The sequence below is a fragment of the Triturus cristatus genome, chromosome 5_1 (genome assembly GCF_964204655.1).
Source record: "Triturus cristatus chromosome 5_1, aTriCri1.1, whole genome shotgun sequence".
Lineage (NCBI taxonomy): Eukaryota > Metazoa > Chordata > Amphibia > Caudata > Salamandridae > Triturus > Triturus cristatus.
In genome coordinates this window covers 838,633,252-838,705,340 of record NC_140587.1, presented here as the reverse complement: position 1 = coordinate 838,705,340, position 72,089 = coordinate 838,633,252, and positions in this window count along the sequence as shown.

Genomic DNA, 72,089 nt, shown 5'->3' with positions numbered 1-72,089 from the left:
CCGGTGCTGGACGAGGAGGATTGCACGGCTCCTGCTGGGGGACTCACCTGAGAGCCGTAAGAACCGTGGCCGCCGTCGTCTGACCCACATCCAGAAGCGTGTGCTGGCGGTGGTCTTCCCCGATATGGACAGGCGCCTACAGGAGAGGCAGCAGCAGGAAGGGGGTAGGTACATGTGTGTCAGGTGTGTGTCCCCAGCCAATGTAAGTGTGCAGTTGCATGGATACACTGCCAGGGTTTGATTGTGCAGTGCGTCAACTTCTCCACAAAGTAGCACAGTGCTGTTCTCACTCCCTCCCTTCCCCTCCTTGCAATGTGTTCCCTGGTCTGTCGCCACTCTTGCACACGGTTATTTAGGCAGGCAGTTCATGCAGGTGCCCTATGCTATCAGCATCATGTGTGGGGGTGATGTGCCACAGGTATGGGGACCTTGCGTGTGCCATGGCCAATTTCAGTCATTGTGGTGTCCATGTCACTTGGCACTGATTGTGAATCACGACATAGGGGTGTGTCTCCAAAATGTACAGCCTTCCAGCATGCATGTCCAATTGTGTGCCCTCTGACATGATGTGCCTGAGTGGGAGGCCTGCTAAGTGCAGGGACGGTTGCTTAATTTGCAGTCATGTCCATCCTGGACCATGGAGGAGTGTGGGCACTACTGTGCCCTGGGGCACCTCTTCCTAGGTATCATGTGCGTCATCCAACAATATGGCCATTCACTGTGTCTTTGCCATGGGTTGCGTAGGGTGGCATTGTACCCTGGGCTCAACTGTTAGGACCTACAGGTTGCTACATGTGTCCACTGTACAGGGGGACCCATTTTGCTTGTGCATACTCACAGTGGGCATTACCTGTGTGTGTTGTTGAGACAATCTGATGATGTTTGCCTGTCAATGATGTGTGGACATGGCCACCAGGGGCTGTGTGTTTACAGTCATGAATTAGTGGAGGCCATGTGTTTCCATCCCAGAGTAAGAGGTGTACATACTTTCTCCGTCTCAATGAGATTGTCTCAGGTGTGGGTGGTTTGTGCGTACAAGGCCTACATGTCAGAAGCTTCATCCTCCTTGCTGGGTTTAGCCTGTGTGTGATGTTTGACTGGACATACGCTCAAGGTGCAGTGACCCTGTCATGTGTGGCCTGGTTTCATGTATTGCCTTTGCAGCATGCGGCAAGAGTAAATGGATATGATTCATGCTCATCCCTTTTTGACGACGCAGTGTGGTGCAGGTGCTGTGCACATTTGTCCCCAGAGGCTGACTCCTCTCTAAAATTTCAGGTGCAGTGATTTGCTGTTGTGTCATGATCTCCATTGTGTCTCAGTGGCATGGTGGGTAGAAAAACTGTGTGTTCCATGGCCTACATGTGTACATTGTTTTGTAGGTGTTACTCCTGTTGCTTTTCAGGCTATGCAATGTGACCTATGTATATTTGACTCATGTGACATATGTGTACAGGTGTCTGATTTTCTCCTGTCTCTTCACCTTGCCCACAGCATCGCCGGGGGACACGGAAGGAGACACTAGCACGGACCGGGAGGAGAGATTGAGCACCAGTACCAGCAGTGCTGTCCTGTCTGGCACATGGAGTGGCACGGAGGCCGAAGGGAGTGAGGCGGAGGACCTGTTGACTGCCAACACAGACTATGACGCAGACGGGTCCGAGGCTGAGCTCCCAGAGGTGGCGGAGTCTGCCCCCCCAGCTGATGGCAGCCCTCCACATCCCCCCGCCACCTCAGGTTCCATCACCGGCCTCCCACATGCTCGTGGCCCTTCCCTCCGTGCTCGGTCCCCACATGTCTCCTTCCTGCCAGGCACCGCACCCCCTGCCCCTGTCACCACTGCTGCGGTGAGTGCGGAGTCTGTGGACATCCTGAGGCAGTTGCAGGTTGGTCAGACTGCGATGCTAAATGTCCTCCATGCCCACACCCAGGTGCTGACCCAGATGGAGGCATACATGGAGGGCATGTCGGCTGCGCAGTCTGACCAACGGCAGTTGCTGAGGTCCATAGACTCCACACTGACTGCAGCACTGGATCTCCTGCAGCGCTGCGTAACACCCCCTACCCCTGCCCCATCCCCAATTCCCACTCCCGTGCCTGTCCCACGCACATCCAGACGTCAGCGTGCACGCACCCCAACAGACACAGGCACCACACCACCAGGGAAGTCGAAGCGCACACCTCCTGTCACGCACACACAGGGTGAGGAAGGCACACCCACTGGGTCGGGGGGGAAACGTAGAACACGCAGCCACAGTGGGAGTCCGCATTCCACACAACCCACTCCCTCCAAATCCACTCCCCTTAGCTCTCCTGGCCAACAGTCAGTGACAGCATCATCCACTGCGAGTGTGCCCCCCAGCCCCAGGATGACACCACCCCGCAAGCGGTGGAGGCGGGACCCGGCCAGGGGAGTTGAGTCCCCCACCCTGTCCACACCCTCCCCCAGTGGCGCTGCGACCCATCCCTTTGCCCCCCCCCCCTCCTTGGGGCCTGTGGTTGGATTGGGTACGGGGGAGTCGCTGGGGGAACTTGCCGACGTGTGCAGCGCCATTCTGTCCTCCACCTTTGGCGCTGGCACCCCCCCTGTGGCAGATTCATCCCTCCCTGCACCCACAACACCTACCCTTTCCCCTCCTGTCCCTGCGGTGCCTGTTTCCACCCTCCCCCCTGATGCCCCCTCTTCTGTGGATGAAATGGACTTGTGAACTGTGCAGCCAAGCTAGGGGACACACGTCCCGATGTGTACCCCCCCCCCGGACATTGCTGCTGGGCTGGCCCATGGCCCTTGTACATAGTGGACATTTTCTCTGATATATTTTCCTGCTGAATAAAGCCTTTTCTTTTTGTTTTGCACACTGATGCTTTCCTGGACTTGCTGTTGGTGCTGGTGCTCCCTGCGTTGGGGTGGTGATAATGTGTTAGGGGTCTGTGAAATGTTGGAGTGTGCTGCTCATGGGGTGTACCCTGCCATCTGCGTGCCATCACAAAGGTCTCTGCAAATGGTATTTGGTCATGTTTGCTCTCACTGTATGGTGACATTGTCCCAAGGTGTGTTCCGTCCTCTGTGGCCCAGCCCATTTTTCCTGCAGGGTGTCTCCCAAATGCTGTGCTGTGCTGTGTCTACATTTCCTGGATGTGTGAGGGTTGCCTTTCAATATAGCCATGCTGGCTCAGCGATGTCTCCGCCTGCATCTGGGGTATCACCCTTGTAGGTCACTGAACTTGTTGATGGGGTATATTGTCCGATGTCTGGGCACTGCTGGGAGTGATAGGTACACACCCCTCCTGTGTCTGGGCACTGCTGGGAGTGATAGGCACACACCCCTCCTGTGTCTGGGCACTGCTGGGAGGACCCTGCACCCACCCCTCCTGTGTCTGGGCACTGCTGGGGGTGTTTTGCACACCCCATTCTTATAGCAGGTTCGGTGCGTACATGCACGGGTGGGGTGGGGGTTTGGTGCGTACATACACGGCTGGTGTGGTGGTTTGGTGCGTACATACACGGGTGGGCGTTTGGTGCGTACATACACGGCTGGGGTGGTGGTTTGGTGCGTACATACACGGGTGGTGGTTCGGTGCGTACATACACGGCTGGGGGGGGGTTCGGGGGCGTACATACACGGGTGGGTGTTTGGTGCGTACATACACGGCTGGTGGTTCGGTGCGTACATACACGGCTGGGGGGGGGTTCGGGGGCGTACATACACGGCTGGTGGTTCGGTGCGTACATACACGGCTGGGGTGGGTGTTAGGTGCGTACATACACGGGTGGGGGTTCGGGGCGTACATACACGGCTGGGGGGGGTTCGGGGGCGTACATACACGGGTGGTGGTTCGGTGCGTACATACACGGCTGGGGTGGGTGTTAGGTGCGTACATACACGGGTGGGGGTTTGGTGCGTACATACACGGCTGGGGGGGGTTCGGGGGCGTACATACACGGGTGGTGGTTCGGTGCGTACATACACGGGTGGTGGTTCGGTGCGTACATACACGGCTGGGGTGGGGGTTTGGTGCGTACATACACGGCTGGTGTGGTGGTTTGGTGCGTACATACACGGGTGGTGGTTTGGTGCGTACATACACGGCTGGGGTGGTGGTTTGGTGCGTACATACACGGGTGGTGGTTCGGTGCGTACATACACGGCTGGGGGGGGGTTTGGTGCGTACATACACGGGTGGTGGTTTGGTGCGTACATACACGGCTGGGGTGGTGGTTTGGTGCGTACATACACGGGTGGTGGTTCGGTGCGTACATACACGGCTGGGGGGGGGTTCGGTGCGTACATACACGGGTGGTGGTTCGGTGCGTACATACACGGCTGGGGTGGGGGTTTGGTGCGTACATACACGGCTGGTGTGGTGGTTTGGTGCGTACATACACGGGTGGTGGTTTGGTGCGTACATACACGGCTGGGGTGGGGGTTCGGTCCGTACATACACGGGTGGGGGTTCGGGGCGTACATACTCTGCTGGTGTGGTGGTTTGGTGCGTACATACACGGGTGGGCGTTTGGTGCGTACATACACGGGTGGTGGTTCGGTGCGTACATACACGGCTGGGGTGGGTGTTAGGTGCGTACATACACGGGTGGGGGTTCGGGGCGTACATACACGGCTGGGGGGGGTTCGGGGGCGTACATACACGGGTGGTGGTTCGGTGCGTACATACACGGCTGGGGTGGGTGTTAGGTGCGTACATACACGGGTGGGGGTTTGGTGCGTACATACACGGCTGGGGGGGGTTCGGGGGCGTACATACACGGGTGGTGGTTCGGTGCGTACATACACGGGTGGTGGTTCGGTGCGTACATACACGGCTGGGGTGGTGGTTTGGTGCGTACATACACGGGTGGTGGTTCGGTGCGTACATACACGGCTGGGGGGGGGTTCGGTGCGTACATACACGGGTGGTGGTTCGGTGCGTACATACACGGCTGGGGTGGGGGTTTGGTGCGTACATACACGGCTGGTGTGGTGGTTTGGTGCGTACATACACGGGTGGTGGTTTGGTGCGTACATACACGGCTGGGGTGGGGGTTCGGTCCGTACATACACGGGTGGGGGTTCGGGGCGTACATACTCTGCTGGTGTGGTGGTTTGGTGCGTACATACACGGGTGGGCGTTTGGTGCGTACATACACGGGTGGTGGTTCGGTGCGTACATACACGGCTGGGGTGGGTGTTAGGTGCGTACATACACGGGTGGGGGTTCGGGGCGTACATACACGGCTGGGGGGGGTTCGGGGGCGTACATACACGGGTGGTGGTTCGGTGCGTACATACACGGCTGGGGTGGGTGTTAGGTGCGTACATACACGGGTGGGGGTTTGGTGCGTACATACACGGCTGGGGGGGGTTCGGGGGCGTACATACACGGGTGGTGGTTCGGTGCGTACATACACGGGTGGTGGTTCGGTGCGTACATACACGGCTGGGGTGGGGGTTTGGTGCGTACATACACGGGTGGGCGTTTGGTGCGTACATACACGGGTGGTGGTTTGGTGCGTACATACACGGCTGGGGTGGTGGTTTGGTGCGTACATACACGGGTGGTGGTTTGGTGCGTACATACACGGCTGGGGTGGGGGTTCGGTCCGTACATACACGGGTGGGGGTTCGGGGCGTACATACTCTGCTGGTGTGGTGGTTTGGTGCGTACATACACGGGTGGGCGTTTGGTGCGTACATACACGGGTGGTGGTTCGGTGCGTACATACACGGCTGGGGTGGGTGTTAGGTGCGTACATACACGGGTGGGGGTTCGGGGCGTACATACACGGCTGGGGTGGGGGTTTGGTGCGTACATACACGGGTGGGCGTTTGGTGCGTACATACACGGGTGGTGGTTTGGTGCGTACATACACGGCTGGGGTGGGGGTTCGGTCCGTACATACACGGGTGGGGGTTCGGGGCGTACATGCACGGGTGGCGCTTGGGTGCGTACATACACGGGTGGGGGTTCGGGGCGTACATACCAGGGTGGGGTGGGGGTTCGGGGCGTACATACACGGGTGGCGCTTGGGTGCGTACATACACGGGTGGCGGTTCGGGGCGTACATACACGGGTGGCGCTTGGGTGCGTACATACACGGGTGGGGGTACGGGCCGTACTTCCACGGGTGGGGGTACGGTCCGTACATACCCCTGCCCACGCTCTGCGTGCCTGGGTACGGGCCGTACCCATGCCTTTGGTGTGTGGGTACGGTGCGTCCCACCATTGTTGCGGGCCGTGGGGTCCGCACCGTACACAGGCCTTGGGGGCGTGGCTACGGGTCGTACCACGCGTACCCCTACATGACCCCAGCAATGCTGGTACGAGCTGTACCAAGGCCTTTCTGACGTGGGTACGGGCCGTACCGCTATTGTTGGAGTGACGTAGGGGGACGCGTGGTACGTTCCGTACCCACGCTCTTGCGGCCTGGGTAGGGTACGTACCGGTTCGCGTGACCATCCACTTCCGTTGTGGCGGACGCTTGCGTTGCTGGCCTTGCCCCCACCCCCTGGAAGTGACCAGGCCCTGATGGTCAGGTATGTCCAGGCCATGTGTGATTTGGTACCATGTGTTGGTGTTGTGTGTCCTGCCCCTGCCCCCCCCTTTGCCCCTGGTTGTTGTGCTGACCTTCTGCGGCGTCTGCGTCGGTTCCTGTACGCCAGGTGGACTGCTAGGAGGGCAGGGATGGCACGTAGGTTCGGGTCCATGTCTGTTCGTCGCGTCCAGCTGCTCCTTGCGTGTGTCGTCCTGATTTCCCGGCAGTTTTTGGCAGCCGGTAAATATTTTCCGTGCGGGATGACGTCGGTTCGAATCGTACTTCCTGGTTCGTGAAACGTAGGCTGGATGCGTACCGACGTCACGTCGGCTCCTTTCAGGATCGGAATTGTGTTTAGTTTCTGTTCGGTCGGTGTTTTGTTCGAATCGTACGGAAATGGTGTTTCCGTATGATTCGTACTTGCATTTTCGGATGGATTTCGCACCGGGTACGAGTCGGACGGAGAAAAGGCTCCGTCCGACGGTTCGTACCCGGTTTTTACCGGATCGGAATTGGCACCTCAATCTTTAGCACGCAATTGGATCTCAAAAAGCCCTGGGAGCAGGTAAACTCCCTAGCTTCCCACATCTTCACAACAGACCATAGAAACAAGTCTTGTAAAGATATTTCTTCCACATCTTGCAGTTCAGACAGTTCTTCCCATGAGCCATGCTTTCTCCCATCTACTCTCTCCCTGGTGAGAACCTCACTAACAGTTGTCTAATACAAAATAAATGCCTATTAACTAACAGAAGGCTCTGGAAAGTTACAGCATCTGCAGTAGAAGGGAAAACATCTTGGGCAAAACAACAATTCAGTGTGTAAAAACATTTCTTTCAATGCTAATGTATAAATCGATTTTAATACGGCATCAGTAGTTAGGCTATCTTAAGTCAGTTCAGTGCAGATTGCAGCATGCATGGAAATAGGAAAAAGCGAGTAGAAATAAAGATATTTCTCCTTGTTACGTCTCACCAGGGGAGGCGTTTCATTTTGGTGCATATCCAGGTTCATCATGTTTAGTAAATCTGGGAATCCATCAAAATCCATGGGATTTGTGTGGGAACACCCACTGAAATGCCCATGAAACTCCTCTCTATGCAGAGTGATGCAACGTGGGGATTTGCACATTTCTCAATATTTAAGAAGCCATTCAAAGATTTCATAAATATGGCTTAATAATTAGCATTGTGCATGTACCACATTTCATGGTGCATACATGATGCAAGGCCCTCGTAAATGTGCCCCCATGTTTTCTCAGTACCAAGACCTTTGGGAATTCTGGAAAGGCCGATATAGAGCATACTTAACCCTACATTTTCCTTGAAACTCCTAAAGGAGATGTACTCAGGGCCTTAATGATGACTTTCATCTTTAAAACCCAACATCGGGAAAAAAGAAGTAAAAATCATTATATTGCCAAAGTGAATATGCACGATTATCGTTGGCCTTTTCAAAATAAAAGCATAGCTGGGATGTATGCCATTGTTCCTTTCCACTCACAGCAAAGGGTAATGTTAAAGGGTATCTGATCTGTTCATAAATGTCTGATATCCTAAGATTGAGGGGACAGTGGTGGAAGTCTAAGGGAGAATTATGCCTGACTCCAGGGACCTCGAGCAACAATTTAACGTATTGCAAGTGGCGGTGCTTCCATTAGGGTGCTGGGGCGTTGCCTCACTAATATTTTGAGGCCACACCCAGAGTCGCATCGATGCACGCCGTCATTGAACTTACTGAAATTAATCTGGGCCGGACGGCCACCGGTCCACGCCCGAGGCAGTCAGGAGTCAGTGCAGTGGCTCTGAAGGGGGTGGGGCAGCAGGTTTGACTGACATGCATCTCACGATGATCGGAAGCAAAGGTGGTCTAGCGCACAGCAGTTGGAGTGCACATGTTCGGTTTTGGGCTGATCATTTTTCCGACCAGCCTGAACATGCTCACTAGGCTGCACATTAGGAGAGCGAGGGTTTTTTCATGCCGCAGCCCCTAGTCTCCTAATGAGTGGCGAGTATCCCTGCTCAAGCCAATCCTGGCGCTGCTGGAGCAGCGTCTGGTTTGGCTGAGAGGTATGCGTTTTCCAGGCCTCTCCGCAGTCCTGAGCATTGGGCATCACGTGTGGGTGGCACTCAGTGGCGGTGCATCCATTAGGGTGTTGGGGCGTTGCCCCACTAATATTTTGAGGTCACATTCAGAGTCGCAACGGCGCACGCCGTCACCACACTTACTGGAATTGATCCAGGCCAGCCGGCCACCGGTCCACGCCTGAGGCAGTCAGGAGTCAGTGCAGTTGCTCTGAAGGGGGTGGGGTGGCAGGTTTGACTGACATGCATCTTATGATGATCGCAAGCATGGGTGGTCTAGCACACAGCAGCAAGAGTGCACATGTTCGGGTTTGGGCTGATAATTTTTCCGACCAGCCTGAACATGCACACTAGGTTGCATATTAGGAGAGGGAGGGTTGTTTCATGCCGCATCCCCCGGTCTCCTAATGAGTGGCGAGTCTCCCTGCTCAAGGCAATCCTGGCGCTGCTGGAGCAGTGTCTAGATTGGCTGAGAGGCTGGCGTTTGCCAGGCCTCTCTGCAGTCCTGAGCATTGGGTGCCGCGCGTTGGTGGTACTATGGTGTATGACCAATCACTGTCATGGCTTATATTGTGAAGCCATGCAGTTATTGGACATTTCTACGTTGCTGGGCTCTGCTGCCTGTCAGTCTCTCCCCCTCAGGGTGGGAGCAAGCAAGCGTGACGACCGTGACGTCGGAGCAGACCACCACGCCTCCTGTTCAGTGCTACTGCCTACTGCTCGTGCTCCGGTCACCTCAGCCTTGATCTGATTGATTTCATTCAATCAATCAATCAGTCACGATGTCAACAAACTGGCTGTGAGTGCGAAGATCTGATCAAATAGACTAGAGTCAGGCTCGGAGATTCAGAGTGAGTACTGACAGTCTGAGCTGTGCAATGTGCATAATGGATAGGCCTCAATTTTGTCTGCCTAGGATTTACGCTCCTCACAGCACTAATTGTTTGTCCTACACAACATATTATTAAAGACAGGCATTTTTCTTCCATATTCAGTTACGTTCTGCTGCCATGATCTTATATTTTATAACGCTGATGAACGATGTACTGAACCGCATAATGCATACACGCAACGTAACTCATTTATTCTGAATTAAAGGGTTACAGACCCAGAGCTAATTGTGTTACTGGTACAGGTGGGGACAGCAGCAGCAGGTCAGCCGCACTCGTGGAAGAGCTGCACGGGGGAAGGGCGGCTGAAACTGGCCTGATACTGAAACTCAGGAGCAGCTGTACACAGCCCAGCATTAAATCCAAGGTACCGACGTAGCGCCGGACACGGAAGTGCAGAGTCTACAGTGCAGGCCATGACAGTAAAATAGGAGTAGGACAACTCATACCATTGAAAATCAGAAGCAGCAGCACGTGGCTTGACACCAAACTCACACCGCCCGAGATAGAATTGCAAAGACGGCAGCACGGTGCGTGCTCACTAAAATCGAAGCAGCACAGACTGACATTAGGCACAGGCGGCACATTACAAATATACGGACTTTTAAAATATAGGCCAAAAAAAAACAAAGCCTTATGACACTAAACCCGCGGATATCTGCACAGTGAGTGTCACTGAGCCCAGCCTGACAAAAAAGCACAGGCAACACATTATAAATGTATACTTTTAAACACAGGGACCACAAAGCAGACAGAGAACGCGGCAACAGTAACCAATATAATTCTGTACAGTGAGCAGCACTAAAAGACAGAGAGGCATATCAGCAACAACCGGTGATAATTATCGCTAAGCGCACTTAGCACTAGGATAATTATCGCCGGCTAGCGTGGATTTTTATCGCTGAGATAGCGTGCTATTAGCAACGCTTATCTCAAAAGCGATAAAAATCCTCACGCTAACTGCCTAATGTGAGATTATTGCTGGAAACCCAGCGATAATCTCACGCAATGTGGCGTTAGCTTGTTGATAGGGCCCCACAAACTGAGCTATGATATCCACCTTCCATAGGACATCTTGGCTAAGTCAGTCCTGAAGCAGGCGTAAGGAAAGTAGCGATAATAGGGGTTATCGCTACTTTTCTTGCCGCTATGCTTCATAGCGTGGGGCTTGATGATGGTGAGCAGTCTATATATCGACTTTTCAATATCGAGGGACATAAATATCGAGTCAAAAATATCGAATGTCCAAAATATCGAAATAGCTAATATCGACGTGAAAAATATTGTTTTTTTTTTTTTACTTAAATGTCGATGTCAGTAATATCGTTAGTAATAATCTCGACATGTGAAAATATCGTCATTGTGTGTTTAGTAAATATTTTGAAGTTGTTTGTATAAATAGTTAAAATGTATATAATATGAGAAATATTTATATTGTTTTAGGGACGGGATGTTGGGTTATAGGGGATAAGGGTGGGGAGTGTTTTAAAAAAGTTAATTTATTTTTTTAATATATTGTAAAAATTAATTATTAAATTTAATTTAAAATGTGAAATGTATATTTTATTTTAGGAGCGGGATGTTGGTTTATAGGGGATAAGGGTGGGAAGTGTATTAAAAATGTTTATATATTGTTTGAATTTTTTTAAAAATTATTTAGAAATTGTAAATTAAATTTAGAATGTTACATATAATTTTAGGAGCGGGATGTTGGTTTATAGGGGATAAGGGTGGGAAGTGTTTTAAAATTTTTTATATATTTGTAAATTTTTAAAAATAATTTTCTAGAAATTGTAAATTAAATTTAGAATTTAAAAAAAAATTTAGGAGCGGGATGTTGGTTTATAGGGGATAAGGGTGGGAAGTGTATTAAAAATGTTTATATCTTGTTAGAATTTTTTGGAAATTTATTTAGAAATTGTAAATTAAATTTAGAATTTTACATATAATTTTAGGAGCGGGATGTTGGTTTATAGGGGATAAGGGTGGGAAGTGTTTTAAAAAATGTTATATATTTGTAAATTTAAAAAAATAATTTTCTAGAAATTGTAAATTAAATTTAGAATTTAAAAAAAAATGTAGGAGCGGGATGATGGTTTATAGGGGATAAGGGTGGGAAGTGTATTAAAAATGTTTATATATTGTTAGAATTTTTTTGAAATTTATTTAGAAATTGTAAATTAAATTTAGAATTTTAGAAATAATTTTAGGAGCGGGATGTTGGTTTATAGGGGATAAGGGTGGGAAGTGTTTTAAAAATGTTTATATATTGTTTAATTTAAAAAAAAAATTAATTTAGAAACTGTAAATTAAAATTTGATTTTTAAATAAAATTTTAGGAGCGGGATGTTGGTTTATAGGGGATAAGGGTGGGAAGTGTTTTAAAAATGTTTATATATTTGTTAATTTTTTATTAAAAATATTTATAAATTGGAAATAAAATTTCCATTTTTACAAATATATTTCGGAGCGGGATGTTGGTTGATAGGGGATAAGGGTGGGAAGTTTTTTAAAAATGTTTATATATTTGTTAATTTAAAAAAAAAAAATTACAAATTGTAAAATAAATTAAGAATTTTACTAATAATTTTAGGAGTGGGATGTTGGTTAATAGGGGATAAGGGTGGGAAGTGTTTTAAAAATGTTTATATATTTGTTAATTTAAAAAATATTAATATTTAGAAAATTTAAATATATTTTAGAATTTAACAAATCCCATATTTAAATATAGATTTCAGTCAGAATATTAAATTAATTAAGTTCACTGTCCAGCACTTATCTTAATGAAATATAGACTGGAGTAGGAATAGTAAATTAATTAAGTTCATTGTCCAGCACTTACTGTAATTTAATATAGTTTGGAGTGAGAATAGTAAATTAATTAAGTTCAGTGTCCAGCACTTATTTTAATTTTATATAGAATGGAGTGGGAATAGTAAATTAATTTAGTTCAGTGTCCAGCACATACTGTAATTAAATATAGGTTGCAGTGAGAATAGGAAATTAATTAAGTTCAGTGTCCAGCACTTATTTTAATTTAATATAGACTGGAGTGGGAATAGTAAATTAATTTAGTTCAGTGTCCTGCACCTATCCTAATTTAATATAGGTTGGAGTGAGAATAGTAAATTAATTAAGTTCAGTGTCCAGCACTTATTTTAATTTTATATAGAATGGAGTGGGAATAGTAAATTAATTTAGTTCAGTGTCCAGCACATACTGTAATTAAATATAGGTTGGAGTGAGAATAGTAAATTAATTAAGTTCAGTGTCCAGCACTTATTTTAATTTAATATAGACTTGAGTGGGAATAGTAAATTAATTTAGTTCAGTGTCCAGCACCTACCCTAATTTAATATAGGTTGGAGTGAGAATAGTAAATTAATTAAGTTCAGTGTCCAGCACTTATCTTAATTAAATATAGAGTGGAGTGGGAATAGTAAATTAATTAAGTTCATTGTCCAGCACCTACTGTAATTTAATATAGTTTGGAGTGAGAATAGTAAATTAATTAAGTTCAGTGTCCAGCACTTATCTTAATTAAATATAGATTGGAGTGGGAATAGTAAATTAATTCAGTTCAGTGTCCAGCACATACTCTAATTAAATATAGGTTGGAGTGAGAATAGTAAATTAATTAAGTTCAGTGTCCAGCACTTATTTTAATTTAATATAGACTGGAGTGGGAATAGTAAATTAATTTAGTTCAGTGTCCAGCACCTACCCTAAATTTATATAGGTTGGAGTGAGAATAGTAAATTAATTAAGTTCAGTGTCCAGCACTTATCTGAATTAAATATATAGTGGAGTGGGAATAGTAAATTAATTAAGTTCATTGTCCAGCACCTACTGTAATTTAATATAGTTTGCAGTGAGAATAGTAAATTAATTAAGTTCAGTGTCCAGCACTTATCTTAATTAAATATAGATTGGAGTGGGAATAGTAAATTAATTTAGTTCAGTGTCCAGCACATACTGTCATTAAATATAGGTTGGAGTGAGAATAGTAAATTAATTAAGTTCAGTGTCCAGCAATTATTTTAATTTAATATAGACTGGAGTGGGAATAGTAAATTAATTTAGTTCAGTGTCCAGCACCTACCCTAATTTAATATAGGTTGGAGTGAGAATAGTAAATTAATTAAGTTCAGTGTCCAGCACTTATCTTAATTAAATATAGAGTGGAGTGGGAATAGTAAATTAATTTAGTTCATTGTCCAGCACCTACTGTAATTTAATATAGTTTGGAGTGAGATTAGTAAATTAATTAAGTTCAGTGTCCAGCACTTATCTTAATTAAATATAGATTGGAGTGGGAATAGTAAATTAATTTAGTTCAGTGTCCAGCACATACTCTAATTAAATATAGGTTGGAGTGAGAATAGTAAATTAATTAAGTTCAGTGTCCAGCATTTATTTTAATTTAATATAGAATGGACTGAGAATAGTAAATTAATTAAGTTCAGTATGTAGTGGGAGTAGTATGTTAATTAAGTTTGGTAAATAGCAAATATTAGAATTAATTATAGAGTTGAATAGGAATAGTTAAATTAATTGGATTTAATTGACAAAAAATCTGAAGATTTTAGTTTGGGTTGGATAAAAGATAGAAGTTATATCAGAATGCAAATTCCAAATTATTTTTAAATTAAATAGTAGAAAGGAAAATAATATTTATTTTATAGTTGTTGGAATGTATATTCATTCGAGAGAAAATTTTGTTTATTATTACGCATATTCTAATAATTAAATCATTGAAATAACCATGTAATACATTAATTAATATTTAACATTTGTATTATAGTAATAATTTTTTTATAATGGATATATATTTGTTTATTGTATATTTTGGACATGAATATATGAACACACAAAATAAGTAAAAATTAAAAAATCAGATTTTTATAGCTGTATAATATTTAAAAATGTATATTCTGTACTGTATGTGTAATGTTAAATAAATAGTTAGGCCATTTATTGGTATTTTTTTAGTTGTTATGTTTCTATACGACGGTTTCCATCGTTCCTCGGACCTCGGACCTCGACTGTTTTTTAATCACTCGCTGTTTCTACACTGACCAGTTCGGAGAAAGTGACTACACATTTTACTGTCTGATATATAACATACGAACCGTCTAAAGCTATCGATCTATTACCTAGATTGAACTCTGGGTCCTGCCGCTTTCGTCATACTACCCCCCGTTTTGACGTGTAAATATTTCTTATTGTTGAAACTCGCCTTGAAAATCCCATGTTTGGGCGAAATGCGTTGGCTGCGGATCTGGTCTCACTAAATCTTGGATTAAAGGAATTCAAGCAAATACTCAACTACTGTGTGGATTCGAAACACAATTGTTTATTTTGACATTAATTTACATTTCTTCCAATATGTTGCCTCTCATACTTGTGGATAATTGTTGTCTTGGTGGTCATTTGAGCAGCTGACCATTTGAGGTGGGCAATATTATCGTTACTCATAAAGTGAGAAGTCCAGGCTGAGCATTCACGTAAAACCCTGCTGCTTTAATTTCCAAACTTCCTATGTTTGTTTGGGTCTTTTATTTTGTAACCGCTCGCTGTTGTTTTGGGTTATTTTGGTCGAATCCAGGTCGCGGTTCGGAGCTGTTTCGCGTTTGAGAAGGTAAGAGTTATTTGCTTTATTATTAAATAGTTTTAAGTGTTTTGTGGAAGTAGTTATGTTGTAATAAGTGTGTATTGATTGATGTTTTAGAAGTTAGGGTGTTAGTAATAGTTTGTATACGGTTTTATAATTAACGTTGTGTTCCGTGTTTGTGGCTTTGTTAGTGTTTTGTTATTTCGGTGTGTTAAAGTTTTATAGTGTTTGAATAACGTTTGTAGTGATGTTTGTACGTGCGTTTTGTGTGTTTGTGGGTGGGTGGGAATGTTTGTTTCTCTTTTGTAGGTTTTACGGAGAAGATATTTTCGTCGGTTTCAAACACCTTATTTTTTTTTAAGGAAGTGTGTATTAGTTGTGTTTACTAATGTTTATTTAACACTTCCTTTATTGTTCGGGTTTCCAGGAGCGGTTATTTAACTTTTTAATATTTTTCGGGATTTTTATGGTTAATGGATAGTCGTTTTTGGGCGTAGACGTTGTTTTCGATAAACAGTTGTATTTTTACATTTTATTGGGATTTTGTTTTTGGATACCTATGGATTTTGAACTCCCTGGATTTATTTGGAAGGAATGTTATTATCCCATTGGAGCTAATACACAGGTAAGTTCATTTAAATATTTATATTCTTGGTGGCCAAACCTTATATATTTAATATTGTTGTTGTGTACTTGGTTTGTTTAATTATGTTGTCTAAATATATGTCCATATATTAGACCACATAATTAAATATGTGATATAATAAAGTGGATTATTTATGTTGTGATAGTTGTTTTAGTAGAATTGTGGGTTAATATTTAGAAAAGGGTTTAGAAGAGAGTTTGAGCTATTATATTTAAGTACTCAAGTCCTCTTGTGGATGGGTATAGCTGTACCTGTTGTTGTAGGTAATTATACATTTGAGTAGTTTGTCTAGACTGTTTTGGTTTTAATTGTAGGACAGATTGTTGCATTCTTAATTCTTGGAAACTTTGTTCCTTTTGTATGGCAATTAGTAGTTTTTGTAGTGTTGGAGTTGTTCTCCCAGTAGAAGTTAGGAATGCATTATGCCAGCCCTCGACGGCGTTGTTAGTTTTGGCTTGTTGGTTGAGTGTACTTACATATACATTCCACCAAGGTATTTGGAACTTGGGCTGACGTCTATGGCCTGATCTGTGTAGTCTCCCCACCCAGGTATCCTCAAAATAATCTAACAGGGGAGATAACTTTACTTCATTTTGTTTGTAGAATGGACTTTCTAATAAATGATTGTAATGTTCTGCAACATCTGTGGTTGGTACATAAGCTAGGGCTGTTAGAAGTTTTATTTGATGTGCAAAACTTATGTTAGTGGCGTATTCTACACTTAGTGAAGATTTTTGTAAATGTCTCCATATACATTGGTTTAGATGGAAGTAACATCCTTGGATAGCTGTATGGGGGTACAGTTTTAGAATGGAATTTATCATGGCTTGCTCAAAGTCTATGATAATTGTTTGAGGGTAAAAATCATTTGATTCTTGTTTTAGTTTTCCTAGCATTTCATTATATGTTGTGTTTTGTTTGTTAGGTAATAGTGCATAAATTAAAGGTATGGAAGTGTTGTGATATTGACCGTGTATTGTGTAAAGCTGGTAGAATGGTTTTGGGCATATTGTAAAGGTGCCATCCATCATCCATGTTTGGCATTGTTGCAGTTTAGTTATATTGTTTGCAGTAGCAAACATAATGATTCTTTTTTCTGGGCTTTTGTTATCAAAAAAAATAAAAGGTTCATTATTGTGGGTGATACTTAATTCTGGTGGAATGATGATCTCTTGAAAAGTTTTAGGGGATGGTATAGTTGTCGTGGTTGCTTTTTTGGTCCTAGCAATAGTTCTTTTTATAGAAGCAATTGATGGTAATTGGCCTCTTGCTTCTTTGGCCACTCTAGGTAATAGTTCTTTTAGGATTACACTTGTAGCAGTTTGTGAACCTGTGCTTAATTCTTTGATATTTTCAAGAGTTGATCTGACTTCTTTTTTATGTTTGAAAAAGCTTTATTGAAATAATATTATACAGGAAAATATCAGCAAGAGAAAACATAAAATAGTGAACAAGTAGCACAAGATATGAACATAGCTGATATCATTTTAAAAACCGAAAAAGCTTCTTTTATAAACTTTTAAGGGGAAAAAGAGGGAAGAGGGAGGGAGGGGAAAGAAAGTGGGAAAAAAGGGAAGAAGAAGAAGGGAAAATAATACTTAATGCTAAAACATGTCAACAATAATCATTAAGGAATGCAAAACAGGAGTGATCCACGATCAGTACATAAAATATAAAATATAATACAATATAGATAATAATAAACCAGAGGAGTAAGCAAAAGGCGGCAGAAAAGAAGAGAGTCAAAAAAAGAAAAGAAAAATAAATAAATAAATAAATAAATAAATAAATAAATAAATAAATATTTCAAGGTGGTTTAAAGTTCTCCGGATTAGTTTGTGAAACCTTCTTCGTGGCCAAAAGATCTAAATATGAAGTGAGAGGTAACCAGAAAAGATCCACATTACGAGGTGGCTTACAGGAAGAGGCAAAAGAAACATCAAGTCTATGAGTGTGGCATAGTGCGTTCCACCAAGCTTGAATAGAGATGCTGGTGAGGGATTTCCAGTTCGAGGAAATGTGTTGGAAGGCAAGAGCAATCATGAGGTCGTAGAGACCATGAGAGTGTGGAGGAATATCAAGCAAGTCAGAAAGGCTGCCAAGAAAAAGGAGGGGGATAGAATATGGACAGGAAAGATCAAAAATATGGGTGATATATGACCAAACTTTATCCCAAAATTTTAAAACAGAAGGACATAAAAAAAAGAGATGAAAAGTATCAGCCATAGGCGAAGCACAGGTCCAGCAGTTAGCATTAGGAATAGATGGAGAAAAACAAGATAGAGAGAGAGGAGAACGGTAAAGGCGATGATAAAAATAAAATAGGGATTGAGTAAGAGAAGCAGAATGAGAAATTTTTAAAGATCTGGCCCAAATTTTATCCCAAAGAGCAACAGACCAGGAAGAACCCAAATCCAATTCCCAAGAGAGTTCTAATTTAGTTTTATTACGTGCAGGATTGGGGGAAGAAAAGAATTTATAGATAAGAGAAGCCTTGGGCAAAGTAAGAAGAATTGGAAGGAGAGGGGGAGGAGTAGAAGTGGATATGGAAGAGGGGAGAGAATAGAAACGGTCAAGAACAATCGTCATAAGGATAGAAAACTTTTGTAAAAAGGAACGGGGACAATGAAACAGAAGTTGAAATTTAGGGAAAGAGCAAGGTACTAAGCCATCAAAAAGCTGATTAACCCATATGATACCTTTTGAACGCCAAGACTTCCAACAGATAGGTCTGTTTTTGAGAAGAATGAGTGAATTATACCAAAGAGGCGAATTTAAAAAAGACTCACGCGTCATGGTGGAAAGGAGAAATAGGGGACGCAAAAGAGAAGAAGTATGTTTAAATAAGGGTGGAAGAGTATATGGTGAGTTGGCGGAAAAGCGTAGGATTTCGGGAAAAGAGAAGGGTAACAACAACGATTGTTCGATCAGGAGCCAAAGAGGAGTAAAAGGAGAGGAGCCTGATGCAAGCCATCTGGATGCCTGGCGGAGAGAGAAAGATTTATGATATAGACGGAAGTCTGGAAAATTGACTCCTCCATTAGACTTAGGCTTTCGAAGGTTAAGTAAAGAGATTCTAGATTTTTTGCCCTTCCAGAGAAATTTTGAGAGACATGAGTCAATTTGTTTAAAATAGAGAAGAGGAATGTGAACAGGTAACATAGAGAAAGCGTAAATCAAGACAGGAGCTATCATAATTTTTATGGAATCCAATCGACCCCACCAGGAGAGAAAAAGAGGGTTCCAAGTAGTAAACAGTTTTTCAATACGAGATTGAACGGCAGACATATTTAATTTAACGGAAGTGGCAATAGAAGAAGAGAACCAAATTCCTAAATATTTAATTTTTGATTTATTCCATGCAAAACCTGTAGAAGAGAAGAGATGAGGAAGACAAACAGACGTAAGGGGGAGGATCTCAGTTTTGTCAGCATTGATTTTATACCCCGAGACTAAAGAAAAAGAGGTGAATTCAGATAGTAAAGAAGGAATAGAAGAAGTTGGATCAGATATGAATAAGAGAATGTCATCAGCATAAGCAGATAGCTTTAACTGGTTATCACCATATGGGAAACCGGATATAGAGTCATTATTGCGAATAGAAGATAAAAAGGGCTCAAGAGCAAGAACAAAAAGAAGCGGAGATAAAGGACATCCCTGACGAACCCCTCGATGGAGCATAAAAGAAGAAGAGATCTGACCATTGACAAGAACAGAAGCTTTGGGAGCAGAATAAAGTAAGGAAATAAGAGAAATAAAATTGGGTCCAAAACCATGCCAACGTAAAGAAGCAAACAGAAAAGACCAGTCAACTCTATCGAAAGCCTTCTCTGCGTCAACAGAGATGGCTGCTAAGGGGATAGAAAGAGAGGAAGCTTTATTTAAAACGTTTAGAAAAAGACGGGAATTATCAGAAGTAAGCCTACCTTTGACAAAGCCACATTGCTCTTTGCCAATGAGGTGCGGCATAAAGGATTCCAGACGCAGAGCAAGTACTTTAGCCAGTAACTTATAATCCACGTTAACTAGCGAGATCGGGCGGTAATTTTTGCAAAATTGAGGATCCCGACCCTCTTTAGGAATAAGGCAAATAGTAGCGTCCTGAAATGTGCCATCTGACTTACCAGAAGCATAAAAGGATTGAAAAAGAACAAGAAGTTTAGGAAGCAAAAGGTCAGAAAAATGCAAATAAAACTCAACCGAAAAACCATCTGGACCAGGAGTTTTCCCCTTAGTGAGAGTATTCAAGGCGGTGGAGAGTTCATGCAATGAGAGATCAGTTTCTAGATCTGGAAAATTGAGGTGAGAAGTAATGGGTCTAGGGATTGCCTCCAAATAAGTCTGGATAAGAGTAGGGGTAGGAGGGGATTCTGGAGTATAGAGTTGCTGATAAAAGGAACGAAATTGGTCGAGAATTTCACCATCCCTATGTAAAAGAGTATTGTCTGAAGAAAAAATAGAGTCTATAGTAGTACGATCCTTCCGCGCCTTAAGATAATTCGCTAAAAGTTTCCCTGATTTATTGCGACCACCGTAGAAACGGGCACTACTACGGAGAAGAATAGATGAGGCATTGTCCGTGGTACATTTATTGAACTCCAATTTAGCACGCAAAAGGTCCGGAGGAATCAATTTGTCCGAAGATGTATAAAATTTATGTTCTAATGCCTTGATAGCAACTAATGTAGACTTTTTTATTTGGAGACGTTGTTTCTTTTTCTTGGAGACAAAATCAATTATAAAACCTCTAGCAGTAGCCTTAAAGGAATCCCATAAAATATGAGGGGAGATGCTAGGGTCACAGTTTATTAAAAAGAAGTCGCGAGTAAAGGCACGGAATGAGGAGGAAAAAAGAGGGTCAGTAAGAAGGGAAGCATTAAAACGCCACCTAGAAGATTTAGGAGAAGGAGAGAGTAATTCAAGATCTGTCACAACAGGTGCATGATCCGAGATAACTATGGGCTCAATAGAAGAAGATAGTAAGGATTGAGATAAAGGTTGAGAAAGAAAGATGTAATCAAGACAAGAGAAAGAAAAGTGAGGCGGAGAGAAAAAGGAATAGTCTACAGTGTCAGGGTGGGATAGCCGCCAAGAGTCTACAAAGTGAGATTGGAAAAGAGTGTCAAGGAATTGTTTATGAGATTTGTGGGGAAGAAAGCGTACTGCAGATTTACGGTCAAGAAACGGATCAACAATCTGATTACAATCTCCACCTAAAATAAAAAATTCATCTTGGTATTCAATACATTTTTCTGTAATAGAGAGCCAAAAAAGGAAATCAGGTTGCGTGGGGCCATAAACATTGAAAACAGTCAAAGAAACAGAATTAATCAATAACTTAGCAAGGATCCATCGACCATCAGTATCATTTTCTTGAGACAGAATTTTACATTTCAAGCGTTTGTGACATAATATAGCAACCCCGTTTTTTTTGTGAGCAGCAGGGGAAAACAAGACTGTACCCACCCAGTTCCTTTTAAGTTTAAGTGACTCAGCTTCTGTAAGGTGAGTTTCTTGCAAAAGAACTAAATCAGGGTTATAAGATGCTAAGTGAGATAGGACTCTCTGTCGTTTAACTGGGCCACAAAACCTTTTACGTTCCAGGAAATAACTCTGAAATTGCAAACAGTATAAATCAATAAGAACAAGGATCACATTAACACTCAAAAATATAAATATACCAAAAATCGTATGAAAAGTACAAAGGATAAGAAATAAGGGCAGGTAATAAAGAAAAAGAGCATAGTAACAAAAATCAACAAAGTATGAAGAGAAAGAAGATAAATAAGATCGTATAAGGAGGATGATAGAAGAAAAATAAAAACAATACGGAAGGATGGGAGAACTAGAAGAGAATGGGAAGGAAAGGAAAGTGGAAAAAAGGAAGAGGAAAAACAGAAGATAGAGAAACAAGAAGAGACAGTACATGTCCAACAGGACGACTGAGGGAAACATACCTGAGGGGAACAGAATGAAGAACGGTGGGGCAATGGCGACACGCAACAAGACGAGCCAGCCAAAGACCGGGGAATCCAGCGACCGCAGGACGGGAGAAGTAAGGGAACAGAGCCAAATATAACGGAGGGAAATACAACGAATTGATCTACATAAATGAGAAAAGAGTGTACAGAAAGAAATTAACAACAAGAAATGGAGAACCAACAAAAACAAAAGCTTCAAAAAGAGATAAAAATACTATGACGCACTTATCATAAAACCTGTGAGGAGAAAAAGTTAGGCATAAAGCAGTAAGCAGTAAAAGAGATGAAAAAACACTATGACGCACTTATCATAAAACCTGTGAGGAGAAAAAGTTAGGCAAAAAAGCAGTAAACAGTCAACCATTAGGAGTAGCTGAGGTATCCATGCCGCTATTATTCTGGATATGAATAACATTTTTAAGTTCAGCAGGATCATGAAAGGACCAGGTGCGATTTTGATGAGTAACTTTAAACAGGCAGGGGTGAAACAAGCCATATCTCGCCCCAAGAGCTCGAAGAGGCGCACGAAGATTTAAGAATTCTTTCCGTCTGGAGACCGTAGCATTGGAAACATCCTGTGAAAGAAATACTCTCTGACCCTGCCATGTTATTTGACGCTTAGATCTTGCTGCTGAAAGAACAGATAAAAGATCAGTGAACTTCAGAAACAGAATAATGACACCTCTTGGCTTAACCGCTGCATCAGGGCGGGGACCCAAACGATGAGCCCTTTGGATGGTAAGGGACGTAGAAGGTGACATATCCAAAAGCTTCGGAAGGAAGGAAGTAAAGAAAGTCACAGGGTCATCTCCCTCAAGGGACTCCGGCAGACCATAAATACGAAGGTTATTCCTCCTATTTCCATTTTCCAAATCTTCAGTGTGCCGCTGAAGGGCAAGAACAGATTTTTCCAAACAGGAAATACGTTGAGAATGGGTATTTGTTTCGGAGATTTGCTGCTCAACCGATGACAATCTACTATCCAAAGCCAGCCATTTCTCCTCAAACTGTTGCATCTTGGTATTGGTCTCTTCAACAAAAGGACGCAGAGCGCGAATCTCCTCTAACAATAACTCCATTGAAATAGAGGACGGAGAGGTAGAAGGCGGCGGTGAGTCTTGCTTTTGTCGTTTTGTAGATGAAGAAGAAGAAGCAGGTTTAGTCGAAGACGACTGTGTAGAGGGGAGACGATGAGGAGCAGCCCCAGCCATGTGACCTGCAGGTGAAGAGGGAGTAGATTGTAGAGAAGAGGCTGGTGGAATCGTAACAGAGGTGCCCCTCGACGGAACAAAAATAAATTTGGGTTTGCGCAGTTTGCCCATAGACTCTCTTCCAGAGAAATGAACTATGCGCAAACCGCTTGACGTGAAGAGATGGAGGTCCAACCAAGGCAATACCGTGACTAGTGAAACCTCAAGGGTGGTATCTAGGTAGACAACGATGACTTGACAGAAAAAAAAACAGCTCCCAATATGTATCTCGCCAGTGAAGGATATATTTCAGGCCTTTAAAAAACTGAAAGTGGTGGAAAACAGCGCAATCAAAAAACTGACATTTGGATGAAGTTGTCAAAATAAATACATGCCAAGCACCATGACAATTGAAATGTTATATATATAAAAAAAAAAACCTTCAGTCTCACAGGTAAAAGGATGGAAGAAGCCAATGAGCATGCCACCCGAAGCCAGGAACATCACAGAGGCTAATTGTGGGCATATTAACTTAAAGCAGAAGGCTTAATGAAGGAAAAAATTCTCCACAAAGGGCGCAGTTGCATGAAGAGGCCAGCAGATGGCACCAGCGTATCACGCCATGTTAAAGAAAAAAAGCTTCATGAGGAGAATGTATCCTCGACGAGAAAAGGACCAAAAACGGCTCAATTCATGCCGCAAAAGCTCTCACCGGCGTCGCGCTGTGTTCCGGTTGGCGGAACTAATCCAATTAGGGAAGTTTAATGACCCAGGCCAGGAGCGGCGAAGAAAAAGCCGTCCCGTTGCGGCGGAGCTCCCGTCTCAGGCGGCCATCTTGATCGGCGCCGAGACCACGCCCCCAGAGTTGATCTGACTTCTATTTCAGAGAGATTGGGTGGATGGTTATGCTCTCTTGTATATAGTACAGTTGTTTCTCTTGTTGTTGCTCGTCCGTAGCATTTGTTAGAATAATATTTAGTACACTTCCAGTTCACTTTTCGGTCCGTCTGCTTTTCTTGGGTGTATGTGTAACCCATGTAACACAATAGGAATTTTCCTTTCTGCGAAGTTATAAATTGGGCTTCTTCTGTCATCGTGATGTGTTACAATTCTGGAAAAAATGTATATGAAAATATATGCAATAGTACTTTATATATTTATATGAAAATAGCAACAAAGCATTTTTTTTATATATACTTACCAAGTGTTTTTGGTTGTATTTGAATGAAGATGTTGTTTGTTGCCAAAATGTTGTTTAGCTGATTTAGTCTCTGAAAGTTAAAGAACATTGATTGTTGTTGTTGGTTTAGTTTTTTAAGTGGGGTGGTATTGCTGTTTGGTATAGACTATATTTTTATTGTAGAAACTTATTTTATTGTTTTACAAATTAACAACTCAAAAAACATTCCCCCTCCTTCACCTGTCCCGGAAGTACCACACATTTATCATCAAGACCAATTATTCAGGAGAATGAACAACCTTTCCACCCAGTTCTCTACCCCCCCCCCTCCTCCACCACATGTCAATGTACCCCCGTCCCCTAGCCCTCTTACTATGTGCCCCTCCTGCCTAATAAATAAGATGCAGTAGCCTAACCTCTCACTAAGCAAACAGAGCCTACCCTCATGCCCAGTGGTATAGACTATAGGTGTTAATTTATACAGGTTTTTAAAAATTTAAAAAAGAGAACATGGATTTGTTTAGGGGTTTAGGATGTTTTGGGGTTTGAGTAGGATTTAATTAATATTTTATAAAGTATTTTGATAGTTTACTTACTTTTTAGTGAGTCTTTTCTGGCAATCTTCAATATTTTCTTTAGCTGTTTGGAGTAATATCTGTAGTGGAAACATAAAGAGATGGAATATATAAGTTAGTTATTTATTTGAGTAAAGATAAATTCGTGTTTTAGTTTAATTTGGCAGTTTAGTTAGAAAAGATTATTTACTTACGTTTTTAGAATAGTAGTAGGATGTAGGTTTCTTCTGTTTAGTAGAGTTTCTTCTTCGTTCAATGCTTTGGTTTAAGGCACCGTAGAAGACTTGTTTTAATTGGTTTATATAGTGGTTTCAAATTGTTTCTTGAATGTTATTGGTTGTTTTCTGTATGTGGCCTTTCTATTGGATGGTTTGAATTTTTTTTAGTTAATTGGTTTCCTTTTATGGAAAATGCTAAGTAAGAGTATATTTATTTTTAAAGGAGGAGAGTTTTAAATAATTATATATAAAAAGATTGTTTATAATGTGTAGTAATTTTATTTAAATGTGTTCGAAATGCCAATGTGATAATAATTTCAGTGTTTTTTTATTATGTTGTTAAATATTGAAATCGCGATAAATGTTATGTTTATGTTTAAGTAGAATCTCATTTGAAAATGTATGTTTTGGTAAAATATTGTCTTTATGTTGTTAAAAGTATTGGTTTTATTAGTATTCGAATTGTCGATATATTTAAAAAAACGATATTATTGATGTCTATATTTTGGTTATCGATATTTGTGACATGTGTCATATTTATTAACTCATGTCGATATTTAGTATTGCGATATTAATGTGTGCGATATTTGTGTGATCGATATCATTGTATTACGATATTGTAGTGTCGATATTAGTGTAGTTTTTTAAATAAGTATACAATGTCGATATTTTTGATGTCGATATATTTGATGTGATATTTGTGTAGTTCGATAATGTGTCTGTCGATAATATGTCAGAGATCCCTTGATGATAGGAGAAATGTCGCTGAGCGTAAGAAATACCTACGCTAACGCAAGTTTTCACACGTTAGCGTGAGGTTGCTAATTAGGCGATAAAATTATAGCCGCTTTTCGGCCGAAAACGTCCGCAAAAGCGGCGATAATTCTATCGCCTCGCCTTGCTGATATGCCCCAGAGGGAGTAAGCTTAGCTGCCTGATACTGAAACACAGAGGCAGCAATGCACTGCATCACACTCAACTTGAGGACAGTGGCACGACTGTCACGGTCTTGATTGCAAGTGGGATATATCTAAGTGTGACCGGGTACGTGTGGCAAGAAATAGTGATTCTGTCAATATATCTGCACCTAAACTCAGTTATGGTGAATTAATAACCGCAATGGGGAATAACCATGCAGACCTGGTTTCGCCAGTCAAATTATGAACAGAATTCTCTATTTGTGCATATTAATATTCTCATTTACCACCTATCCTGGTAGCCACGGGAACTGGGGTGGAAGAGCGGGGTGGGAAGCTGTGGGAGGACACTGATAAAGATATTAAGGGACAGGGCAGGCTGTGGGATTTCAAAGGGTTTCAACTTCCGCACTATGACAAATTCGAGTTCAATGTATCAGCATTAGATAGAACAATTGCATAAAACAGGGGGACGATTTTGGCCTATGCGAGTGCACACGTTCATGATATGACCTCGTATCATGACAGTTTGTGTATGCTGAACTGCTCACATTAGGTTAACCATTGTCTTGCCCCAAACATATAGCCAGAGTGCAATATATATTAGTAAGTACTCATAGAGAACTCTGTAATGACACCTATAGCTTGACTCCGTATTTTAAATTTTCATTATATCTATAAAAACTCAACTACACCAAAATTCTCATCACAGTTCTCATGGGCAGGAGGGAGCTCAGCAGTCATTCTTTCTGCCTACAGATGTAATTGCTACACTTTCCCAATTGCTTTATAAACATTCTTAGGGGCATATCAGCAACAACCGGCGATAATTATCGCTAAGCGCACTTAGCGCTAGGATAATTATCGCCGGGTAATGTGGATTTTTATCGCTGAGGTAGCGTGCTATTAGCAACGCTTATCTCCTCAGCGATAAAAATCCTCACGCTAACTGCCTAACGTGAGATTATCGCTGGTAACCCAGCGATAATCTCACGTAGTGTGGCGTTAACTTGCTGATAGGGACTCACAAATGTAGCCATGATATCCACCCTCCATCGGATATCATGGCTAAGTCAGTCCTGAAGCAGGCGTAAGGAAAGTAGCGATAACAGGGGTTATCGCTACTTTTCCTGGCGCTATGCTTCATAGCGTGGGGCTTGATGATAGGAGAAATGTCGCTTAGCGACACTTCTCCTGTCATGTTAGGTCGGGAACGCCCACTTTGCATCTCATTAGAGATACAAAGCTGGGCGTTAGGAATCCAGACGCTAAAGCAAGGTTTCACGCGTTAGCGTGGCCTTGCTAATTAGGCAATAAAATTATCGCCGCTTTTCGGCCGAAAACGGCCGCAGAAGCGGCGATAATTTTTTATCGCCAGCTTGTAAATATGCCCCTTGATTTCTGAAATGCCCTTGAAAATGCACCATTTGGACGCTCTTTTTTCAAAAAATTTTCTGGGGTAGAACCCCCTGGAACCATGCTGCATAAGTTCGGGTTCTCTCGCTACTTTCGCTTCCCACAGTGCGCTGCCCGCAACTTTTACGCCCTCGCCACTTTCAAATGTCACCAGCGCCACTGGGTATTGCAGCCTGAAACAGTAAGTATTTATGTCTAACACAAGACATCTCTAGTAACCTGTGGCAATGGTTCAAGATACTACAACCTTGATCTAATAGGCGGAAATTACTGATTTTCAAGGACATACAAAAGTGGTGTTAAAAATAGTAAGATGTATTGGCTTTTCTAATGTTTTTATTCACTGGAGTAGATAGTGCTAGTTAATTTGACTGCATTCTGATGCAAACAGCAGCCCCGCCCTTCATAATAAAAATATGCAACAGGTGGGTGCTGCGCAAGATTTTGTACTTCTGAAAAAGGAGAAAATAAATAACGACTTCAAAGCTCAAATAGACAGATTCATGATATTGTTTACCTTGTGTTCTTCAAGATCCTTCCAGCTTAAATCGTGTTTTCTGCCTTATCGAAGTTGCCACTTTGATGTCTGCCCTGGAGGTGTGTCTTTATGGGTAGGGCAAGCCTGTCGCATTCAGATTGGCTGGTCCTCAAGAGCTGTTCCACCAATTAGGAGAAATGAGATCTATATTATTAGGGAGAGAACAAGATAGCAGTTTACCTGGATGCAACAAGTGAACAAACCACTCGTAGTGCAATTACTTTAGAACGTTTTTCTTTCTAGGCGGCGTCTTTGCTGACCTTTTTTGATGAATGAGGCAAAGTGCGATTGACAACTGCACATAAATACATTTTTCTGTTCTTTTCAGATCTGTATCAGCTCAGCGCCTGTGTATTAACATCAGTATTTAACAAAATATGGACCCAGTTTCCCACATCTTGGCTAATGCAGTTTCCTTAGGAGTACTTTTAGTTATGGTAGAGCTATTCATTTGTCACTGATCATTTTTAGCTGATGTATTTACATTACATCAGATAAAATATTTGATAAGGAAATTGCAGGGATTTCATTTGAAAATGCCGGACTGTGACTGCTGTCACCGTGAAAAATGTTCAGGATAAAGATGTTCGTCATGATGCATGGATTATTATTTCAACTTTATAAAATGTATTCTTATTTAAGGACCAAAAAGGAAATGTTGTGTTCCCTCCTGAGCCACGCGGTTTACTTTGTGAGTCTCCGGTGATCAATTTTACGTTTTGTGAAGTACACTAATGTAACACTTCCAAGGTAACAGCTCTCTAATGGACACAATCAATGAAAAGTAAAACACTCGGGCATAATTACACCTTCTACTCCAGCATCATGCTGTACAGTTTCTAAATGTACATTATTCACATCTCCCCTGCTGGGCTGCAAATAACGCAGATTTCCAACTGAACGATAATAGCATGAAAAATACTCAATAAGCCTTTTATTTGTTTCGCAAGGTAATAAAATAAGAACAACAGTGTAGATCAAAACTGTGTATTAGAAGATTAGACAAACACCGATTAAACGAGTGAGACAAATATTGATAGGGTGTGAATACCCTTACATAAAGGTTTTCTTGACAACTGTAAACAGTAGGCAAACATAAATCCATTCTTCTGTTGGCATTGGCATCCACCTTGCAGTATGATTTAAATTCATGGCAGTACCCATGATAAGCCATGGGAGAACCTGAAATCACAGAAACGAGAAAAGATAATTATCGCTAAGCGCACTTAGTGCTAGGATAATTATCGCCAGCTATCGCCGAATTTTATCGCTGAGATAGTGTGCTGTTAGCAACGCTTATCTCAAAAGCGATAAAATTCCAGGCACAAGCTGCCAATTGTGAGATTATCGCTGGAAATCCAGCGATAATCGCACAACGTTTGGCGATAGCTTGCTGATCGGGCAGGGCAGACTCAGCCATGATATCCACCTTCAATTGGATATAATGGCTAAGTCAAACTAAAAGTAGGTGTAAGGACTGTAGCGATAACCAAGGTTAGCGCTACTTTTCTTATCGTTATGCTTGTTGGCGTGCCCATTGCTAATTGGAGAAATGTCGGTTAGCGACATTTCTCCAGTTATTTTGAGCTGGAACGCCTACTTTGCATCTCATTAGAGATGCAAAGGTGGGCGTTACGGGAAAGGGCGCTAAGGCAAGGATTCATGCGATAACATGACCATGCTAATATAGCGATAAAATTATCGCCGCTTTTCGGCCGAAAACGGCCGCAAAAGCGGCGATAATTTTTTATCGCCGCCTTGTTGATATGCTCCCCGATTTGTTAAGAGTGAAGAACACGAAAACTGAGGGAAATCATAAAATTTTGCCACATAAAATAATTGCATATATTCGCTAGTTTCTGTATTGTGTTTGGAAAACCAGTGTAGTTTAGGTTCCTTTGTTTCAGACACTTGTATAAGGCTGACATGCCTCCTTTCAATTACTCTAGAGAGCTCGAGAACATATTTCCTATGCAATGGATTGCTGTTTAGCAGGCGCATCGGGTTAAGGTAAGCTTGGTGGGATAGTGCGGAAGGCGGAGGATGGAGTCGACAGGTGACAGAATGGTGAAAATAAAATTAAAAAATCAATAAAACAACTTACCTTGTGCTCGCCGCATCTCCGGCACGGCGATGTGATGAGTGCAAAATAGCTGATTTGATTTATTTGTCTATCAACTCCCCCACCCCGCCCCACCACTCTTACCTGAACTAGCCGCTCTTGCTGTTTAATCATTAAGCAATAGGTTAACCAAATGTCTTTGACCGTGATTTTAAAAGGTATTTACCACATGCCATGAATAATTACACCCCAAGGAACAGTATTTACCAATTGTGGTAAATGCATCATATTTAAAGTTGATACTAAGGAGGTGGACATTACTTGCAGAAACTGGAGCCTCCACTACCTATGTCACATAAATCTTTGCTTTCCTCGTGTTTTGGTAAATTTTGGGAACTTAGACCTGTCAAAACTTACCAGCGTAAAATTGCTGGTCATGCAATATTTGTCATTCGGCTGAGCATTCCTGTCCCAGTTCAAATTCCTGTTCATGTATTAGTTGGCGTTTAGCCTTCTACTCATAACTTGGATGCTGTGTTGGCATTTCAAAGCGATTATATTGTTTATGTCAGATAGGGCTTCTGAGAATAAAGGATTTTCCAACTAAAGTACATCAAGGTTTTTAAGAATAGTTTCTGGCCAATTATCAAACTCATTTATTGCAGCTATTCAGGGTTAGATTCGATAAGGTGTTTAGACAGAATATCAGAACCAAAAATATTGTGGGATAAAATATTGTGTCAAGAATATCGAGGACAAAAATATTGTGAAGGAAAGCTTCTATAGGTAAGCAAAGTTTTACTATATATAATTCCACAATTCTGCACCTTGATAATATATATTTTTTCAAGGTACATAGATGTGGAGTTGAGAATAGTAAATCTGTGTCTTTCCAATTGGTGAGGACCATTTTCACTGCTGCTGTCAGAAGCAGGTCTAGTAGGTCCTTGCTGTGGTGAGGGTGGAGAATTATTTTGTTAGCGTAGAGTCAAACAATTTATTTATAAGAGCAAAGATTTTCTCCCAGAATGTTTTGAGTGATGGGCGATAAAGGATAAAATGTGCTAGATCCCCTTTTTCTTTGTTACAGTTCCAGCATAATGCATCCTCCCTGAGGCCTAATGAGTATAACCGTGCAGGAGTCCAAAAAGCCTTGTAGAGCAGCCAAAATGATGTTTGTGAGAGCACTGGGGAAATCTTATTGCATGAGGCCGAGGACCATACTGTGGACCATTCTTGTTCGTTATATGTGGTTTTAGTTTGGTAATTCCAATAGGCAACTGTCTTGTCGTTAAGTTTAGAGGATTTAGGGCGGAGGAGTTTGTTGAGCTGCATGACCTTGTGTCCTAATTTATTTATGTTTGACACGTACCGGGAGATTGAAGGTTGTGAGGTGGATAATTTGGTTTTAGACAAGGCCTATTTGATTTTCAAAAAGTTATAGAATTCAATGTCAGTTAGGTTATGGAAAGACACAAGTAAGACATCGTACAAAGGCTGGTTCAACTGGATCACGCATCTCAGAGGAGCGGACATCACTGCACTACAGAACTCACCCTCTAAACCAGCCTCCAGAAGGATGTGGAAGTCCCTCGACACTTTCCTTGACTCTTTTGAGCCCCCATGAAAACGAGTCAGGCCGGCAAGACACAGCCTGGCACCCCTATGTAAGCTCCACCCTGATCAAGGAACTTAACTGGGCCCTCCTGGTGGCAACCTATGTGGCCCTTTCGGGCCTGTATGTGTGCCATCATGTGTAACAACATCCCCACTGTATGTTAGATGTAATTAATAAGTAATGCAACTCTCTGGTGCCTGTCCCCTATCTCTTCTTTCATCCCTTGCTTTCCTGCCTTTTTCTGTCTTCTTTTCTCTCTTCTTCACTGATAACGGCATGTAGGGCTAGTTAAGAATCATAATGTCTAAAAAGCGATTGGTATACCCTAGGCTAACCCTGTAACAGAATTGCTAATGTGTTCTTGTATAGAAAATTAATAAAACACGTTGAAATAAAAAAATTAAAAAAAGAATAGTAAATCTCTTCCTACCTATTTGCACTTACCTTCTCAATATGTTGGCCTTCGATATTTTTGACACGATATTCTGTCCATACGATATTTTTGGTTCCGATATTCTGTCAGTGATCCATTATATAAAGTACAAGAGACAGAGAGTACCAGATTCTCAAAAAGATCACAGAACGCAGTGAATGAGCGCAAAATGCTTCTCTGTGTTACGTGACAGGGAGCGAGTAGGAGAGTGCCATATCTACAGAGATATGGCTCTCTCCTCCCATCTCCCTGGCACCGGTGCTGGTTTTAGCTTCAGTGCACCAGGCACACACCTTAGCGCCATAGTGCTAGGGTGCGTGCCTGAGCTTACCATAGGTTTTGTACTAGAAGGGAAAGCTTCCCGCACAAAATACTATGCTTATAAATGCTTTCAAACTTTTCCTACTTTGTATGTGAGCAGCACAGTGCAGCACCCATGCGAAATTGGAAAAGAAAGGCGAGATAGAATATTTATCCTTTTAAAACCTGCTTTCAAATGGCATTATCTTTTGGCACTAAACCCTGTCTACTATTGTTTGTAGATAGGGTTTTGTGGCAAAAGGCATGGGTGATTGCATGGGAGCACCCTTGTACCACCCATTTAACCCCTCGGCGCTAAGTAACGCAAAGCAGTGCTTCACGCGGCTTTGCATTAGTATTGGGTACTCTCCAGCGCAAAAAAAGGGAATCAGTAAAAAACATTTTGTGCTGGTTAGCTTCACTTTTAATACGCTAACTCAGAGCAAAATGTTTGAGAATCTCCCCCAGAGGGTTTTATTTTCTTCGGTGGAAGTTAGGCCCTAGTTAGCACGATGTTACAAATTTGGAGATAACAAGCCAGGATTCTACTCACGAGCATCACTCCTAGCAAGTACTAAAGATCAACTGCCTTTATAATTCGGCTTTCCTATTTTCAGTTTTTATCTTTAAACGTGGATCATGGAAATAGCCCACATGAGTGAAAATAGATGAAAATTGAAAAATTAAGATTTGTCTGCATTTCTGCACTTTGTGTCCTAATTTATTATATTTGACATGTACCGGGAGATTGAAGGTTGTGAGGTGGATAATTTTGTTTTAGACAAGGCCTATTTGATTTTCAAAAAGTTATAGAATTCAATGCTAGTTAGGTTATGGAAAGACACATGCACTCAAAGGATATGGAATAGGAGTTAATCACAGTGCATTTCTTCCTCTTTTAAGAAACCAACATCATGTGTCTCTGTTATAGCCAGCAAGGAAGACCTGCATAATGCCAGTCAGCTTGTATTTTCACTTTTAAAAGTGTCAATAATGTTAAGTAACTTTTTCTTTTGTTTCTCTCATTCTTGTTTTCTTGGTGTAACGATAAAGATTTAATATGTATGTTCTCATATTTGATTCATTTATGTTCTTTACCAGATAGCAAATAAGGGTGAATTATATTCATATTGGATATATTAGAAGTGCTTATTTTCTGTCACTGGTTCAGATAACTCTTGCTCACAAGTATAAAGAGCAGAAGATGGAACGACCATTTAATGTTTTAATGATTCAAGGCTTGGTAAAGAGACAGATTTATATGGGAAGTACACTGTTATCACAGAAGTTGAAAACTGTGAAAGCATGACTGAAGATATTCCATCAATATAGTACCAGTATCCACATTTTCTGGGTGGCACAATGCTTTGTGTGAGACCTTCACACGACCAGGCCTTTTAGTCAATAAACGTGGAAGTAAGTGATTTTAAACCCATGCTTACAATGTTTAACCCCTTCGCCGCGGCGGGAAGTCCGCCGCGGCGCTGGGGGGGGGGGGTTTGGGGGCACTGCGGTGGCGCCGTGCTCATGACGGAACCACTCCGTCATGAGTCACGGTTGAGCTGTGCTCATGACGGAGTGGTTCCGTCATGACTCCGCCCACGGCGCTAATCGCCCGCACAGGCGGGGAATTAGCGCCACGTGTGTGGAGCGGCCGCCAATGGCCGCAGCATGACAGAACCACTCCGTCATGAGCACACGGCACCCGTGGTTCATGACGGAGTGGTTCCGTCATGAGCAGGGAAGGGGTTAAACACAAATCGAAGTCTGAAAATGCAACATGATTCAGGTTAAAAGGTCGGACCTGTTTAAATCAATCACACTTGACATGGGGAAGCCCTGAATAGCTACACAATAGCAGCAGTGCATGCAAGCAAGTGAGGAGTAAAGAAAAGCAGCTAGGAGCAGTAACGGCCCGCAAAGGAAGTTCCGGGGGGCGGTGGAGTGGGGCAGGGGAGGGGAAGGGTGGCGGATAGTAAACTCCGGCTCACGGCCGACCGGAGTAATGTAAAGAAATAAATAAATGAAACGAATTTCATTGTGCGCGCTGAAACTCCAAATGCGTTCCTTCCAAAGCAGCCCGCGCCACCCCTATGAAGGTCCTTGAAGAATAGCACCAGAGCTTTAAACCTTTTTGCTGTAATTTCCAATTTACATCTTTTTTTTCCCGCTTTTAAAGAGCATTCATGTTGCTTAGAGCTCACCAAACCTTCCTTGATAAACTACACAAACGTAGAATTATTTGACAGCATCACAATTGTGTCGTGTTTAGATCTCCAGTATATGCAGGTGTTTAGATTCTTTCCCTCACCCCAACCCCCTCGTTCTTCTTCCAGTCACTCATTAGGCTTCAGTTGACAATTCATATCCCATTCACTCATACAGCAAAGATTACGTTGCTTTGGGTCTTGTAGGTTTATTGTTCAGCATGTGGTTATGTGTTTGCACAGAGTGATTGATGAGAACGAGCATTAGCTCAGCATCCTTCTGTTTCTAACGTGATAAGGAGAATTAGGTGCTAATGTCACATTTGAAAACAATTCAAAAATGCAATAAGATCTTTGATTTTTTTTTTAAATTAAGAGCACTCACTGAACACTTATTTCACTTTTGAGTAATCTATGCAGTTTAATCCGCAACGAGTTCTAAGGACTGGTACTACTGGGTTCATCTTGAGTTCCTCCCTGCTACCTTGAGGGAACTCTGTCTTCTTTGCATAACCCCAGGGCACAAGTCTGGTTTGCCCATGGGTAGACGGCGTTCACCCACTGCTTTCACCGGGTGGGCTCCATCCACCTTGCCAAGGAGTTGGGCCACACACAAATATGCTGAAATGTGTCCGTGTGAGTTTCAGACACTGTGACACTTTCAGCAGCGCCTGCACGCTGTCTGCTTTCACTCCGCGGCCTAAATTAAGGGGCCATCAGGACTCTTTTTCTTCAGTATCCTGGCTGGGAGCTGTCTGAAGCCTCATAGCTAAATGCAATGGAGAGAAAATAAAACCACACCGTTTATCACTTCACAGGTACTTACAGAGGCAGGCTTTTGACTTTGTTCAGTCCCTGAATGTAAGGGATATGCATGCACTTTTAGAAAGCCAGAAGTATTAATCTCTTCCAGAGTCTTTATACATATAACAATTTAAATACCACTATTTTATTAATTTATTTGATTGCGCAACGAATCCCAATGCAGGGTGTCAGAGCCACATGTCCTTCATAGCTCACTGTGATATATTACTGCAAGTAACAAAAGGATATTTGCATTAAAAACCAGTAACCCACTTACCTAGCTGCAAAAAATATATATCTGTAATCTAGATGTTACATGATGTGCTTTGCGGGAGATATCTTAACCCTCTATGCTACTTACTTCAATTCAAAACTGAGACTAGATGAAATATAGATCTCTCCAGCAAATCCAGCAGAGTCATCTTACCAATATTATTATTCTCTGAGACTTACTGGGCACACAAAGATCTCTGCAGCAGGTGCTTTAACCCCATAACTAGTATTTGAAAATGCAGACTTTGCAGCCAATTAAGCAGAACAATTTCTTTGTGGCATAATTAAAACAAATGTATAGGTAAAGAGTTTTTATTGGGGTTGCGTCACTTCCTTGGCAACACCCTGACACAAAATGTCACTTGTTAAATCTTGTAATGTAAGTCAAATATACTCATGATAAGTGTCAGGTGTGAAGATCTGATGTCACTTTCTGTGATTTCACTTCCTGTGAAGTCATGCGTTTTGATGCACCTTCCTGTGATGTCACTTCCTGTAATGATAGGTGCGATGTCACACGCCATGATGTCATATGCCATGATGTCACTTGCAGGGGCGTAACACAGGCCCCCGCATCGCACGCGGTGCGGGGGCCCCCCAAGCTGCAGGGGGCCCCCTCAGCCCAGTAATAAAACCTGAGCGCTCCGTATTAAATCCGGATCAGGGGCCCCTCTGTGTACATTGCAGGGGGGCCCCTTAAACTATCGTTACGCCACTGGTCACTTGCATACTGTCGAACTTGGTTAGTCCCCCTACTTTTTTAAGGCGTGTGCCCTGCATAATCCCCTTCTACAGTGCCATTCATTGAAAGGGGCAACTTCTCGCTGTGAGGGCAAATCAGCAATAGCTTTCAGACAACATGAGATCAACAAAATTTGTCTCACTCGAGATCAAATGCAGACATATCGGATGTTGCATCTTTTTCATAGGAAAAATAACACATGTAGGGGCATATTTACAACGAGGCGATAAAAAATTATCGCCGCTTTAGCGGCCGTTTTCGGCCGAAAAGCGGCGATAATTTTATCGCTATATTAGCAAGGTCACGCTAACGCGTGAAACCTTGCTTTAGCATGGGGATTTCTAACGCCCAGCTTTGCATCTCTAATGAGATGCAAAGTGGGCGTTCCTGACCTGACATGATAGGAGAAATGTCGCTAAGCGACATTTCCCTTATCATCAAGCCCCACGCTATGAAGCATAGCATCAGGAAAAGTAGCGATAACACCTGTTATCGCTACTTTCCTAACACCTGCTTCAGGACTGACTTAGCCATGATATCCTATGGAAGGTGGATATCATGGCTAAGTTTGTGAGTCCCTATCAACTAGCTAACGTGAGATTATCGCTGGGTTTCCAGCGATAATCTCACGTTAGCAAGTTAGCGCTAGGATTTTTATCGCCGATGAGATAAGCCTTGCTAATAGCACGCTATCTCAGCGATAAAAATCGGCGCTAGCCGGCGATGATTATCCGAGCGCTAAGTGCGCTCAGCGATAATTATCGCCGGTTGTTGTTGATATGCCCCTAAATCCCCTGTTGTGTATTTGAAAAATTAGTCTGATTCTAGCATCTCCTGTTGCGGTTGTCGTGGGTGTGGAGTGCAGGCTTAAACTAGAGTCGCTAGCTTCGGGTACAACCGTTATCAGTAATGGTCTCACTGACCTCTTTCGGAGCTGTCTGAGTGGATGGTTGTGTCCCTCTGGCCACTCGGTGTCTGCAGCGCTGAAAAAGTATCTACACCATCATTAAATTAACCTCCTTTTCACTCTGGGGTGTGAGAAAATAAATATAGAGGGTGCAGTGGCAGCTGTTACTGATATGCATTTGTTGCTGTCCAACTCCAGTTTGAAATAGGAAACACACATTTTTCACACAGTCTCTGCAATGCAATATAAAGAAGCAATGGCAAAGCCAATAAGTCTCTCCTCTGCAGGATGGAGTGATGGTAAACTTGTTTTTTTATACCGAAGGAATGCCACATACATTAAAGGAAAGAAAAACAACAGAAAATATGTTGTACTTAAATATGGCTGCCTTATGCTTGGAAAACAAATTTAAAATTTAAAAACATTAATTGGTGTGGCTGTTTTTCTGGTGATTTAAAAAAAAAAAACAGATCTTAAATTGTTCCATATATTTTATTATTTGTGAAGGAGAGAGGATTTATTCACCACCCAAGCATGTACTCAATTTACAGACAGCTCCAATCTTAGAATGTCGCTTTATAGCTACAACTTTGAAAAGGATTTTTTATATTTTACGGAGGTATTTATAGCGCGAACGTGACCCGAAGGTATCGGGTATCAGAGCGCTTTACATAGCACGAGTTGCATTACATGAGGACACATTCATTCTTTTGTTAGCCACAGGGAGATCAGGGGGCATATTAGCAAGACCTGCCATAAAAGTATCGCCGTTTTAGCGGCAGGAAACTGCCGCTAAAACGGCGATAATGGGCTTCATAATATGCGTTATAGAATTCCACTAGAAGCCCAGGTTAGATGTGCAGGACATCTAACCTGGGCTTCGATTGGAATTCTATAATGCATATTAGCAAGGCCATTATCGCCATTTTAGCGTCAGTTTCCTGCTGCTAAAACGGCGATAATTGTATCGCCGGTCTTGCTAATATGCCCCTAAGTGATTTACCCAGAATCACAGGATGTTCAGCGTCATTGCCGAGACTCGAACGCGGTTCCCTAGATTCCCCAGATTCAAGGTCGACCGCCCTTGCCGTTAGGTCAACTCCTCTACCCACACAAAAAATATGTCACCTTTTAACTGGGCACTCACTGTGCAGTCAAGCTAGTAGGTATTTACAGTTATTATAACAATAAATAAAATAAAAAGCACGCTTTGAACCAGCTTTGCCACTGAAGAGAAAGGAACCATTTCTGGGCATAAATACAGTGTGCACAGGCATTTTGCACTCTCCATTAAAGTGCAGAGAACCAATAGGTAACGTGGGGTGACCCATTGCCCCATGCTGTAAGCTGTGGCAGGAGGAAGTAAATTGTCATAATTAAACAGACCAATGGATGAAGCCTGCTACCTTAAAAAACATATGCACATATATTATGAATTTTTTAAAACTCTATAGTCTAACGAGACAGCTTAAATTTGACTCAATGGTAAGACCTAAAATAGCTCTTTTTATTTTATGGATACATTCCACATGATCACTTGGTTAAATTGTGCATAGAAACCAATCTAGGTGTTACCATAATCCGTACAGTTGTAGGGAAACGGATTCACATACTTTGTACCCAATCACCACACTATTTCCTAATGATGAGGCTTTTCCTTTAAGGCTCTCTTTTACATGAAGTTAACCCTGTGACAAACTTGCTGCAGTTAATTGGGCCTGCATACTATATTCCGGATTGTACTCGGTGTTTAACCCAGCTCATGTTACACACCTTGATCTTTGTCTATAGCTTTGCACTGTCCCTCCTTTCTCAGTGTGTAACATAAACTAGCCCAGCGATTCGACTGAACCAAACCCACTTAAAGAGAGATCTACTTTTAGACATGAAATATCATATCCTCATCTACAAATACGTTTCTCAGCTACTCTTTAATGATACGAATGGATGTAGAGACAGGCGTGTCTCCAGAGAACCAAGCTTTCAAAGGAAGGTTGTGTGATGCAATTCCCTGCGTTTACATGAGTAGGAATGAATAGTTTTTAATCAGTGAAACACACTTCAATGCACATCTGAAAAATATAGCTTCATCAATTTCGTTTTGCACCAAGAAAATGATTAATCAGAAGAACTGCAATTAGACAAAAATATTTTTAAAATGAAGTCACTGTTTCAACTGTGTCAACCAAACGTGAATGGATCTTCTATTTAAGTTTTCCTGGAAATATTTCAAAGCCCTAATATGGGCAGCATTCTGTGAATTTAATCAGCGTAGGCAATGACAAAAGGTCTGGCCTTTGAAGTGTTTGCGTTGAAGAATGTCTGGATGGGTACATTGTCAGAGAGTGTATGGATATGTGATTCGAGATTTCTTTTGATCTTCATAGTTCATGTTCTATCTGTCAGTGTCTTGAAATAGGTTTAAAACATTATTACAACAAAATGCCTGTGACATGCTTAACTTACAACGATTGAAAGGGTCTGTAGGCAATCAAGATTCAAGATTACATTGTGCACAGGCATTCAGCTTTTTATAAGGTGTGAGAAAATATATAAACTGAACTAAAGAGAGAGGCAGACATTGCAAGAACTTTGGGGCATATTATCAAGAAACAGCGTTAAAATTATCGCCGCTGTAGCGGCAGAAAACTGCAGCTAAAGCGGTGATAATGGTCTTGATAATATGCCCTTGAGAAGTCCCATAGAAGCCCATGTTCTGGTGTCAACATGGACTTCTATTGGAATTCTCTGCGGCATATTATCAAGCCCATTATCGTTGCTTTAGTGTCAGTTTTCTGCTGCTAAAGCGGCGATAATTTTAACACCGTGCTTGATAATATGCCCCTGTATCCGAAGCAAATCTCAATGGAAATTAGATAACAAAAGGTAGTTTATTTATTTGACAGACTTATAATGCGTGCAGCTACCCTGAGGGGTTGATATACGCAATGAGTAATTCAAAAGAAAATTCAGAATGAACTGGAAATTCTTTTTTGATAAACAAATTTATTGGTATTATGCATATACAAAGATCACGCATGTCTGCCTTCCTATAAACCTTAATGGTTCTTAGTTATACAAAGATCACTGAACTCCCACCCTTTTCCCCAAATATGAAAGTGTTTATGGTGGAACCCTATGGCCACATATATGGGGTCTTCGACTTTGCACACCTGTCCATTTGCATCCGCCATTCAGAGAGCATGAGTGGATCAGCTGTTCTCCATTTCCAAGCAATGTCTCTTTTGTAGATCACTGTATCCTGGCCTATCAAGTATCATTCTCCCCTGGTAACCCCAAATTTGTAAAGTACCTCCAGTAGGGCCTGTTTTGGTGAAAGAATGAGCAGGTATCCCAAGGCCTGGATCAGTGATTTCACTACCTGACACCAGTACTCTGCAATTGGGTGGAACTGCCAGGTCAGATTAAAGTAGTCTGTATCCGTGATTGGACAGCGGAAGCAGGAAGACCTAGGGATTTTCCCTGACTTCCAAAGTCTTAGGGACCGAGATAAATTCCTTGGGGGCAGGTCAGTTAAATCAGTCCAAGTGGGTAGGAGGATATGTCAATTTCACAGGTGCCATGCGGGCAAGTCGCCAGTAAAGGCCGTCAGTAGAGCCTGTCCATCCCCTTCCTTTCTGCCTCAGGGGGTAAAGACTTCAGGGGTGTTAGTAACAAGGGCGTGGTGGATGCAGGAAAGGCCGCCTTTCTGCTGTTTGTGCATCACTAGTGTATCTTCAAGTGGGTTATGATCATGGAGTCCCTCAAGTCTGGTCTTGTACCTGGCCAGAGCATGTTTGAATTGCAGGTACCTATGGAATTGGGTCTTGGAAAGGTCATAGTGGGTTTGGAGATCTTGGAATTATCAGATGTGATCCCCTCACCAAATGTCTCCGAGGGCTGCAATGCCAATTCTGTCCCATGGCAAAAATTTCTCTGAGCTGTGTAGTGAGATGGAGGCATAGTCCCTGTTACAGTGGTGTCAGTTGTCTTAGTGTATTCTGTCACTCAATGGAGCATAGCGCAGTATGCCAATTTAGGAAGATCACTCGAGTGACTTCAGGGAGTCAATCAATCAACAATATTTATTTGGTTTCTTTTACAAAAACCATAAAAGCACACATATAAAACACATCATCAGATAAAACATGCATTGGTTGAGTTGGTGTCCAAAAGTGTGTATAAAAGACAAAATACAGAAAGCACAGATCTCACATCAGCAACACCAGATAACAATAATAACTAAATTATAAACTACTTTTCTCAACAGGTATTGACAAAAAGTAAACAAATAACAAACAGGGTTTACACAAGATACATCACTATAAACTACACTGTAATAAAAAACCTTCCTTATTGTTAGTGGAATGTGTAAAACATATTAAAGTTCTTAGTGCCCTCGACTAACTGGTTATTACAACTACGGTTGCAATAACTAAAACCCCGAAAGACTGCCGTAAAAGATTGCCGATAGATGGTGTGTTAAAAACATGCAAATTAATCGCAGATGGATCTAACCCTAATTGCAGATTTTAATAAACTAAGCACATAACTTCAGGGAGTCATTGCAGGATTAGATCTCCGTACAGCAGCACCATCCCTTTGTCATAGCCCAAGAGAGAGAGTTTGGCTCTGTATGTTGGACCATTCCATTCCCCGGTGGTCCAGTCATTAACAACCAACAGTTCTGCCACCCAGTAGTACAGTTAAAGGTCGGCCATCCCTATTCCACCATCATTTACTGTTAGTCTGCATTTAACTTGGACTACTACATAAACACACAGATCATGGATGTACGATTGCTGAACCAGTGGTGTCTCATGGAATTTCTCTGGAAACAGAACTATGCCTTGGGATAACAGGGCATCAGGATGTTGGGATTAAGTCTTGCTACCGCATCAGAATCTGTTGACCCAAATCCAACTGGCTCACAGTGTCTCTCCTGAAATCCTAACCTTCCCAGAGTAACAGATGATTTTTCAGCCTAGAGCATGGCCCTCTAGTCCCTAAGGGAACCGTGTAAATAGGTCATCACCTTTTTTTTCTCACCCATGCAAGTCCATAATAATAAAAAAATATACAGTAGGAAAGTTTACGATGTTTATTGAAGTTATTGTGTTCAATTATAAAGCAGTTGACCTGCGATTGGAAAACATATACAGCTAAACAAAGTAATCAACATTACTTGCAAACTGTATACAATGAACAGGCCTACCATGGCAAATAATATATCTGCCTAGGCCTAGCCTCAAAATACGAGCACTAAAATAACCCATTGTTCTCTGGGATTAGCATCAGACTCCATACTTGTATTTGTAGTTATGTGGTTCACATTGTACGTGTAAACTCAATTTATGCAAGGCTGGTGTATCTGTTTCAAGACCTGTCCCCTCTGCTGGAATTCTTCTCTCTGTGCTTCATAGGTCAAGTTCAAGTTCATATGATAAGAACTGCTGTGTTGGAAAACAGCATATGTGCTACCGTGTTATGTCTAAAATGTTAGGAGATATTGCTGACCAGGCACAGAAAAACTGTACACCATGTTGTTCGATCTTGTACGAAATGTTTAGACTGAACCCCGAGAAGAGGAACTGAATAATATTAACATGTGCAGTGTATTTTGAAAATAATATCATTGCACAAAAACAATTGTGGTATGTGTAAATGTGCAAAGCAGAGCAAAGGCAGCCTAAAACGTATAAGACACAAAACTAAGGAAGAATCAAAATAGATCCAAAAGCGAATTTACTATATCCCCTCCATGGTTGTGAAGGTAACTTAGCGACTAACAAAATAATAAACAGGCACAAATACAAGGTAATTTATAACTATAAGCATGGCATAAAAAAATTATAATCAGTTTCAAAAACATACCATGATAATTTGGAAAATGTGGTCAAATTAAGGTGAGCCGGAGGCACCCAAGATTTCTTCTACAAGATCAATGGATAGCAAATCCAGAACAAATTCAGTCTCCTCAGATAATTCCAAAATTGTCCAATTTAAAAGCTCCAAAGAGCAGACATGCTCGCAATTATCTGCCGATGCTGAGGAAGTAACCTGCTCTACTGCATCCTTTTAATTAGAGCCAGTGTTCGGTAATCCTGGTGCGAAGGCACCCATGTCCCTAGGGGCAGTGGCTCATACTGCGCTCCTTGAAGAAGCTGCAAACTCATGGGACAAGTCCAAAAATGGGTCATTATAGGACTCATCAAAAGGTCCATGCCCACAGGAATCAGCACTCGCAGAGCTAGGCAGACATCTAGTGCACATTCAAAAGGGCAACACAGGCAATGAAACCCGGGCAGTATTCAGGTAAACCAGGTAGGTCGGAATGACAATAACCAGTCAGTGTTTAGTCCCTTGAGCAAGGGGATGCCAGAGAATCGTAAGATGGACTCACAGCAGAGCTGCACCGATGGTAGTTGCAGTGGGCTTTGAAATGACCATCCATTGTGGAGAGGCAACAATAGAATAAAAATACCGCAAATGAGGATTAACACCAAGGGTATGCCTCAGAACACACTGGAGAAAGGGGAATGAATAAAAGCAGGTAATACTCGAAATACTGTTTGGAAGGAACTGACCATGCCAGTCTCAATAACTTTAAAAAAGTGTGCTATGTCAACAGTATTGTACGCATTAAGGATGCAGTGCATTAGCTCGCCGAAATGTAGTGGGAGATTGGTGTTTATCAAGGACTGCGTTTCACTGGATGTCTTTGCAACTTGCAATTCAAAAGTTTCAGAGCAGATATTAATGCTACATCCTTTTGAAACAATAGGGCTTTGAGTCAGCTTAGCTTGTTAAAATCTGCCTTCAAAGTTCAAATTGAAGGTCATAGCGAGCTATCAAAAGCCCCTTGAGTGGAAGGGAATAGCACATTATTACAGCAGGTCACTATCTGGGTGACCAACAAAATGTATGGGATTCCGGCCTTCATTCCGCACCAGTCCTGGTTGGTTAACAATAAATAGCTTCTATTTGAGAGGACGGCAATGAGGGGGAGAATTTCAGGGACTAGTGTTCCTTTTAGAAAACAGGTCAAATTTGTTACCAAAGCATTACATGCTCCATGAATTGTAATGTGTTTACAAATGAGTGAATGTCAGCAAGAAGGATTGCATTCCTTTACAGTAAAGAAGACCTCTTTGTTGGCTCATTCACAACTATAAGAAAATGGGAGTGACGATAATTCATGAATGAAGCTGCCTCCTAGGGGTACATATCTACCAACTGGGAAATGTTTTCTGCAAGCTGAGAATTGATATGTTGTATTTGCCAAAGATATTAAGCCATGTAGTAAAGAGACATCTCTGCTATTGTGAATGGGAGCTGTTCTAACTTCTCAAAATGTGACATTGTATATGTGGCATCTATTTTGGCCATGTGTCATTGTTTACATGTCAGGCTAAAAGGCAAGAATAGCTGTGTCAAATTAAGGTAACACCATGACATGCGGCAGTTCTTAGGGACCTAAAGTATCCAGCTAAACTGCATGATAGATTTACGCTGACTTTGACCATGTGACAATATAGACATAATTTTGCATGATATCAATAACAGACAGCACAATATTATTTAAATTGTAGATGCGAGAAAACAATGCGTTAATAATATTATCAACAACAGCCAGCACTTTATCCAAATTTTCTTGATCAATTTATCTTAAATGTGCAGCAGCTTTCATTTGTGATCATTTCTAAATTTCACTATATGTAGCATAAATAAATCTCTTTGAATGCATAGACTTAGGACCCAACAGAAAATCAGATAGGTGCATATCTTCTGATAGGAGGGAAAGATGTATTTTACTGCAGACTGTGTGGAGTGTTCTAGCCATTGCTGACAGAGTTTCCCCACTCAATAGGTTGTAACTATTCCTGAGTGTTGAGTATGGGAATAAAGAGGGTCAGGTCTGCAGACCTTAAACCCCAGTGCGAAATTTATAAAACAAGCAAAACAATTTGTGTTGACTCTCCACAATAACCACCCATCAGGACCTGAAAGTGTGGAGTTAAATGTATCATTCTGCCATATACTATTAAGTTGTTCTGCAGTGTAAATTGTTAAATATTGCCAATTGTCAAATCAGGCAATGGAAGGAATTTTAGGTGCATTGATATCTGTAGTTTTTGCTAGTCCCAGACATGTAGTCTGCTGAACTGTATCATTCAGAAAAAACATTTGTGTTGGAATGACGCAGGCTCAAAATAGGCTGTCTGTATCCTGAACAAGCCAGGCTTTAGTGCCCCAAATTGATTTCATATCAATGGTATCCTTTGAAACGTCACAGCCTTTCACAGCTAATTGTGTGACAAACAAATATGTGCATATTACTTTGGTTTGTGTACGCATATATTTCTTTGGTGGTGTAAGGAGAAGTTTGAAATAGAAAGATTTTGTGTCTAGTGTATCATATCCTGAAAAATATGTTTATATATCCCTATTTGATTTTGAACTTCCTTGCGGTAGAGTTGGACAATGTTTCCATTCTGTATAATTAAAAGGTGTGCATTGAACACTAGCTAGATGTAAATAGTGATGTCCATAATCATGGCAAAAGAACTTGTCACTATAATTGGCAAAATTCAAGTACAGATCCTCTGATTCAAAAACAGTGTAGTATCCCAGCTCTAAGAGCATGGAGTTTACAATTTCAATATCCCGATCATCAGAATGCTACCCAGGTACAATTACATCAGCCAAAGAAACCCTAACAACACAAGGTGTTTGCAGTATTTCTGTAGGACCGAATATATAATAAAGTTCTTTATCACAAACAACTCCATCAGTTATTGTAACAGCTGAAATGTTCATGAGGGACAAGTCTCTTTTTAGCTTATGTGAAGATCAATGAGGCACCAACACCTCATCAACCAGTTCCGTGGCAGAGCATTCTTGAAGGTAATAGCCATTCATCAACAAGAAGAAAACAGTCGCAACTCCAATCCATAGAAATAGAAAAACCAAGGTAGGCGTCACCCAAGCGTACTTTCAAGGAGGGACCAGATAAGTGTGTTTCGGCCATGAAAAGAAAGCACAGGCCTGTGTAGGCGGAGTGTTTACAAAGGAATAACTGTCAAAAGAGTTGGACGAAAAATCATCAGAACTCACAAAATAATCAGAAGCATTCTATCAAAAAACAGGAGCAACAGGTGAGTAAGAGAACTGGTAAAGCCCGCCAGAAATGGATCAATAAAAACAACCTCAGCTGTAGAAGACGCAGTAGTAAGTACAGTACTCACTTCAGTTGTGTTGCTGGCATTTTTGTAATGGTATTTGAAATTAACTGAAGTTCATTTTACACCCCCCCCACCCCGCAAACTGGGGAGAAACAGCTTTTTTTGGTGCTCACAAGCTTTAGAGGAATTTCCTGCATGGTAGCTAAAGGAGTTAGGGAACTACCAAGGACTTTGTAATGTTTATTGTGCTCTGACTGGATACTACTCAGATAGGATTCTAATATCTCTCTGATGGCAATCTCATTTTGCATCACAAGTTTAAAGAAACTCATACAGGGAGAGGCTGACAGTGGACACCCTAACCAGTGGTAATTTGGAACCAACCTTGATAAGATAGGAGCTCACTGTTTTCCAATCCTGATGAATGCTGTGGACCCTTAGGGTCATTTAGGCAGAAACATGTCGACGACCACAATCACGGTGGTGATGGGGTGCTAACTTCCCCATAACCCACACTTTATTTTAATACCAGGTAATTTCCCATTTAATAAATGTATTGTGGCTTTTACATTGGTTTTTAAAACCACTTACTTTCACGGGCCCCCACTTAGATTTAGAAGTGCCTCCCTGTCTCCAGGTGTTGGCCCGCTCTCTACCAAACTGAGTTTCTAGAGAGCGAGGACTGCCAATGATGAAGCATGACACCTGATGGTGTGTGAGGACAGTCCTTCACTTTATTTGAGATGCCTGGCACTCCACCAAGCACCTTGTAAACTCCCGGTCATTTCCCTTCAGGGTAGCTTTTTTTGTGTCTGCATGTTTAGGTTGGATGCCTTGTAATAAACAACAGGAGCAAAAAACCCATAAATCTTGTTGAGACTAGGGTAAGTATGCAAAAGACAACAAAAAATCTCAACCGGTATCATTTAAGAAAGACAGTTAAAGATGCATGTATGAAGCATTGCAATCAAGAAAAGAAAGACTCTCAAACAGTAAATTTTGAAAAATTTGCAAAGAGCATCTTGTATTAGATACAATTAATAAATAAGGAGTAAACAACATAAATGAACAGGATGATGTTACAGTTGTAGCAGCACTGCAAGCAAAATCAATTAGCATAAAACAACCCGAAATTGTACTTGGTGCTCGGATGTGTACGTGACACAAAGAAATAGCGACGCAAGTGACAAAGTGAGAACAGCAGGGGACGGCGCAAAGTGAAGTGAAAGTGAATAAATATACAATGAAATCAAAGGTTCTGGTCTCAATTATTAACAATAAGGAATAATGTTTCAGTTGTTCATAGAACCATAAGAAAAAGCTGCGCCATCAATTAAACTGACAGGTCGACGGCGTTTCGATCCAGTTTATTTAGGATCATCATCAGGACCGGGTTTGAATATTCTGGCGGTGCTGTACAAGGGGGAGAAAAAGGGGTAAGGGTGAGGAAGAAGAGGAAGGGCATAATAGGAGGGAATAAGAAGAGGTAATGTATCTAGGGCCAGGGTAAAGCTAAAAAGGCAACTTAAAGGGGCGATCAATCAGAAAGGGAAGCAGCAAGGAATTAATTAATGCCACAAGCCTATGAAAATAGTGCAGATTACGAAGGACTACCAGCGTGTGATATCATAAGGAGAGTGCTGGTATGAGTGGGACAGGGAGCGCAAAGGGGAGGGAGGGAGGAAGGAAAGAAGGAAGGCGCCGCCAGGCGAGACAATAATTGCCTGAAATAGGTTAACCGGCAAGCATGAAAAAAACGTGACAGAATTGGTACATCGGCAATTCGAATTACAATATGCAGGGTCAGGATCTGTGGAAAGGAAGGGAGGAGTGGTGTAAAGGAATAAGTACAACTGATAAATAGGAAGAGTAAGGAAGGAAAGGTATAGAGGAAGTCTACCTTGAGGTAATTAAATTAGAACTTGTGATCCGGTTGCGGGCAATGCGCGGCAATTCAGGAAATCTGAAAGGGAAAGCGAGGAGAGGGTAAGGGGAACCATCGCGGGCCGGAATCGGGAAGGGGTTGGGGGAAAATTAGTAAGCCGAGCAAAGCGTACCTAATGAATAGAGGGTCGGCGCAGGGCGTCTCAGTGAGCCAGGGTCCGGAGCATTGAATGAGCAGGTCGGAATGGAAACCAGGAAGTAAGGGGAAATACGAGGGCGTTGCTATGACGTAGAGTGTGTGTGCACATCAAGGGCTCAGACAACAGAAACAGAAAGGGGATTAGGAAGGGAAAGGAGTAGGCGGGAAGGGGAGGAGACCAAGGCAACAGTTAAAGTGTAAGGGGACAATAATTGCAATATAGTTAAGATAAACTTCGGCCCACAGTTGAAAACTGTGTTTGTGGTACCGGAGCATGAACTTGGCACAAAATCAAATAGATAGAACACATTGTTAATTGTGACCCTTGACAATAACAAAAGAGTAAGCAATACTCATGAAGGTGGAAGATAAACTTCGGTCCACAGTTGAAAAATGTGTTCGTGGTACCGGAGCATGAACTTGGCACAAAATCAAATAGATAGAACACATTGTTAATTGCGACCCTTGACAATAACAAAAGAGTAAGCAATACTCATAAAGGTGGGAGAAAGGAGGGCGGGGGTTAAAAGAGTGGCTGCGGGTAAGAAAAATTGAAGGGAGAAAATAAATGGTGACAGGAGATATATCAAGAGCAAGTAAAAGTACAGAGGTAGTCAATGATGGGGTAGTTGCAGAGGGTCTGAAAGTCGCTCTAAATAGCGGTGTTAACTGGCATAACATCTAAGGGTGGATTAGAGGAAGATGGTACTGTTCCATTCATCGATTGTATTTAACCCAGAGTTAACGGAGTTGCAGATGGTCATCCATTTAGATTCACTTTTGTTCAGTAATGCTTTGATATTGCCGCCTCGGTGGGGTAGTATAGGCTGGTCTACCACTTGCCAGGCAATATCTGTCGCATTGTGGTCTTTTTCAAGGTAATGGGTCACAAGGGGAGCAGTCAATGCTTTACAATGGATTCGACTCTTATTGTTGAATGATCCTCTGTTTAATCATTTGGGTGGTCTGTCCAGTGTATGTGAGGTTGCATGGGCATCTAATAGCATAGATCACATTCTGAGACCTACAATTTGTCAAGGTTTTGAGCGTGTAAGTTTTGTTACCAGTTTTGAACTCTTTTGTGTTTTGTGTGAGGTCACAAACTGAGCAATTTTGACATTTGTAGTGTCCAATGGTCGGGGGAAGGCCCCAAGATGCAGTGATGGTATTTGTTCCACTGGTGTTGGTGGGCCATGTTATGGCATGGACCAGATGTGTAGCCAGGTTCTTGCCCCACTGGTACGAGAATATGGGAGGTTCCTTGAAGGTGTCTAGGTGTCTGAGCAAAGGCCAATTGCGTTTGATGATTTTAGAAACCATATTGCTGCATGGACTGAGCTTAGAGACAAAAGGAATTCTGGACATAGTTTTTTTGGGGTGTGGAGTAAGAAGTAATTCACGTGGGCAATACCAGGCTCTTTTGCGGGCTCTGGTCAATAGGCGTTTAGGATATCCTCTATCTGTGAGTTTCTGTATTAGGATATCTGATTCAAGGAAATAATCCTTTCGCCACTTACAGTTCCTACGGATGCATAAGAACTGCCCATATGGGAGACCATCCCGGAGTGCTCGGGGATGGTAGCTGGAGTATTGAAGGAGAGTGTTACGTTCTGTAGGTTTGCGCTAGAGGCGAGTGCCACTTTTATCATCCTCAGCGTGTATGGTAACATCCAGGAAAGGAAGGTCATTGTGTTTTGCCTCGCAAGTAAAATTAAGGTGTTGTTGAGACTGGTTTAGCCACACCATGAACTGGTCAAAATTGTCTGTGGTACCTTTCCAGAAGACCAAAATGTTTTCGATATAGCGACGCCAAAGGGAAATGCAGTTAAGAAATGGGTTGATGTTAGTGAGAATATGGGTTTTCTCCAAGTTATGGACGTAAAGGATCGCAAAATTTGGAGCAAAGCAAGCGCCCATGGAGACACCTTTGATTTGTAAATAAAAAGAGTCACGGTATAGGAAATAGTTGTTCTCCAGAGCAATTTGAAGTAGGTCCATTACAAAGTCTGTGGGGATCAAGGTGGTGCGTGGTCTGGTGTCAAGTAGAGGGGGGTTAATACAATTTTTATGAATTTTAGGAAGTATATAGATGACAGGTGTGCGGGAAAATTTGTTATTTAGAAAGTTGAATTCTTTGGGAGATATGGTGTTAAGGGCTTTGGCTCTCCCTGTCATGGTTAGTATTTTGTCTCTGAGGGCAGGTAGGGGATCCTTAGTGAGTAGTTGATAGTGATTCTTGTTGGATAGCTGCCTTTTTATCTCTAGGTCATATTCGTCGTTAACCATCAACACTATGCCACCACCCTTATCCGCTGGTTTGATGCTAAGTTCCACATTGTTAGCAAGGTTAGTAAGAGCTTGTTTTTCGGATAGGGGTATGTTGTATGGGACATATTCGAAATGGGCTCCCAGGTCAGTTATTTCCTGTAGGACTAAATGTTTGAAAGCTAGTATTTCAGCTGGCATGGATGAAGAAAGAGGGTTGAAGTTGGAGGGGGGGTGAAAACGCGGGAAGGAGAGGATGGAGTTAAAAGGTTTGTCAGAAAAAAACTGTTTTAGTATAATACGACGGAAAAATGTGAGTAGGTTAGATTGTAGATCTAGAAAATTTGTCCGTTCAGTAGGTACAAAACTGAGTCCTCTGCTGAGTATCTGGGTTTCATCGTGGGCGAGAGTATGGTTTGAGAGGTTGAAAATGGGTATGGTAAGTGGATCCGGGGGGGTTGAATTAGTGGTGTGGGTAGATTGAATTATTGTGGGGGTCCCCATTGGTAATATCTGTTGCGGGTTTGTCTTTCCCCTGAGTATTGATGTTGGTACTGACGGTTGTTCCGTGGTCGTGATTGAGTTTGGCCGCGTCCGCGGCTTGGCCCTAAAAACCTTGTGGTAAAAGGGGTTGTGGTCGTGGGACTGGTCTAGTAGTACTTGGAGTGTCAACCCCGTCGGAGTCTTCCAAGGATGTGTTGGAGGAATCAGAGAAAGTGACGCGCTGGTTATCCCGATTCCGGCCCGTGATGGTTCCCCTTACCCTCTCCTCGCTTTCCCTTTCAGATTTCCTGGATTGCCGCGCATTGCCCTCAACCAGATCACGAGTTCTAATTTAATTACCTCAAGGTAGACTTCCTCTATACCTTTCCTTCCTTACTCCTCGTATTTATCAGTTGCTCTTATTCCTTTACACCACTCCTCCCTTCCTTTCCACAGATCCTGACCCTGCATTTCGGAATTCGAATTGCCGATGTACCAATTCTGTCACGGTTTTTTCATGCTTGCCGGTTAACCTATTTCAGGTAATTATTGTCTCGCCTGGCGGCGCCTTCCTTCTTTCCTTTCTCCCTCCCTCCCCTTTGCGCTCCCTGTCCCACTCATACCAGCACTCTCCTTATGATATCACACGCTGGTAGTCCTTCGTAATCTGCACTATTTTCATAGGCTTGTGGCATTAATTAATTCCTTGCTGCTTCCCTTTCTGATTGATCGCCCCTTTAAGTTGCCTTTTTAGCTTTACCCTGGCCCTAGATACATTACCTCTTCTTATTCCCTCCTATTATGCCTTTCCTCTTCTTCCTCACCCTTACCCCTTTTTCTCCCCCTTGTACAGCACCGCCTGAATATTCCAACCCGGTCCTGATGATGATCCTAAATAAACTGGATCGAAACGCCGTCGACCTGTCAGCTTAATTGATAGCGCAGCCTTTTCTTATGGTTCTATGAACAACTGAAACATTATTCCTTATTGTTAATAATTGAGACCAGAACCTTTGATTTCATTGTATATTTATTCACTTTCACTTCACTTTGCGCCGTCCCCTGCTGATCTCACTTTGTCACTTGCGTCGCTATTTCTTTGTGTCACCTACACATCCGAGCACCAAGTACAATTTCGGGTTGTTTTATGCTAATTGATTTTGCTTGCAGTGCTGCTACAACTGTAACATTATCCTGTTCATTTATGTTGTTTACTCCTTATTTATTAATTGTATCTAATACAAGATGCTCTTTGCAAATTTTTCAAAATTTACTGTTTGAGAGTCTTTCTTTTCTTGATTGCAATGCTTCATACATGCATCTTTACTGTCTTTCTTAAATGATACCAGTTGAGATTTTAGGTTGGATGCCAGCTCACCCTGAATACCCGGTAGCCTCCAGTTCCCTCCCCTGGGAAACCCCAGGGTTTAGTGTGTTGAAAGGTTGTACATTTACTGGTATGTGTGGCATATCCTGGTAGTGAATCACAGTGCATTTCGTTTTTCATTATGGAAGAGCTATCTGTCCCATTGGGATCTGAGAGGGAAATGGGGTTTAGTATGCCTGGACTCAGAATGTAAAAATACATCTTTTAGTAAAGATGAATATTATGTTGTGTTTGAAAATGCCACTTTTAGAAAGAAGGTATCTTCCTGCTTCACCATCCTGTGTGCCTCTGCTGGGTTTGTGGTTTGACCGTCTGGCTTTGCAGTGACAGGGGCTGGGGATGTGCTTTCTCTCAGACAGCCACCAAGGGGGGTGGGGGGTGATGTGTGTCCTGCCTTTCCTGAATGAGTCAGGGCTGGGCTGAATAGACCTGGGATGCATTCAGAGCAGTGGGAGTTTTCACTAGCACCTGAATATGCCTGGTCTGTATTCGGAGTAGTGGGAGGAGTTTTCACTAGCACCTGAATAGGCCTGGTCTGCATTTAGAGTGGGGGTAGAAGAGTTCCCTTGCACCTGAATAGGCCCTATCTGCTTTAGACAATGCTGTCTCCACCTCCTGCTGGGAAGCTAGGCCAGAGATTACCATACTGGTTTGAACTAAGCACAGACACTCTTAGCCTGAGAGAACAAAGGAATTTTGAGTATAAATATTAGGGCCTAGACCTCAGAACTTTAGAACTCACTGGAATCAAGGAACCTGCCAAGGAGAGCTGGAAGACCTGCCAGGAGGAGTACTGCCCCATTGCTGTGTTGTTGCTTTGTTGCATTGGCCTGCAGTTGCTGCATCTGCCTCGGGCAGTAAAAGGACTGGACTGAACTTTCTTTACTTGTGCTGAGTATCTCCAAGGGCTTGAATTAGAGCTTTCCTCCTGTTCTGAAGTCTCAGGGACTGCAAAGTCTTCACCAACCTCTGGGTACTGCCAAAGAGAAGGCAAAAGCAACTGACTATATCACCAACTCCGTTACTGGCTGCATGTCCTGAAGGCACTGCAGTAGACATAGCCACATCTCATGCAGCAACCCTGGTCTCACCGACGACGATGACTGATGCTGCCGCCACCGAGCCACTGCTTGCACCATGACCTGTGGGCACCACACTCTGCACCGCCTCACTTCACTTCGCCACCCTGGTCTCACCAACGCCATCGCTGCCTGCTGACTGCTCATAAGTTTCATGACGCACCGTCTCAACCCACACAGCAGTCTGGGTCGACCGATGCCAGCTCTTACTAACCGGCTCTGTCGCTTGCACCACAACCTAGCAGCACCGCATCAAGCACTGCCTCACCTCGCACCGTAAGCCTTGGTCTCACCAATGCCATCTGGATGATCACCACTGAGCCGATGCCTGCACCTCATCGGGAGGGCACTGCACCCTGCACTGCTTCCATTTTGTAATGCAACTGCAATGGTTGCCCCAACCGACTCGCACCAACGTGCCAGCCGCAACAAGAAAGGTACTGTTCAAGAGTCTGTCCATGTTTTAGCTGGTCTGTACCGACGTGGTTGGCTGGAACTGTTAGACTATGTTGTTTACAGCATTGCGGTAGCCCCGGATGTTGCTACCGACTTGAAAAACTGTTTTTGAGATATCTCTGCAATTTTAAGGATATCTTGCAAAGTATATATTTGTAATTACTGTATGCTGGGTTCTCATTGTTTTAGTCTTGTTTTGGATATGTAAAAATATTGGATATTTTTCTAAACTGGTGTGGTGTCCTTTTGTAGTGTTTTCACTGTATTACTGTTGGTTATGTGCAAATGCTTAACACACTACCTCTGAGATAAGCCTGACTGTTCGTGCCAAGGTACCAAGGGGGTGAGCAGGGGTTATTTTAGGAGTGTAACCCCCTTATCCTGACTAGAAAGAAGGATCCCTACTTGTACAAAGGTGTAAACCATTGCCAACTCGCGACCCCATTTCTAACAAAGCCCCATCAGAATTAAGAGGATCACAGTGGTCCATATAAATGCAACCAATAGGCTTACTACAAATAAACAGGTGTGTCTGAGGTGGACAGGCCAAGGTAGAAGTTTAACTTGTTGACAAATGTCACAACAAAATACATATTTATTGGCCTGTTGATATAAGCCCTGCCACCAATAACATTTCTGTAGCAAAAAAATTGTGACCACCACACCTGCGTGTGCTGAATCAACATCTTCATGCGCAGTTATCACTAAAGCTTGTCTGCGATCTTGGTTGGGAATCAAATGATTACCAGCCCTTGGAATTGTAACAAAGGGAACTTTTTGTTCACTTAAATGATCTGTATATTTAGCTGGAAAACCCTTAGGTAAAGGGTTGCCATTTCACTTGGCATTAACGGCAGCCAGCATGTCATTATCTATTCTCACTTGAGAACGACTAATCACAGCAACTGTTGGTCACACATGTTCATGACTCAACTAATTGATGATGTGAGTCCGTGGAAACTTATCATTCAAGTCTGCCACTTTCACCCAAAGCGTTTTATGCTTTTTGTGTTGCCCTGAGAGCCAATAATGCAAATTGTCATAAAAAGACCAAACACTGTAATGAATCACTCATAATAAGTGTGGGGAATTCAGGATCTGTATATTCTAGTGCTAGATGCAGTGCTTTAAGTTCAGCCAACTGCACAGTGCTGTCCCCTAAGGACTGTGTGCAAGTATTTTGTGTTTGGAATTTTCCATCCAACATAACACCAAGAATAGTGGTGCACACTGCTGAATATTGGGATTTGGTGCCTTTGGCAGCCTGAGATGAACCATCAGTATAAACAATAAGATACTGATCAAGAGGTAAACAGTGGTGGAATGTGGTAAACATGTTCATATTGAAGACATTCTTGTGTCTGTAAAGACGGGTCAAAGACAAAGTCTACATCAACAGCTGTCAAGTATGTTGCCCTTTGAATCCATCTGGGATGGAGGGCCTTAGCGTTAGGAATGTGGGCTTTTGTAACAGCCTCCAAGGCTGGAACTGGAGTAATGGCAATAATGTATTTCCCCTGTGCAAGTGAATGCTCTTTAAGAATAGCCATCTGCACCACAGTCAGTATTTCCTCAATAGATGCAAAACACATTTCAGCAATGGAATACAAATGCAATTTATATGCAAGCAGTACTGTCTCACCTTTGTTAAATGTTATATAGGTGAAGCAAATAGATCCTGCAATTATACGGATGACTATGTTTGTGTTATTTACATGTGTATGTAAGTGACTTGTTGCCTGTAAATCAGGTTGTAATGATCTGAGTGTGTATGTGTGGTCTGATTTCTAATGCAAACTGGAAAAAACAGGATGGATCAATTCATATAGAGATTTGATTTATTGCGTATAATCAGGTAAGTAAGTTCTGCCAAAGTCTAGGAATCCTAATAAGAATTGAAGTTTATTTTAAGTGTTTGATAGTTGCAACTGAGAACACTTCTCTAAGAAGTGTGGTGCACGGCTTTTCCCTTCATGAATAAGTTTATCTCCCAAGAAAAGGACACATAGAAATGCTTTATTAGATTTCTTAAAGTTGAACTTGTATCCAACTTGAGTAAATTCCAATATAAAGTGCTCCACTCTGGCAAAATGTGTTAGAATCATCATTAACCAGGTAGATATCATCTACATAGGGCAAAGCGTCAGGGTCAATGACACTAAGAATTAACACAATGCGGGCTGCCAACAGTCCAGGACTGTTCTTATAGCACATAGCCAATCAGGAAAAGCACCGCTGAAAACCGAGGGTCAAAAAAGCAGTCCAGATCCTGTTTTCAAATGCTAGATTTTGCTAGAAGAAAAAACATTGGACTTATCCAATGTTGTTGTGTATTGGTTATGGACTATATTATTAATAAGTGCCATACTGAATGTGTTTTGTATTGCAAATGTGTGGATATGACTGCTCAAATATCTGTAGTCTAAGAATATGCAATATGAATGATCCAGTTTTAAATTTAAGTCAGGAAAAAGGTGAATATTCCTCTGAGAGACACAGTGTTCAATAACACCCTGGTACTCCAATTGGGGGAGAATTTCTATAGCAAGTGCTTTAGCATCCCGTTTTATGTGGTATTGTGGTTGCACTTGTGGGCTGGACCGTATAGGTAATACATAATAAGGGGAGTCCTTATCCCAGTCGACATGATTGCTATATAGAGCGGGGGCTTGTGCAAGAGCCCATACCGCAGCATATGCTAGTTTAACTTCATTAGGAACAAGTAAGGAAAGTGAAGAAATTATTGCATCCTCACCTTGTGGGGAGGTTTGGGTAAACTGCGGTAGCAAAGCGACCTCCAGCAAGAGAATGTCATATGACAAAGTCAAGTTTGACAGAATATTACTGTAATGGAGTGCTGTATGAAACCCTCAATTTGTATATCCAGATTATATCATTTGTCTAGAGGGGCTACACAGCCATCTTTGGTTTTAACTGTAACAAAGTTATCAGTTGCTGTTGCTGTCACTAACTCAGTTCTGGTGCATCATAGTGTCTTCTGCTGCACTGTCATGCAGAGTCAATGTCCAGGAGGAGAGTTCTCAGTGTTTTTGGAATATTTTACGGTTAAAGCAGCAATTTTCTTTTTCTGAAATTGGGGCCTAAATTTAGGTGATTTTTCCTCCTTTTTTATCATCACATCAGGTGAGCATTGTGAGTCCAACTTCGGTTTCACATACTCTTCTTGTCTGCAATCAGAACCCCTTGGTATTTCTTGCCTGTTGAGTCCTGAAAGGAACGAGAAGGATGAGTAATGGAAATCTGATACCTGTGCGATGCCTTAATTTGTGTGCGAGCACACAAATTATAGAGCCTCTCAGAAGGCTCCAATGGCAGAGAATGCCCACAAGGCTTAACTTTCTAATTAGATTTAGATTTGTCCCATGGCTTTTTAACAAAGACTGGCTTCTGCTTGGCCGCACCCTTGTCAGAACTAGGTTAGCCAAGTGGTGGTTCAGTAGGTCTGGTTCCCAAATGATTGCATCCCAAAGAAATACAGACAACCGCATTAGTTATAGATATCTCATGTTTCCAGTCGGCTTGCATGACCTGCACGAGCCGCTGGCCTACAGCCAGAGAAGGTGCTTTGCCTGTAATGTTAGACAGAATCATTGCGGACACTAAGGGAACATTTTCCATTAGTTTCATACCCAAATCCAGGGCATCAGCTGCCCCGTGTTTGGTCTGTATTTATTTTAACACCTTCTGCAAGGCTGACATAGAAAAAGTACCATGGCTTATGGTATAGACTGCAGCAAAGACCCTGCCCCTAGTGGTGCAGTAACCTATTCCAGGAAACATTCAATGAGGTAAGTACAGGGGTAAAATTCTGTGATTGTCTTGCAGTCCTGTAAGGAGAAACACAACTTCGAATTCAATGAATTTTTGGGTGAAACTAAATGGAATTTCCTCACAACTACGAAGAATGTTGCCCATAATTGATTGAAAAATCACGGGACTTATAGTTGGCACTACTGGCAACTAGGCTTGCCCTGGCAGGCCAGCCCTTGCTGGGAAGCCAACAAGGTGTGCGAAACGTACTGAGTTAAGCGTCTATTTACAATTGCTGTGGATCTTGTTAGCATTGAGATTTGTTATGTTAGGAAATGGTGTATAACCAGCTTATGCTGGCCAGGTGGCCCCTTCATTATTTAGGGGACCTTTGCATACCGGTGCAAGTACATGTATAAGGGCACCTCAGAATGAATTTTGATAAAATGGAAACAAAGTGGAAGCACAATAATGGGTCATTCTTTAAAGGTTCAAGCTTGAACAGTTAACTGATTAAATAAGCTGCTTCCTAAAACACTGTGGATGATTAATTCCCAACACCTTGGACCATCTCCGGTAATAGGTGTAAAGGCTATTATTGACATGCACTAGTATTCCGCAGGAGACATGTGTATAAACACTAGACCATCGTTGGAAGTGCCATGTTGCATGGATTATGTTGGGAAACAGAACTGTGCAAACACAAGGAGATGATGGACGGAGCGCTCACCCCCAGTCACAGATCTGGGTTGAATCCATCATCGTTCTTTAGCTCACTTCGCCACCCCAGTTCAGACACAGCTACATGCAAATCAGTCTTGACCCTGTGCCTCATGGGAACGGTCCTGCACGAACTGCCAAGCCAGGTCTTTCCTGTATCAAAAACAAGATTCCTGGGACTGGTAAAACCCCTTATCAGCCAGGTTAGCTTGAATTCAGTGGCAAAGTGAGCAAGGGACCACCGTCTGGGCATACCCTGCCAACTTAGGGCAAACAAAGCAAACACAAGGAGATGATAGACAGAGCACTGAAACCTTTCAGACACTAACGCCCAGTCACAGATCTGGGTTAAATCCATCATCGTTCTTTAGCTCACTTCGCCACCCCAGTTTAGACCCAGCTATATGCAAATCAGTCTTGACCCTGTGCTTCATGGGAACAGTCCAGCCCGAACTGCCAAGTCAGGTCACAGAACTGTGCCTTGGGATGACAGGACTTCACAATGTAAGGACTTAGCCTCGCTACCCCATCAGAATCTGCAGGCACAAATCCAACTAGCTCATAGTGCCTCACATGAACTCCTAACCTTCCCAGAGTAACACATGATTTGTCAGCCTAGAGCATGACCCTCTAGTCCCCAAGGGAGCTATGGAAACAGATAATCACCTTTCATTTCTCCCCCATGCATGTCCATAATAAACAAAAGAAAGACACAAGAAAAGTTTACAATATTTATCGAAACAATAGTGCTTACAAGCATACAACTAACCAAAGTTATCCAAATTACTAGCAAACTGTGTAAAATGAACAGGCCCACCATGGCAAATTATATATCTATCTAGACCTACCCTCACTATGGGAGCACAGGGATATATATCATTGATCTCTAGGATTACCGTGGGACCCCATACCTGGTATTTGTAGTTAGGTGGTTGGCCTCATACATGTAAACTCAGTTTATGCAAGGCTGGCGCCTGTTCCAAGACCTGCCCTTCTGCTGGAATTCTTCAAAGAGCAAGTTCAAGTTTATATGATAAGAACTGCCATGATGAAGAACAGCAGATGTGCTACAGTGTTGTCTAAAATTGTAGGAAATATTGCTGATCGGGCACAGAAAAACAGTACATCATGTTGTTCAACCTTTTACAAACTGTTCAGACTAAACCCCAAAAAGAACTGAAAAATACTAACATGTGTAGTGTGTTCCGAAAATAATATCAAGGCACAAAAACATATGTGTTGTGTATAAACGTGCAAAGCAAAGGCAGCTTAAAACGTGTAATATGCGAAACTAAGGGAGAACCAAAGTGGGTCCAAAATAGAACTTAGTACAGCAGTTACGGAGCATTGGCGGCAAATTTTGAAGGGTGTATAAACACTGCAGTAAGACCGTTATTTTAAAGAGCGCCATGTGGCCGAGCATGTTGAGCAGTAGAGCCACTCAGATTGGAGATCCACTTTAATGTCAGTCACAGAGGAGCCATATTAAAGCTCCAAGTTAGTCCCGCTATGCAAGAGATTTAAGTATTTGAAGCTTAATCGCTTTATAGGTATGGACGATTGCCACAGTGTGACCATGTTATCACTTTGTACAAGAACCAGTAGTCATTTGCCTCTATTCCCTCGGAGTCAAGAGGCCTCTCTGTAGAGCTCAAGGAATTGGAGAAAGGGCAGCCCAGAGAGGTGTGGGTTTCATAAGAAGAGGAGTATGTCATGTGCATAGAGCATAATTTTCTCCCCTGTACTACCCTCCCATTTCAGTCTTTGCATCTGGGTGTCAAACCTCACAAGCCTGTCCAGAAGTTCTATAGTGAGTTCAAATAGGGTGGGGAGAGTGAGCAACTCTGTCAAGTTCTCCTGCGAATGGGAAAGGTGTCAGAGAGCATGCCATTGACTGGTACACAGGTCAGAGGCAGTGAGTAGAACAGGTTTATGTAGCCACGTATCCAGGTGCTTGAACCCATTTCAACTGGACCGTCCTCAGAACGTCCCAGTCCAAGGAATCAAAGGCTTTCTCAAAGCCAATAGAAGGAGAACACAAGGGTCCTACAGTTCATGATCGCGGGCCATTACAACATGTACATAACGTAAGCAGTGATGGGTGCTTGGATGTAAACCCACATTGGTCATGGTTGTCCAAGGTTGTTAGGGGGACTTGTTTTAATATGTTACTGAGAATTTTCACAAATATATAGACTTTTGTGTTAATTAGGGATATGGGCCTGTACAAGTTGCATTAATGTAAGGGAGCCAGCTTTGGGAAGGACCACCATGGTGGCAACATCCGACTCTGGGAGGAAATGACGTATCTCTAACAGTTCCAAGTATAAGTTAAGGAGATGAGAAGAATTAATTTTCCGTAGAATTCTAAGGGGTATCCATCCGGCTTGGCTGTTTTATCTCCGTTCATCCCTTTTATGGCCTTGTGGATCTCTACCATGGTGGTAGGTTGAATCAAGATCCTCCTTGTTCACCAGCAACATATGGTGGATCGGTATATCATCAAGTATGTGTTGCTGTAGCTTGCATGTGTGCCAAGGATGGTGCATGTACAGTGTCTAATAGTATTCAACAAACACTGCCACAATCACTAACAACCTGTGCTTGCGGGATCCCGACAAGTCAAGGATTTTGGAGATTATTCAGGAGGTCGTGTCCCTGAAGGCCAAACCGTGCAGCAGTTTACTAGATTTATCCCCTTTCTCATATATGCTTTGGGCTTGATTCACGAAGTTAAACTGATATATTTGTATAAGTTTACACTTTTTCAGTATTCACAAACCTGCATAATGGTATGTTTATAAGATTCGACACTCAGCTGTCGGGGCAAAGAACTCCACACATGAAAATATAGGCCTAGCCTATCTTTTTCTGAGCAGAGTTCTTTGTGGATCATGCCCATTGTGTGGAAGCTCTCCAGCCTTGGCAGGTTTCCTCCAGAGTGGTCTGTGTAGGGGGCATGCTAGGAATTGCCGATGTGCAGCTTCAGAGGGACATCTTATACATTGACTTTCCATTAATAGGATACTGGACTTGAGGTCTGTCACAAACTGTAGCCTGTGTTTCTCCCCCTGTCAGACATAGCATTTGGCTATGACAGTATTGAACTGGAAAATATTGGCTACAAAAACAGTAAAAAGTTTTGAACTGAACATACATTGGTTACGATAGGCATGGACCAAAACTTGTACAGAAGACTAAACAGATTTTGGTTTGACCTTGGCGTATGACAGATATTGCTCCTGATTCATATACTGTATTGTGTGATAAGTAAGATAATGCTATAGTACAAAACAGTAATAACATTCATATACTACAACATTTGTTTCACAAACCTAGGTCCGGAGACCTCCACCTTTTTTGGGAGGGGTTCTCCATCACAGGACAAGAGATCTTTGCACACATATGTATATTAATGTGCAAGGGATTGTGGGAGGAGTGGAAAATGGGGAATAACTACTACTAAATGGGAAGGGATTAAAAAAAACTTAAAAAGGGGCATAGGGAAGGACATGCTAATACAAACAAACCACAAAAGAGTAATACTATTTCTATTCACAAACTACACTTCTAAGGTAACTACATCACTAAAGGTGTTAAAACAAGCGTTAATGTATTCCAGACCAACTTTGATGTAAGTCAGGCTACACACATGGCCAATCACTGCTACTGCAATCCACTGCAAAATAAATTGATTTAGGCTGGGAAATAAAATACCCCACATAGGAACTAATGTTAAATAAATTAAATTAGTTTGAAATGTATATTTTACACACACACTCATACATACTGCACAGTGACAGTCACCACTGCATAGTTATGGTCCAGACACATTTCCCATTGAAAATAAAGATTTGCCTATAACTTTTGTCCCAGGAACAGATTTGCATGAATTTTAGAAATTTGCTAGTTTGTCTGTTAAGCTTTGGCATGTCAAAATTTATGAAGATCCATAGGGAGAGTAGTTTAAAAAGTGATATCCCATTTTAGCTTCCATAGGACATTTTTCACTCATCCAAGTCTGAATCGCTGAACGGATTTACATCTTAGATGGCATGAAAGTAGTACTTTAGTCAGAAAACTTGCTTTTGTTGTTTTGGTGTAAATCCACACAGCAATTTCAATGAAATTCATGTTCCTGCTTGGGTTTTAGAAGATTAACACTTTTGTATACCACTGCCGTTTGAGACTTTTAAATATTTTGCAAGTCTAGGAATTAAAAAAAAAGATAAAGACTCTTTCTGATTGGACAAGGTGTCTTTTCCTCCTGTCATCACTTTCAGATTTGCTATACTAGAGTTGCTACCATAGACCTGAGAAATCTAATTGGCTGTCACAAGAGAAACATTTCTCTTGCAGTAGTTATTATAAGATTTGGGGCACCGTCCTTGTGTCCTGAAGCTAACAAGCAATTAGCATATAAGGGGACAGGCGAAATACCCCTGACCCGTACGTCTCAGTGGTAGGACCCTAAAGGGCCCCTCTAGTTTAACATTTAAAAGAATCTGCAAAATGTTCATGGATTCCCTAGTCGGATTGCTGACTCATCAATTCCATACACCTAAAGTGGCTGGAGACTTCATTACCTTTCCCAGTAACGTGGTCCCTTTACACCATTTTAGGTGTCGCGGATTCACAAGTCAGAAATCTGTCTCACTATCCTGAGGCAAGCTTCAGGGTGTGAAGCTTTCATTGCATTTGTGAATCTTGTTTTGTATCCATGAAACCAAAAGGATGAAAAAACAGAACGGCCTGGCCAAAGGTACATCAGCTGCAGTCCGGACTCAATGCCCAACCCACCCTGCACATGGCAAAAGGCCATGAATGCATAGTGGGTGTGACCACCTATGGTGGGTAGAGTGAAGGGCCTGATTTCTGGCCAAGACTTTGTCAAATGTCTTCTGTGCATGACCAAAGGCTGCTCAAAGAGGTGGTTGTCTGCAACACGTTGAGTGCATGTGTCTATGCCCTGGTGTGCACAGCTGAAGTTCATGCACGGCAGGGATTGACTGGCCATCGTGGGATGGGTGTAGTGTATTGCCTGACACCAGACCCTGTTTACCCCCCAGTTATTCACTGCACTGTGTTGGGCACAGGATTTGGCCAAAAGCTTATCCCTTAGGCTATGTCCTAGGTCGTGAACAGAGGGTATTGACTTCCTGAGGCATGATAAGCCAGCCCTAACTACTCATAACTGAAGACCATGCACAGCCTGCCAGTGACAACTTGGGCGCAGACCCTGACACCAACCCCCACTGTGTACAGCCAAAGGTCTGATTTGGAAAATAAATACATTTTAAAAACCAATGCAATTTACTGAAAAACAACCATTATAATCTGAGTCCTGGTTGCATAAAAACATAGTAATTCACGTTAGTTTCCAATGCACCCAACACACAACATAACTCGAGCCTCCCACTATGCTCAAAACACCAATTTACCTATGGCTAAAAAACAAAAAAATGCCATCAAAATACCATCATGGTGGGAGTCAATAGTCCTGGTGTATGTTGTGCTTAACATGTGATTTTCACTTGACAGGGACTTGCTTAAGAAGAAAATATGTGTCCAGAGCCTGTGAAACTAGCTGTGTTCCATCACTGCAAGGGCTGCACTAACAGCGTTCAATACACAAAATTACAAACTATACTGGGTACATGTCGTGCCCACTAAAATACTATGTATGAAGGTCGATACATGGCTTTTTCATTGTTTCTATAAAAATAAGGTAGAGTGTTTTGTAGTTGTAAAAAATACAATGAATTATGGTATCAGAAATTAACAATGTCTGTTAAATAGGAATTTGATGGAGTGATAGCCCTGCTGAATTTTAGATTCTTTAGAAGTTTAAGAAATGTTTTTAATTTTGCATATTTAAATTGAGCAAACAAGCATTTGTTATTGATGTCAGTTTTAATGTGTAAAACACAGAATTTAAAAGGTTTTCTATATATTCAATTTGACTGTCCTTTTAACATCTCTCCAAAATATAGCAATAAAATGTTAGCAAAATGTCTGGGATTACTCCACAACATGAAAATACTAATAACGAGCTGATAACAGCTTGTCTCCAAAGCCTCCCTGATGTATCTGTGTAAATTGTTCAGTTGAAAAATGAAGCACCTTACTGCTCTGAGAGAAAATTTTAAACATTTGATGGAGTGTTGCAAATCAACCCCTATTCACAATTGTAAAAGTCCTGTGAAAAGCGCCTCCGGAACCCGCCGCAGTTGGACTCCACTGGAATCCAGACAAGAACAGATTTTTTAAAACATGGAAGGTGCACCAGAAAAGAAGTCAGTGACCTTTGAATGAGTTCTTAAATTCCTTTATTCTTCATCATAATAAAGGTTAGGCATCAGCCAACGCGTTTCGTTCCTTTCAGAGAAACTTCATCAGGACAGTGTTACTGTGCGCACCTGCCATTTGTCAGAAGGAGAATCTCCAGATCGTCGTGGCTGGAGGTGACTTAATTGAACCCTTACTGCGGGGCTCCTTCTAGTACTTTTCTTGAGTTATTTCGTGTTTGCACTAGAGAATTCTTGGACAATTCCAGCTATTACATATAGCCCTGATGAAGTTCCTCTGAAAGGAACGAAATGCGTTGGCTGATGCCTAACCTTTTTCCCATAGGATAAATTAGCCACAAAATGGTGTACTTCCATGACGTCATATGTTCTTCAGAATTTTGTGTAAAATTCTCAGAACAAAATTTCAGAAATTATGCAAACTACGCCGACGTAATTTACGTTTTTCCTGGACCTAATGTTTACTTCAGTGTAATATCCTCCTGAAATTTTTCAATTCATCTTTTCCTCTCTTGAAGGCATGACCAGCATATGATGCCAGGATGAATGCTTTGCTTTACTCCTTCTAGCCAACCGACAACATCCATAATCCTGACAGTGATTTCTGTCTTAGTTGAGTGCAGATCATGGCAATCATCTCGTTGGTGTTCTGGATATCAGGTATCTGAATTATTTTTAAATCTATTGCTAGGCACTGAGGCCTAGTAAGATGGCAGGCCAAGCTCTGCTCAAGCAATGGGAGCACCTGAGCAAATACTGCTCCTGGCCCTGATTTAGTGGTGCTTGAGTGCTGAGGTGAAAGGCTCATACCAAGAGAAGAACGGGAAAGAGGTGGTTTGTTAGAGATCTCCTGCCAACCACTCCGGTGCAGCACAGCCAGACTAACTACATATCTTTAGAGAACCTGCTTCAGTCTGTGAGTTTATGCAGATACTGTCTATGATGTATTTGTATAGGCTTAAGCAGGAGGTCCCAAGAACCCAGGAATGCAGCAAAAGATGGAGGCTAAGGAGGTGGGCCATCTGCACCTTGAGACTACAACTGAACGTCAGGAGAGATGCAGCACAGCCCAGCAAGTCACCACCAATGAGTGGGTGGTTCTGTGCTTGGAGTTTTGGCTGATGCTTAGCTTGAGCCAGACATGTGTGTCGCTGAGTAAATTCCACTGAATTAATATGGAATGGAGGACCTGCTTGTTCCTTATCTTTTGTATCCTGGGCTTACTATAGCTTAGCGAACTATTTTTGAAGAAAGGGAAGAGAGTACTGTCTCGGTCCATTGCAGAAGTCCCTCCAAATATATTGGTAACCACTCAGATAGGGACCTAGTTGACTTTGACCCACTAACTATTTAGCACAATATGAAGAGAGCAGACATGTTGATCTCTGTAGCTTGACAGTGAAAAATCATGATGTACTACCAAAGAACAAAATTCACAGAAGTGCAACATGATGCAAAAAGACAGAGTGACCAAACTGCCTAACTGGAAGTAATGTCATCACAGATAGCAAGCATCATCCAATGAAACTTAATGGAGAAAGACAGAAAAAGATCTCCTCCAAACTTAAAAAAATGATTCTGTGGTAAGGGAACTATGAGCAGACTGAAAGGAAATCTCTGAAAGGGTCAAAGATATAGAATATGCAATACAGAAGCTTTAGCCACAAGACACATGCAATCAGGATCAATCTGCCAGTCCAAATAGAGAGGATATCCTTGAAGATCAATTTTCTAATTATTGGAATATACTAGATTAGCAGAGAGTAGTGAAGGGCCAAGCACAGATCTTTTGCTTGATCAACGGCTCAACATAGATTTTGCACCCAAAAGCCTATTCAAATTATTTGTTGTAGAACATGCATATCAGATTTCACAGGCTCCTCGCCATAGCCAAAGCCTTTCATATCTGGTGGTCCCACGACTGCTGAACTATTGCGATGGAGATTTGATATTGCAGAGCACTTGAACATTTGGATCTACATGGTGGAGGGCAGCAAGATGTTCATATTTCCAGACTACAGAAAGTTTTTATTCAGGAGCATAGGCACTCCTTCCTGGCTGTAAAAAGCAAATTTGCTGCTCTAGGCACCTGCTACATGACCTTGTTGCCAGCTAATTTTAAAACTGTGACTGGGGGAAAGTCCTTCTTCTTTGTGGAGTTCCAATAAACTTGGGACTGGCCTGATTATTGGAAGTGTTCCTATGCTGATACTGAACAAAACTGTTCTTAACAGTGACAGAGGCAAGAAGGTGGAGCTTCGTGCCACAATATTCAGGGGACAATACTAAGTAACATAACATGATTAAAATGACAGCAGAGATAGGGCCACAGGGTCCATGACAAGCATGGGAAAAAATATCTGGTACCTCCACTTCCAACTCCCCTAGGCTCAATAGGAGAATCATGCTTTCTGTAGTTGGTGGAAGATGAACCTACTGGATCTGTAGTGACTCTCATTATAGCAGAATATGTGTCTTGAACCAAAAGGTTAAGTATGAGTATGAGTAAGAGGTATGTACCCCAAGATGGACACTGACAGAGCTAATTGTATTTGTGTATGAACATTTGTGGAGGTATATTACACAGATTATGGGATTAGCTGGTGGAAGCAGCTAGTAATTGATTTGACAAATTCCCTTTGGAATTATTTTCCTGATAAAGGAAAAATGGCAGAATGAAATAACACAAAATTCTATGAAAATGTTTGAACTTTATTATTTGGAGTAAATCCATTCAGCTTTTTTCCAGAAATTAGAGTTTACATCACTGGTATGCACAACACACACACACACTATGCACTGCCGTAGGCCAGGTGTTGAGAACACATGGAGGATAGGTGAAGAGCCTGGCCCTGCACCCAACCCACTGTTGCATACAGCCAAAGTCCATTCACAGCGGGGGGCGAGGCACCTGTGGGGGAATTGTTTTTTTTACCCCCACAAGAGAGGGGCACGAGGTCTGGCCAGAGGTTGGGCACCCACGGGGTGTTGAGTACCAATGGGGAGTTGGGCACAGAGCATGGCCAGAGGAAAGATCCTGCAGCTAATCCTGAAACTGTGGTGCCATCAACTGGTACAGCAGTATCCATTGAGGCCCCCAGTGAGGTGTCACAGTACCAGTACTGGTACCGGAAAAAAACATTTGAAATGGAAAATTAGAGGATATGATCATAAGCCAGACCCTGCAGTCAACTGCCATTGTGCAGTTTGCATCTATGCACAAATTCTATGTAGCAAGGATGTTTATATGTGTAGATGCTTATTTCCAGAACTGTGCTTAAGATTTTGAGGCATTGGAGAAGGCTGAATATTGTAGAATGTAGGGGTGTCCTGCTTAGACGTAGTTTATCTCTCACTGGTGTTGTAAGCATGACTCTAAGGCTGTATGCCACTGTCCCCTTCTCTGGAACAGATGCAATTTTTTTAAACATGAACTGCAAAAACATTTCCAAAAAGGAAATAAAAGGCAGAAGACACTGTATAGGGTGTGACTAGTGTGAGCTGACACTCGCTAAAATGAGTCAGCTAGTGAGGGAGGTGAGACTCGAGACAGTGGGAGACTGTTACCAGGAGACGACTCTACTCCCCATCGCAGAACAAGTGGAAGGCTGTAGGTTGCCGCCAGGTCAATTCCTCACGTATGAGATACTACTGCGTGTATTTGGTCAATTATGGGGCCTGAATAGAACAGAACCGGAAACACATGGGGTATTGCACTCACTGATCACTCTGGGGGCAGCTGGGCACCAGGTGAAATGGTTCTATTCGTCCTTAAGTGAGGCCTCACTGGTCCTACTGCTGAAGTTGCGGGGTAAATGGGAGAGAGCCCTGGATAGGGACCTGACCAATTAAGAATGGAACAGGGTTCTGGAGTCCCTTAAGAGGGTATCACATAATACGCGACTGAAATATATTCAATTTAAATATATCCACATGACTTACCTTACAGCCACACAGGGTCTTCATCGCCTTTTGGGGGGAGTTGAGGAGATGGTTGTGGCCAGGAGGATGCAGATTTTATGCACATGACCTGGCACTGTGGTACCATACGTTCTTTTTGGCAAGAAGTACTCTCTGAGCTATGCAACACCATGGAGCGTCCACTTGACCTCAAGGTGGAGATATGCCTATTGGGACTCTTCCTCTGCCCCCATAAGTGTAAAGTAGGTAATAGGTTTACAGATCTGGCGCTTGCATTATGCAAATGAAGTATAGCGTTACCATAGTAGCTAGCTGCAGAGCCGCAACTGAGCGTTTGGAACTGCGAGGTGACTGGCTGGGCTGGCACTGAAGACAGAGTGCTGTGTAGAGAAGAGTTGAGGGGGCTACGACTATGCCCAATAGCAGGGCAATGGAGGGACACCTTACATGCCTGTGAATTCCCGAGCTCACTAGTAGCACGACTGAAGACGATGAGGTAGCTAGAGATTAGAACAGGAAGATGATGGGACCACACCTGATGAAACTTCACTAATTCTATTAAATGTCTTAAATAGAAATTATCACCCCTGTTGGATGCTGGAGGAAGGTTGATGGCATAAGGATGATGGGATCATGTGCAGGGGTTAGTCCTCCATGATTTGAGCCCCTGGATGGTGAACCCCTGGACAGAGCACCCCCCCACAAAAACATACAACCACTAAAATTGCCCAGACACATGACTGCGATCTAACCCGCACTAGATCGGCTGAGTGTTTTATTTGATTTATTATCATTTTCCCTAAGATAATTGTTTGATATATATGATTGTTGCATGGCGATATGTCTCCCGCACGAACATTCAGACTCTGATATACTAGGGAGTACACTGCACTATTGGAAAGGCAGGTGAGAGAAATGACGTTGAAGACTAACCTCCACAAAGGGGAAGGAGTGAGTACAAAAAAGATCAAAGAATGTCATGTTAATAGTACATTTCTCCAGAAATGTTACACAAAAATGCCACTGTCCCATAATATCAATGACATTTGTAACATCTTATCTGCAAAAGTTATCATGATAAATGTTGAAAGGAGCAGTATGTATTGTAGAATATATATGTAAAATGCAAATAAAGATATATATAAAAAAAAGAATGAATCAGCTAGTGGGAGCTTCCTCCATGTTCATTAGATTAATGACATTAGCCAATAGGATGGTGTTTCTCTGTGGATCACTAGTACTGTGGTACTGTTTCAGATACTGTAGTACCGCAACACCTAAAAATACTAAAATGCCACTAAAATTTTGAAGTCACTTTTCTTATTTGGGCCTTTGATGAAAATGCAATCTCCTGGTGAAGAACAGGAACACCCCTAGGGTGATGAGGAGCCGCAGCAAGAATACCTACATAGCACCAAAGACCCCATTTTCTGGGAGTTTTTCACTAGTACCAGATAAAAAAAGTGTCTGCAAAAATGTCTCATGCAGCCTGTGCAACAAGCAATTTTCTACAGGTACATAAAAGAAGCATCCTTAAATTCGTGGGGCACCAGGCAGCTGTTAAGTGGAAGAGGCAGCAGGGCAACAAAACCTCAACATCATATGATTCAGACTGCACTATGCAGCCTAGCGACAGTTCTTCTGCTCACATTGAATCCAACCTTCAACCGTTCAGAAACTTCCTGTAGGAGCACATTGTGGTCTTTTGCAGGATTTGCAGAAAATTTGTTTCAGCAGGAAAGTGAAGTACCCAAGACAGGGACCAGCTCTTCACTGCAAACAGGTGCTCAAAGGAAGTAGTTTTCTGTATTGTTTTTTTTCTGAGTGTAGTCCAATTTTAATACCACTTATTCACGTTTTTAATTGAATCTCCAAACAATTTTCAAAAAATAAAAAAACGTTTAAAAAAGGTTCTTGTTAGAACCACCTGTCATAGGTAAAACATAAATATGGAATTCATGTTGTTTGTCATTTTGCAGTTTGCAGGGTATAGTCCCCATTAAATGCCCTCTCTCCTGCGATAGGTCCAAGTTAAAGGGAAACCGATATACAAAAAGACTGGGACTCTAGTGACTGCAATAACCTGCTACAGTGGAGTATAAAGGTATAAGAACATTCTGCTGTATGATGACACAATATTGTTATATATCTCTATAGAAAGCTGCAGACGGAAATCAGTGACAAGAACTGCTATGGTGGTGGTTCCTGTCAATGGCTTAATTTGCCTGCTGGCAGGGGTGGTTTCTTTATGTGAATGTGGGAGCGTTGCCCCTCACAGCACAAGCATTGTCATTAATTTAAAAAATCAATTGATTTTTTACATTAATTCATAAGGGGTGGTCCAGCATGGCCAATATTGTATTGAGCATGTATTCAACTTCTGGGCAAAGCATGGCCAAACCAGCTGATTGGCAGGCAGCAGGTATTATGTTAAATGTGCATGTTTGGTTTTACAAGAATTGTAGGGTGACCAACAAGACATGCTTACTTTAGTCCTGCTGAGCAAGAGCTTTTAAGGAGCCAGGGGGAGCACAGCACGGTTCCCCTTGTCTCCTTTGGAGTGCTGTGTTCACCTCCTCCTACCAATCCTTGTGTTTTTCTCATGCTGTTTACTACTAAAATACCATGAAAGCAATGCACAGATTTGTTCCATTCACTGCAGAAGGCAGCATAGGGGTGAGGGTAACACAGAACATGGGCAAACACTGTGTGGCTTTATTTTTAAGCCTTTCAGTGATTGGCTATGTGTTGTTCATTTCAGGGTCAAATCACATGATTTAGTGTTTGTGAGACCCTTCGCTATGTGCCTCTGTATGGCACTGCGAGTTGAGACGTACAGCTCAGGAGAAAAAGACACTTGGTAAGCCATCATGTTTTAACATAAATTGCTTGTATCTCGATAGACTCTGCTGGAAAGTCCAGGATCTTATGTTCCTCTTTTGTTTACAGGTCTCAGTCTGCTATAAATCCTTGGCCTAAGCCATGCATCTGAGCACGGTTGTAGCAAATGGTTAACACTTTTCAAAAGATGGTTCCTGGCTGAAAAGAGCCAGCAGAATCCATGGGCAGGCAGAAACATACTTTTTCACAAGCATTAATAGACAGGGGCACAAGAATATTTAGTTAGCAGGAAAATCATGTGAGGGGGCTGCAAGATGTTCCCCAAAATAACCTTCACAACAAAATGGTTTACATGCGGCTTTGTACTTCCCAAAATGCGTAATACTTGCTTGTTCTTAAAAAAACAATCCAATCTGCAGATATTGGTTGGATGGACTGATTTTGGTGATTTCTACTGCGTTGC